The 71,212-nt window shown below is 44.5% G+C and overlaps 16 non-coding genes across 16 annotated transcripts; all 16 read left to right on the forward strand.

Moving 5' to 3' along the window:
* Positions 1 to 10,725: 10,725 nt before the first annotated feature.
* TRNAV-CAC (transfer RNA valine (anticodon CAC)) lies at positions 10,726 to 10,798 on the forward strand. The gene has a single exon. It is a non-coding gene; the product is annotated as a tRNA-Val (tRNA).
* Positions 10,799 to 12,995: 2,197 nt separating this feature from the next.
* TRNAP-UGG (transfer RNA proline (anticodon UGG)) lies at positions 12,996 to 13,067 on the forward strand. Its single transcript has one exon. It is a non-coding gene; the product is annotated as a tRNA-Pro (tRNA).
* A 299-nt stretch (positions 13,068 to 13,366) lies between these two features.
* On the forward strand, positions 13,367 to 13,439 carry TRNAV-CAC (transfer RNA valine (anticodon CAC)). Its single transcript has one exon. It is a non-coding gene; the product is annotated as a tRNA-Val (tRNA).
* A 6,159-nt stretch (positions 13,440 to 19,598) lies between these two features.
* On the forward strand, positions 19,599 to 19,671 carry TRNAV-CAC (transfer RNA valine (anticodon CAC)). The gene has a single exon. It is a non-coding gene; the product is annotated as a tRNA-Val (tRNA).
* Positions 19,672 to 22,105: 2,434 nt separating this feature from the next.
* On the forward strand, positions 22,106 to 22,177 carry TRNAP-UGG (transfer RNA proline (anticodon UGG)). The gene has a single exon. It is a non-coding gene; the product is annotated as a tRNA-Pro (tRNA).
* Positions 22,178 to 22,476: 299 nt separating this feature from the next.
* On the forward strand, positions 22,477 to 22,549 carry TRNAV-CAC (transfer RNA valine (anticodon CAC)). The gene has a single exon. It is a non-coding gene; the product is annotated as a tRNA-Val (tRNA).
* An 8,132-nt stretch (positions 22,550 to 30,681) lies between these two features.
* Positions 30,682 to 30,753, forward strand: TRNAP-UGG (transfer RNA proline (anticodon UGG)). Its single transcript has one exon. It is a non-coding gene; the product is annotated as a tRNA-Pro (tRNA).
* Positions 30,754 to 33,452: 2,699 nt separating this feature from the next.
* Positions 33,453 to 33,524, forward strand: TRNAP-UGG (transfer RNA proline (anticodon UGG)). The gene has a single exon. It is a non-coding gene; the product is annotated as a tRNA-Pro (tRNA).
* Positions 33,525 to 33,823: 299 nt separating this feature from the next.
* On the forward strand, positions 33,824 to 33,896 carry TRNAV-CAC (transfer RNA valine (anticodon CAC)). The gene has a single exon. It is a non-coding gene; the product is annotated as a tRNA-Val (tRNA).
* Positions 33,897 to 36,299: 2,403 nt separating this feature from the next.
* TRNAP-UGG (transfer RNA proline (anticodon UGG)) lies at positions 36,300 to 36,371 on the forward strand. The gene has a single exon. It is a non-coding gene; the product is annotated as a tRNA-Pro (tRNA).
* A 9,151-nt stretch (positions 36,372 to 45,522) lies between these two features.
* Positions 45,523 to 45,595, forward strand: TRNAV-CAC (transfer RNA valine (anticodon CAC)). The gene has a single exon. It is a non-coding gene; the product is annotated as a tRNA-Val (tRNA).
* A 2,257-nt stretch (positions 45,596 to 47,852) lies between these two features.
* TRNAP-UGG (transfer RNA proline (anticodon UGG)) lies at positions 47,853 to 47,924 on the forward strand. The gene has a single exon. It is a non-coding gene; the product is annotated as a tRNA-Pro (tRNA).
* Positions 47,925 to 50,930: 3,006 nt separating this feature from the next.
* Positions 50,931 to 51,002, forward strand: TRNAP-UGG (transfer RNA proline (anticodon UGG)). Its single transcript has one exon. It is a non-coding gene; the product is annotated as a tRNA-Pro (tRNA).
* Positions 51,003 to 51,301: 299 nt separating this feature from the next.
* On the forward strand, positions 51,302 to 51,374 carry TRNAV-CAC (transfer RNA valine (anticodon CAC)). Its single transcript has one exon. It is a non-coding gene; the product is annotated as a tRNA-Val (tRNA).
* A 7,724-nt stretch (positions 51,375 to 59,098) lies between these two features.
* TRNAV-CAC (transfer RNA valine (anticodon CAC)) lies at positions 59,099 to 59,171 on the forward strand. Its single transcript has one exon. It is a non-coding gene; the product is annotated as a tRNA-Val (tRNA).
* A 5,525-nt stretch (positions 59,172 to 64,696) lies between these two features.
* On the forward strand, positions 64,697 to 64,769 carry TRNAV-CAC (transfer RNA valine (anticodon CAC)). Its single transcript has one exon. It is a non-coding gene; the product is annotated as a tRNA-Val (tRNA).
* The last annotated feature ends 6,443 nt before the right edge of the window (positions 64,770 to 71,212 follow it).

Consider the following 71,212-nt stretch of genomic DNA (forward strand, 5'->3'; position numbering starts at 1 on the left):
GGAGTGTTTCTGGTTTTTAAGTGCTGAGGCCTGGGCTCAATTCCTAGATGATCCTTCTCAAGGTGATGATACAAATTCATCGTCACCTTTACGTTTAATGTCAGAATTGTTTATTTCCATTTGGTGGTGTATGAATGCTTTCGACAGTATGGGGATTTTTTCTAGCCTTGCTTGAATAAAAGCATATCACTCCTCTTTATGTATTTTTATAATACATTTATATTTGCATCTCCTCTCCTAGCATGCATTTTTGACTATCTTACAGGCTGAATATAATAAGTATCAATTCAGGGGCGCTTCTTCTACTCAAATCATAACTGTTCTATCACGACATTGATAAGCAATCTGCATCTGCTTCTGTTGCGTATTGGTTATCATATTTACCTGACGTGTGAAAGTCCCATGTTTGACAGTGCACGTTAACAAAGAAACCAATGATTTTTATTAAAAGTTGTCTTGTGTTTTGGTTACCTTGCATCAGCCAAAAAGTGCCAGAGATGACTTCATTTGCAGTCACTTGAAAAGTAGAGATTCTCAAATAAATGGCAAGAGGTTGAAACAAATCCAAAGAAATGCATGGCATATCTATGTGTATGTGTATGCATGTATCTATATATAAAGATAGATAGATAGATAGATAGATATATAGATAGATAGATAGATAGACAGACAGACAGACAGACAGACAGACAGACAGACAGACAGACAGACAGACAGACAGACAGACAGACAGACAGACAGATAGATAGATAGATAGATAGATAGATAGATAGATAGATAGATAGATAGATAGATAGATAGATAGATAGATAGATAGATAGATAGATAGATAGATAGATAGATATAGGGAGAGAGAGAGCATTAATATAAACAGAGACTTTATTTTCAATCAAGCGGTCTTTTCTTTCCTTTAAGAGCAGAATGTTCTGCTCATCAGCGCACCAGAATGTAGTGCTTGGTTGGCAAGTATCACATATTGTGATGTGTTAGCTAAGAGTTCCATGTCCTTCAGACTCATATATTCCTCTGTAGTTGTACCTGGGTGATTCAACAAAACATGGCATCATAATCAGCATTCTACTGCCACAGACTGGACAGAGAAACCATTTAGAATTTCCCTGAAAAAGAAAAAAAAGCATACTTAGGCAAAGCTTTGTGGACAGGAAGGACATTAGAGCAAGTGAGGAATAAGCACTGCTTTTGATAATTTACATAGGCAGAACAGAGACTGCTAGGAAAAGCCTGAAATTAAAGGCACAGAAAATGCCTGCTTCTGGAGAGAACACTAAGAAGGGTTGAACGTTTTTCCTCTGACCCTAGCCACTCTTACAAGGAATCCTATGATAGTCAGCAGGACCCACCCTAAAAAGGAAGGGACAGCCATTTGGACCCTTTCCACCTTTTCTTGATCGAGCCTGATCGAGCCTGATTGAGCGGATAAGCACATGTACTTCTCATTTTGGGAAGGTATTGCTTAGCTTGCTACCAGCAGCTCAGTTATGTTATGATGTTAGAGGCTATGCAAGGAATGCTTTAGTCCTGCATTAGGCAGTTTTTATTGCTTCTTGAATTCAAGAGATAGATAATTAGCCAGAATCTGTGGCCCAGCTATTCACCTTGGCATTCCAATTTGCACAAAGGGAATAAGTATTTGAGAGAAAAGGCAAAATGTGTTTCTTATGTTGTTATGAACAGCTTTTTATTCTTTCTCTTTAGGCTCTAGCCAATGCATAAATATATAAATAACTGCTGACTTCCTGTAAGACGTGTCCAATGCTGAGACAAAATAAAAGGGGACTGTTGGAACTGGGGTCACCAGTCCCCTAGGGTAGCATGGCACGAGCGGGTAGGCATCCGAAAGCACATGTGTTAAGCGATCATGCAGCACACACTCACACTGAGACAGAAACCTGGGCACGCAATAAATGACTCCACTCCAGAGCTTGTATAAAAACAAGTGATTTGTATTAAGATAAATAATCAGATAGATAGAGCAGGATCAGGGAAATCATAAATTCATTTAAAATGCATGTGTCTCAAGACTTGCAATCAATATTGGATGAATAAATATCCGTTCTGCAATAAATATTAAATATTGGATCAATAAATAGTTAAATACATTTTTAGTGGGACACAGGCCCGACCTACGCCTTGCTTCTTGGTCAGTACCTGAAAGGAATACATCTCAAAGTCATAAGAACAACACTGCATTAAGCATCAATATCCATTTCCTCAGGTAAACAAAGGGACAGTTCCATAACAGAAACATCTCCCCGCTGTAGGAATAAACAATTCGTTAAGTGTAGTTCAAACATTTCCTTAAATATGAAACATTTCATTTGCCACAAAAGTATGTGGACGTAACTCTCCTCCTGTAATAGGAATTAAACATTTCATTAAGAATAATTATTCCATATAACAAGGTTGGGCATCCCTTTGGGAGAACTTCTCATTGGGCCCAGCTAACCATTGCATTAGCCAGCACTAACTAGGAGAAAACATTGCAATCTAGGTAACCATCCCCTTGTGCAGGTTTAACTGTATCAGGGCTACACCAACATTCCATCAGGGAAGTAGAAATCCCTACATTGAGCAGGTGTAAGTAGATCTCTGTTATAGCAGGGGTATGAGACCCTTCCCTGGGCAGGAGTAAACATTGCCTCAAATGAGGTCAACACCTTTCATTAGGCATAAAGTATTCCTTTAGGCATCACACACCATCCTATTACCTGATGCCTGAACAGGCAGGGCCTCTCCCCTATTAATCAGGAGCTTACAGGTAAAACATTTCCTGCAATAGAGATAATCAGTTTAGCAGAAGTAAAACACTTCACTGAGGGTAAAACATTTCATTAACCATTTCCTTAGGCAGGAATGAAACTCCTATGGCAGGAATAAAAACATGCCACTGCGGATAAAACATCTCATTAGGCAGTGTAACTATATCCTTATAGCATTAACGTTCCCCTACTCAGCAATCAACAGTTAACAACTCTTCAAGGCAGAGATAACCATTTTTAACAGGCAAGCCTGAGCTTAGAAGACTTGGTTTATGCATGTAAAGCCTTTTAGTAAATGTAAACATTTCTTTTAAAGCAAGGAGCACCTCACTCCATAACTGTGGGCATGTGCTCCACCTTTCAACCAACATGAATAAATGTTTCATTAGTCAGCAGACACAGTTCATTATGCAGCTGTTGGCGTTTCCACCCCAGGCCAGGATCAACATTCTAATTCCTACATTAAGCAGGCATAAACCTTTCAGCACCCAGGAGTAATCCTGTAAATAAGTAGAGGTTATAACACTGGGGCAGGGGTGTAATAAAACTTCTATAGTTCAGAATAATCCTGGTTCCAAGCAGGAATAACCACTTCAAAACTCTTCTCCAATCATAGGTAACATCCCCCTAATCAGGAGTAAACATTACAGGGAAGGAATCAGGCATAGGCATTTCATTAAGTAACTTATAAATAGAACATTACTCATTGCTAGAGAGCAACATCTCATTAAGCAAGCACAAACCTTGCTTTAGATTAGTAAAACATTTCTGTTAATTAAGGTGAACATTTCAATAAGCAATTCAGTAAAGCATTCTCAATGAGCATTTTACTATGCCTTGGACTCCCCTATGCAGGGCTAAGCCATCGCAGGTGAACTCAGTATGTCTTTAGGCCTACGCCGGAACCAGGGCCCAAACAGTTAATGAATGGCAAGCCTGTCCTCAGGCATAAACAGTAACTTAATGGCCTCCACGTCACTAGAGGCACATAGGGGCCAACAGGTGGGCACTTAAGGTCAAAAATACAGCGTTTCTCTGGGGCCTACAAGAGAGCGCTTGGAGGCACAATTACAGCGCTTCTATGGGACATTCAAGAAAGTACTTGGAGTGAAATTACAGCGCTTCCCTGGGCACTACCTCAGTTCCTCACATGACAGCGCTTGGCCACAGGCAATGCTGGGGACAGCGCTTCAGCAGGCAATCAGGTTTAGATAATAGCACCCTGCAGGTACAGCACTTCACAAGGCAGCAACCCCCTTCAGTACCTCAGCACTCTTCACAGGGACAGCAAAGGAGCGTTGGGGGAGCAGGGAGTCAGCGCTTCAGAAGGCAGCAACTTCTAGAGCCACAGAAGTTCTTGGTGACACAGCGCTTCAGGGGGATAGCGCTTTTCAGGATTCACAGCGCTACGATATAGCAGGCAATTCACAGCAGAGGTAGCGCTCGGCAGACAGTTCATTCCAGGTAGCGCTGCTGAAGGGCACCACAGAATATAGCGCTTCAGGCAGGAATCACGCCCAGGATTCTAGCGCTTCACAGACAGCAGGGTGCAGGGCTATAGCGCTTTGGCCCACACGAGGTGGGGGCAAGACCAGCAGGTCTAATAACATTCAGTTCAGGGTGCTGCAGTTCAGGCAAATATAGCGCTTCAGAAGGCAGCAACCCCCTCCATTACTTCAGCGCTCTTCACAGGGTCAGCAAGGGCAGCGCTAGATATACAGGACAGGTGACACCCCAGTAGCAGGTTAGCAAGGGAGACCCCAGGTGACATCAGGAAACGCAGGGTCAGTACCGCGCCAATACCTGTTTGCTTCTTCAAAAGTCCTGTGATGATTTAATTTCTTCTTAGCGCTTTAGGTTTCTTGCGCCCTTGTAAATAGAGGCTTAGTTTCTTGTTGGCGTGATGTTTCTTGCGCCCTTGTAAATAGAAGCTTAGTTTCTTGTTGGCGTGATGTTCCTTACGCCCTTAGTTTTGTTGCTTGGTTTCTTGTTCCTTGAAGGGGGGAATAGTTTGGTGGCTGGTGTTCCAAGTTCTTCTCAGCCAATCCCTTCAAGTGGTCCCTGGAGGTTAGGTCAGTGGGGGGGGTACAGGATGCCTCAATACTTGTAAAGCAGCACACTAGGCCCTGTCATTCCAGCATCATAAGACCCTGCCCTGACCCCCACTGCCTATCCTCCTGCGTAGGTACTTCCCCAGGTCTCCCCTTAGTCCCTCTGACAGGAAAGTTTTCCTTCCTTTCCTTATACAGTGCCAGTTGACAGTTGGCAGTGGCAGTTGGTGTCACCTCACCTGTTCCAGAAGGTTCCAGGGGGTTCTAGGAGGTTCCACCATTCTACCTGTGGGCAGGCTGGCAGGCTAAGTTGATACATTGTTTGGAGGGTTCCAGCCAGGCCCTAGCCACTAGAATGCGCCCACTAAACCCCGCTGCAGCAGCAGTGGTCAGTGGCAGCCATGTTAGGGGTATAAGACACCTGCATCTTAACATCAGTTTCACAGTACACAGGGCTTTCCTCACTACACAAGGCCTATACATTGTTGTTACCATGAGGGCATTCTGATTTAAAAGGGAAATAAAAAGGCGAAAATTTTTGGGGAAAGGGCCAAGTCTCACACATCTCCCCCCCAGCCAAAAGCCAGGGTAGACCGATCATTCCCTTGATGGGCTTCCCTGCTTGGGGCGGAAAAAGGTGGACGCAGGCCCAATACCACCATGACATTCTCGCTAATCCAACCACCCCACTGGTGTTCCTAGTGGGATGCGGCCAGGACAGACCTCCAATCCAGATGTCTCTGGCCCTTACTCTCTCTCAGAGTGGGGGGCAGTCGCCCCAGGCCCGTGGTACCTTTTTCCACTCTCCTCCTCAACCTAGGGTCTAAACCCTTAAGTTGAATTGGTGACAGGGGCGAGACCTACCTCTCCCTGCACCCCCTCCCAGGGTTCCGCACCCTCCCTCCTGGATGACACATCGGGACAGCCTAGTCTCCCAACCTGGGGTTCTCTTAAAGAACACTCCAGGCCCAGTGACCACAGCTGGGGCACCTCGGGACACCCCTGAGAGTCACAACCGGGGGAACTCTGAATACAGAGATTCCTCCCGCCAGGTCAGGCAACCCCTGAACCTGGCCACCCAACCCAGGATCTGAACCCCATGGCTGGACCGGTGCCAGAGGAGAGTCCTTCCTCCCTCTGCACCCCCTTCCAGGGTTCCGCACCCTCCTCCCCGGATAGGTACCCCTGGAAGTCACAACCGGGGGAACTCTGAATACAGAGATTCCTCCCGCCAGGTCAGGCAACCCCTGAACCTGGCCACCCAACCCAGGATCTTTAACCCCGTGGCTGGACCGGTGCCAGAGGAGAGTCCTTCCTCCCTCTACACCCCCTTCCAGGGTTCCGCACCCTCCTCCCCGGATAGGTACCCCTGGAAGTCACAACCGGGGGAACTCTGAATACAGAGATTCCTCCCGCCAGGTCAGGCAACCCCTGAACCTGGCCACCCAACCCAGGATCTTTAACCCCGTGGCTGGACCAGTGCCAGAGGAGAGTCCTTCCTCCCTCTGCACCCCCTTCCAGGGTTCCGCACCCTCCTCCCCGGATAGGTACCCCTGGAAGTCACACTGGTAGGGTCCATAGTTACTGGTACCCCACCCTCCAGGTCAGGCAATCCCTGCACCTGAAACCCCAGTCCAGGTTCTACACCCCGTGACTGGTCCAAACCCCGAACCTCGGGTACGCTGCCACCATGGAAGTACCTGGCACACATGATTTCAAGGTCTTCAGCTCTGTCTCTGTTTAGCTGAAGCCTGTGCACCAGCTTCCCTTCCTTCATTGCAAGGCTCACACTCTCCCTTTTCTGCTCTAACCTCTTTGACGACACACCCCCCCTTCCAAGGTTCTCTGGTGTGACCGCCTCCCTGGGTGTGACCTGCACCTCCTGTCCCCATCCCCTCTCCCCTCTGGGTGGGCTCCTACCCGTGCCCCAAAGTGGTACGGAGTTCCTTCTTCCCTCCGCCCAACAGGCACCCCCATCCCCTGACACAACACTCCAGTGCCAGGTGAGGACTCAGATAATTCAGGAAAAGGTTCTAGGATGTGGGTGACAGTATAGGTCAAACAGGCCCTGATACACTCACAGGCTAGACAGTGGAGGGGTCAATTACTAATGCTTGCACACACAATAATTGTGCAGCCCAATTGCTGTGCACCCTGTCCCAATGGAGGGTGCTGCATGGTCACAGGTCCTGGATCCCACCGCTCGACACCAATATGTTGGAACTGGGGTCACCAGTCCCCTAGGGTAGCATGGCACGAGCGGGTAGGCATCCGAAAGCACATGTGTTAAGCGATCATGCAGCACACACTCACACTGAGACAGAAACCTGGGCACGCAATAAATGACTCCACTCCAGAGCTTGTATAAAAACAAGTGATTTGTATTAAGATAAATAATCAGATAGATAGAGCAGGATCAGGGAAATCATAAATTCATTTAAAATGCATGTGTCTCAAGACTTGCAATCAATATTGGATGAATAAATATCCGTTCTGCAATAAATATTAAATATTGGATCAATAAATAGTTAAATACATTTTTAGTGGGACACAGGCCCGACCTACGCCTTGCTTCTTGGTCAGTACCTGAAAGGAATACATCTCAAAGTCATAAGAACAACACTGCATTAAGCATCAATATCCATTTCCTCAGGTAAACAAAGGGACAGTTCCATAACAGAAACATCTCCCCGCTGTAGGAATAAACAATTCGTTAAGTGTAGTTCAAACATTTCCTTAAATATGAAACATTTCATTTGCCACAAAAGTATGTGGACGTAACTCTCCTCCTGTAATAGGAATTAAACATTTCATTAAGAATAATTATTCCATATAACAAGGTTGGGCATCCCTTTGGGAGAACTTCTCATTGGGCCCAGCTAACCATTGCATTAGCCAGCACTAACTAGGAGAAAACATTGCAATCTAGGTAACCATCCCCTTGTGCAGGTTTAACTGTATCAGGGCTACACCAACATTCCATCAGGGAAGTAGAAATCCCTACATTGAGCAGGTGTAAGTAGATCTCTGTTATAGCAGGGGTATGAGACCCTTCCCTGGGCAGGAGTAAACATTGCCTCAAATGAGGTCAACACCTTTCATTAGGCATAAAGTATTCCTTTAGGCATCACACACCATCCTATTACCTGATGCCTGAACAGGCAGGGCCTCTCCCCTATTAATCAGGAGCTTACAGGTAAAACATTTCCTGCAATAGAGATAATCAGTTTAGCAGAAGTAAAACACTTCACTGAGGGTAAAACATTTCATTAACCATTTCCTTAGGCAGGAATGAAACTCCTATGGCAGGAATAAAAACACGCCACTGCGGATAAAACATCTCATTAGGCAGTGTAACTATATCCTTATAGCATTAACGTTCCCCTACTCAGCAATCAACAGTTAACAACTCTTCAAGGCAGAGATAACCATTTTTAACAGGCAAGCCTGAGCTTAGAAGACTTGGTTTATGCATGTAAAGCCTTTTAGTAAATGTAAACATTTCTTTTAAAGCAAGGAGCACCTCACTCCATAACTGTGGCATGTGCTCCACCTTTCAACCAACATGAATAAATGTTTCATTAGTCAGCAGACACAGTTCATTATGCAGCTGTTGGCGTTTCCACCCCAGGCCAGGATCAACATTCTAATTCCTACATTAAGCAGGCATAAACCTTTCAGCACCCAGGAGTAATCCTGTAAATAAGTAGAGGTTATAACACTGGGGCAGGGGTGTAATAAAACTTCTATAGTTCAGAATAATCCTGGTTCCAAGCAGGAATAACCACTTCAAAACTCTTCTCCAATCATAGGTAACATCCCCCTAATCAGGAGTAAACATTACAGGGAAGGAATCAGGCATAGGCATTTCATTAAGTAACTTATAAATAGAACATTACTCATTGCTAGAGAGCAACATCTCATTAAGCAAGCACAAACCTTGCTTTAGATTAGTAAAACATTTCTGTTAATTAAGGTGAACATTTCAATAAGCAATTCAGTAAAGCATTCTCAATGAGCATTTTACTATGCCTTGGACTCCCCTATGCAGGGCTAAGCCATCGCAGGTGAACTCAGTATGTCTTTAGGCCTACGCCGGAACCAGGGCCCAAACAGTTAATGAATGGCAAGCCTGTCCTCAGGCATAAACAGTAACTTAATGGCCTCCACGTCACTAGAGGCACATAGGGGCCAACAGGTGGGCACTTAAGGTCAAAAATACAGCGTTTCTCTGGGGCCTACAAGAGAGCGCTTGGAGGCACAATTACAGCGCTTCTATGGGACATTCAAGAAAGTGCTTGGAGTGAAATTACAGCGCTTCCCTGGGCACTACCTCAGTTCCTCACATGACAGCGCTTGGCCACAGGCAATGCTGGGGACAGCGCTTCAGCAGGCAATCAGGTTTAGATAATAGCACCCTGCAGGTACAGCACTTCACAAGGCAGCAACCCCCTTCAGTACCTCAGCACTCTTCACAGGGACAGCAAAGGAGCGTTGGGGGAGCAGGGAGTCAGCGCTTCAGAAGGCAGCAACTTCTAGAGCCACAGAAGTTCTTGGTGACACAGCGCTTCAGGGGGATAGCGCTTTTCAGGATTCACAGCGCTACGATATAGCAGGCAATTCACAGCAGAGGTAGCGCTCGGCAGACAGTTCATTCCAGGTAGCGCTGCTGAAGGGCACCACAGAATATAGCGCTTCAGGCAGGAATCACGCCCAGGATTCTAGCGCTTCACAGACAGCAGGGTGCAGGGCTATAGCGCTTTGGCCCACACGAGGTGGGGGCAAGACCAGCAGGTCTAATAACATTCAGTTCAGGGTGCTGCAGTTCAGGCAAATATAGCGCTTCAGAAGGCAGCAACCCCCTCCATTACTTCAGCGCTCTTCACAGGGTCAGCAAGGGCAGCGCTAGATATACAGGACAGGTGACACCCCAGTAGCAGGTTAGCAAGGGAGACCCAGGGTGACATCAGGAAACGCAGGGTCAGTACCGCGCCAATACCTGTTTGCTTCTTCAAAAGTCCTGTGATCATTTAATTTCTTCTTAGCACTTTAGGTTTCTTGCGCCCTTGTAAATAGAGGCTTAGTTTCTTGTTGGCGTGATGTTTCTTGCGCCCTTGTAAATAGAAGCTTAGTTTCTTGTTGGCGTGATGTTCCTTACGCCCTTAGTTTTGTTGCTTGGTTTCTTGTTCCTTGAAGGGGGGAATAGTTTGGTGGCTGGTGTTCCAAGTTCTTCTCAGCCAATCCCTTCAAGTGGTCCCTGGGGGTTCCCTGCCGCGGGGTTAGGTCAGTGGGGGTACAGGATGCCTCAATACTTGTAAAGCAGCACACTAGGCCCTGTCATTCCAGCATCATAAGACCCTGCCCTGACCCCCACTGCCTATCCTCCTGCGTAGGTACTTCCCCAGGTCTCCCCTTAGTCCCTCTGACAGGAAAGTTTTCCTTCCTTTCCTTATACAGTGCCAGTTGACAGTTGGCAGTGGCAGTTGGTGTCACCTCACCTGTTCCAGAAGGTTCCAGGGGGTTCTAGGAGGTTCCACCATTCTACCTGTGGGCAGGCTGGCAGGCTAAGTTGATACATTGTTTGGAGGGTTCCAGCCAGGCCCTAGCCACTAGAATGCGCCCACTAAACCCCGCTGCAGCAGCAGTGGTCAATTTTCTCTTTGCAGTAGTGGATGAATATATGCTAGAGTCTCATGCTTTTAACCTTGCCCTGCCTGAGCAAATAGGAAACATTTCTCTTTAAGCATTTTGCTAAAATGCTGAACTTGCAAGGCATATACAAGCGTTCAGATAGGGCTGTCCGGCAGGTTGCATGAAAGAAATCTAAAACCAGATGCCCTTGGAATAGCCTGTTTTGAGCAGTTTCATCACAGAAGAATCAACTGTAGGTATCTGTTTCTGTAGTGTAGTGGTTATCACGTTCGCCTCACACGCGAAAGGTCCCCGGTTAGAAACCGGGCAGAAACACTGGTTATATTGTCTTGGCTGCAATGTTGAGAGTTGCCGTTTTGCATGAAATTGTCCAGGCCCTGACGATGGGTTCATGCAGTCTCGTTCCAAGAAAGTGAATTCTCTTTAAAAACAATAACATAATTGGCATTTGGATGTATATGTTGATTCACAGACCTCACTTTCAAAAGAGCCCTGCAATCGGTTCAATGCTCAACCAGAACAAGCATTAACTTTGAGAATTGTTGGCACCAACAGGCCTCTTATCTTAGTGGAGTGTTTCTGGTTTTTAAGTGCTGAGGCCTGGGCTCAATTCCTAGATGATCCTTCTCAAGGTGATGATACAAATTCATCGTCACCTTTACGCTTAATTTCAGAATTGTTTATTTCCATTTGGTGGTGTATGAATGCTTTCGACAGTATGGGGATTGTTTCTAGCCTTGCATGAATAAAAGCATATCACTCCTCTTTATGTATTTTTCTAATACATTTATATTTGCATCTCCTCTCCTAGCATGCATTTTTGACTATCTTACAGGCTGAATATAATAAGTATCAATTCAGGGGCACTTCTTCTACTCAAATCATAACTGTTCTATCACGACATTGATAAGCAATCTACATCTGCTTCTGTTGCGTATTGGTTATCATATTTACCTGACGTGTGAAAGTCCCATGTTTGACAGTGCACGTTAACAAAGAAACCAATGATTTTTATTAAAAGTTGTCTTGTGTTTTGGTTACCTTGCATCAGCCAAAAAGTGCCAGAGATGACTTCATTTGCAGTCACTTGAAAAGTAGAGATTCTCAAATAAATGGCAAAAGGTTGAAACAAATCCAAAGAAATGCATGGCATATCTATGTGTATGTGTATGCATGTATCTATATATAAAGATAGATAGATAGATAGATAGATAGATAGATAGATAGATAGACAGACAGACAGACAGACAGACAGACAGACAGACAGACAGACAGACAGACAGACAGACAGACAGACAGACAGACAGACAGACAGACAGACAGACAGATAGATAGATAGATAGATAGATAGATAGATAGATAGATAGATAGATAGATAGATAGATAGATAGATAGATAGATAGATATAGGGAGAGAGAGAGCATTAATATAAACAGAGACTTTATTTTCAATCAAGCGGTCTTTTCTTTCCTTTAAGAGCAGAATGTTCTGCTCATCAGCGCACCAGAATGTAGTGCTTGGTTGGCAAGCATCACATATTGTGATGTGTTAGCTAAGAGTTCCATGTCCTTCAGACTCATATATTCCTCTGTAGTTGTACCTTGGTGATTCAACAAAACATGGCATCATAATCAGCATTCTACTGCCACAGACTGGACAGAGAAACCATTTAGAATTTCCCTGAAAAAGAAAAAAAGCATACTTAGGCAAAGCTTTGTGGACAGGAAGGACATTAGAGCAAGTGAGGAATAAGCACTGCTTTTGATAATTTACATAGGCAGAACAGAGACTGCTGGGAAAAGCCTGAAATTAAAGGCACAGAAAATGCCTGCTTCTGGAGAGAACACTAAGAAGGGTTGAACGTTTTTCCTCTGACCCTAGCCACTCTTACAAGGAATCCTATGATAGTCAGCAGGACCCACCCTAAAAAGGAAGGGACAGCCATTTGGACCCTTTCCACCTTTTCTTGATCGAGCCTGATCGAGCGCTGATTGAGCGGATAAGCACATGTACTTATCATTTTGGGAAGGTATTGCTTAGCTTGCTACCAGCAGCTCAGTTATGTTATGATGTTAGAGGCTATGCAAGGAATGCTTTAGTCCTGCATTAGGCAGTTTTTATTGCTTCTTGCATTCAAGAGATAGATAATTAGCCAGAATCTGTGGCCCAGCTATTCACCTTGGCATTCCGATTTGCACAAAGGGAATAAGTATTTGAGAGAAAAGGCAAAATGTGTTTCTTATGTTGTTATGAACAGCTTTTTATTCTTTCTCTTTAGGCTCTAGCCAATGCAGAAATATATAAATAACTGCTGACTTCCTGTAAGACGTGTCCAATGCTGAGACAAAATAAAAGGGGACACTTACAAATGATAGTGCTATCGTTTGAGAAAGGGTAAGTTGACACTGAATTTCATGTGTATTCACAGACCAAGCATGAAAAAGACCCCAGCATGATCTTCATTGCGGGCTTAGAGCTGGTATTACCTTTTCAGAGGTGAGGGCCTTTCGGCGGCTCGTTGGTCTAGGGGTATGATTCTCGCTTTGGGTGCGAGAGGTCCCGGGTTCAAATCCCGGACGAGCCCTTTCATTGGTGCTCTTTTAAAGTAGTTTTGAAGTATGCATTTCAAAGCCAATATCAATTTTCTCTTTGCAGTAGTGGATGAATATATGCTAGAGTCTCATGCTTTTAACCTTGCCCTGCCTGAGCAAATAGGAAACATTTCTCTTTAAGCATTTTGCTAAAATGCTGAACTTGCAAGGCATATACAAGCGTTCAGATAGGGCTGTCCGGCAGGTTGCATGAAAGAAATCTAAAACCAGATGCCCTTGGAATAGCCTGTTTTGAGCAGTTTCATCACAGAAGAATCAACTGTAGGTATCTGTTTCTGTAGTGTAGTGGTTATCACATTCGCCTCACACGCGAAAGGTCCCCGGTTCGAAACCGGGCAGAAACACCGGTTATATTGTCTTGGCTTCATTTGCAGTCACTTGAAAAGTAGAGATTCTCAAATAAATGGCAAGAGGTTGAAACAAATCCAAAGAAATGCATGGCATATCTATGTGTATGTGTATGCATGTATCTATATATAAAGATAGATAGATAGATAGATATAGGGAGAGAGAGAGCATTAATATAAACAGAGACTTTATTTTCAATCAAGCGGTCTTTTCTTTCCTTTAAGAGCAGAATGTAGTGCTTGGTTGGCAAGCATCACATATTGTGATGTGTTAGCTAAGAGTTCCATGTCCTTCAGACTCATATATTCCTCTGTAGTTGTACCTTGGTGATTCAACAAAACATGGCATCATAATCAGCATTCTACTGCCACAGACTGGACAGAGAAACCATTTAGAATTTCCCTGAAAAAGAAAAAAAGCATACTTAGGCAAAGCTTTGTGGACAGGAAGGACATTAGAGCAAGTGAGGAATAAGCACTGCTTTTGATAATTTACATAGGCAGAACAGAGACTGCTGGGAAAAGCCTGAAATTAAAGGCACAGAAAATGCCTGCTTCTGGAGAGAACACTAAGAAGGGTTGAACGTTTTTCCTCTGACCCTAGCCACTCTTACAAGGAATCCTATGATAGTCAGCAGGACCCACCCTAAAAAGGAAGGGACAGCCATTTGGACCCTTTCCACCTTTTCTATATCTCGCCTAATCGAGCCTGATCGAGCGGATAAGCACATGTACTTATCATTTTGGGAAGGTATTGCTTAGCTTGCTACCAGCAGCTCAGTTATGTTATGATGTTAGAGGCTATGTTATGTTATGTTATGTTATGTTATTATAGGTCTTCTATAGCGCGCGGCTACTCCAAAGCAGTGTCCCAGCGCTTTATGCTCCAGACCAAGAAAGAGAAAAAAAACATACACCACATAACAATAAAAAGAACAGAACAGCAAGGGCAGAATAGGACATTGTGAGACTCTAGTCAGTAAAGAGCCAGGTCTTTAAGCTCTTCCTGAAAGCAGATAAGTTGGACATGGAACGCAAGGACAGAGGTAGGGAGTTCCAAAGCTGAGGGGCTAACAGCCTAAAGGATCGCCCTCCGATACGGGCTTTCTTTATGCGGGGGACTACTGCTAATGCCAATGACTCTGATCTTAAAGATCGTGCCGGCAGATAGAAAGCCATCCTCTTTTGTAAGTATTGGGCCCCCGCGCCATGCAAGGCTTTATGAGCCAATGTCATAGCCTTGAACATTAACCGCTTCCGGATGGGGAGCCAATGTAAGGTTCGCAGTAGGTTAGACACCCTCACTCGTCGATGCAAGCCAAAGATGGCACGAGCGGCAGCATTCTGGGTCACCTGCATACGCTGTAAGAGGTACTCCGGCAGGCCCAGATACAGGATGTTAGCGTAGTCGAGTCTGGACCCGATGAGGGCCTGAACAGTTATTCTCCTATGGTCCTCCGAGAGTAGCGGAAAAAACTTCCGCAACATCCTGAGGATACCGAAACATGTTCCTGTAAGGGTCAGCACCTGAGATTTGAGAGTAAGCCCATTGTCTATTTTAATTCCCAAGTTCTTGGCTGACTCAGAGGAGTTGGCTGGAGGGAACATGTCAGCGGGCCACCACCCCTGCCAGTCCGGTTCCGAGGGGCATCCGAAAAAAAAGTATCTCGGACTTATCCGAGTTGCACTTGAGGCTGTTCAGTTGGAACCAGTTAAAAACAGCCCCTTGGCACTCACGGATACTATCACCCTCGAAATCTTCGCCCCTCCGGCAGGTGAAGAGAAGCTGGGTGTCGTCAGCGTAGGAAACGATCTGGGCCCCAAAGGATTCCACCAAAGCCGCCAAAGGGGTCATAAAGATGTTAAAAAGAGTTGGGCTCAATACTGAGCCCTGAGGAACTCCGACTCCCAAAGGCGACATTTCGGCAGATCCAGGGGAGGCCCAGACCGTTTGTCGGCGGTTGGTCAGAAAGGAACGAAACCAACTGAGCACCGACCCCCTCAGACCGATGGCATGTAGCCTTATGAGGAGATCCTCATGGGGGACGGTGTCGAAAGCCGCCGACAGATCCAACATAACCAACATCACCCTGCCTCCGGCATCCAGCGCCTCCTTAACAATCTCTGAAACCTCCAGGAGTGCGGTTTCTGTACTTAGGTTAGGTCGAAAACCTGATTGAGACGCGTGCAGAAGCTTGTTAGATTCCAAAAAATTGGAGAGGACGCCATGAATATGTTTCTCCAAGATTTTCGTGAAAGCCGGGAGGAGCGAGATAGGCCTATAGTTAGCAGGGGTGTCTGGGGCAAGGCTAGGCTTTTTAAGAAGAGGGATGACCATGGCCTGTTTCCACAGATGTGGAAGGGCTCCCTGACTTAAAGAGAGGTTTAAAATGGGGTTAGCAAGAGGGTTAACAACTTCTGCCATTCTGGCTAGAAATTTGGCAGGGCAAGGGTCACGTGGTGATCCAGATTTCGAACTCATCATAAGTGCTAGTGAGGACGATTCCGTAAGAGGCGGGAACACCGCTAGCACGGGGCCGGAGGTAGGCACATAAACTGACTCTTCCAATGAGGGCGGGATACCAGTTATAGGCCTCGGGGGAAAGGAATCCTGTATCTGCCTGATTTTGGTGGTGAAGAAATTGGCTATGGTGTCAGCCCAGGTGTCCGCAGGGGCTACCTGCGCTAAGTTAGATCGCTGGGTAGTAAATTCTCTGACAACCGCGAAAATCTCCTTACAGGAATTGGCTGCTTCCTCGATTCTTTTAGCGAGGTAGCCTTTCTTTTCCTGGAGGACTAATCTATGGTAGGTTTTAATCATGGATCTATAGGTCAGTTTTGCCTCGATATCGTACTCAGCTCTCCATGTCCGTTCGGCAACTTTACATAGTCTACGGGAATGAGCCAATTCCGCAGTAAACCATGGTGCCGAGACCCGTTTGATGGCGGTACGAGGGGGCTGTGCAGGAGCAAGCTCGTTCAGTCTGGCTAAAAGCCAGGTCTGCAGGGTTTCAAGATCCTTATCCAGGTCACCAGTATAGGACACAGGATGGTTCACAAGGGCCTGGGAAAGCAGGTCGGGAGTCACCCGATGGTATGCTCTAAAGGCGAAACCCTGTTGTCTCGGAGCGGTGACTGCTGATTTCTCAGTGCCAGGTATTTGGAAATAAACTAGTCGATGGTCAGACCATAGAACCGGCAGCACTGCAGTCACCTCAACCGGAAAGGTAGAAAAGACCTGGTCTAAAGTATGACCCTTGTCGTGGGTCGGGCCAGAAAGATAGGGGAACAGGCCCAAGGAGGATGTGATATCTAGCATCCTAATAGTATCCGGATCATGACTATCGTCCATATGGAAGTTAAAGTCCCCGGCTAGCACGCACCTCTCCGTTTTCAGCACTAAGATAGACATGACTTGTTGGAGTTCCTCAAAAAAGGACCCTGCAGGCCCCGGAGGTCTGTATACTAGGAGCCCCTTAACAGATTGTTGGGGAGACAGGGCTAGGGAGAAGGCCAGGGATTCGGTGCCCGTGATAGATTCCGTGTGAATGGCCGAACACGCGATAGTTTTTTTCACAACGAGGGCCACTCCTCCCCCTCTACCCTTATCTCTGTCTTGTCTAAGAATGTTGTACTCAGGTGGAATAGCTGCGGCAATGTCAGGATGAGAGGACTCATTGAGCCATGTCTCAGTAAGCATCAGACAGGCAGGTTTGTCAATAGTCAGGAGATCAAAGATCTCCTGAGCGTGTCTGTGCATAGATCTAGTGTTGAGGAGTAGGCAGAGGTGTTTAGTTTTACACTCCTTCATATGAGAAGTAGGCGGACGTGCGCTAGTAAGCTGCCAGTTATACTCTGGGCATTTATGCTTACCCCTGTAACGTCCCGGAAAAACTGAGTAACAGGACTCCGCCGCTTTGTTGAAAGAATGGAGCTCCTGGGATGTGTAAGAAAACATCGTAATATGTGTGGGGGAAGAGTAGAGACTAGAAGAGCCTGGCATGCCGCACGCCTCCGGGACGCTGACGGGCGCAGACGGGCACACTCTGGCGCGACTCAGGCGCAGGTCAGGCGCATCCGCATTACGCGTCCGCATACGCGGAGGAAGAGGTGAGCATTTTATAGCGCTACTAGAGCGCGAGGGCGGCGAGTCCTACCCCCAAGATGGCGGCCAAAATCAGATCCCAGCCCTCGGCGTCAATACTTGGCCGAGGGCGGTCTGAATACCCAGGCAAGGTGAGGGGAGCAAACGAGGCGCCTAAGAGCGCTAGGAAGTCTTTTGCATGCAACAAAACGCTTCTTAAATCAAGCGCCAAGCACAAGCCAAATTTACACAAGTTAAAATGAAAAAACACGCAAGTTAAAATACACAGCTAAAACGTGTAAAGAATAGAAGGGAGACCTCCCGGCTTCCGCCTCAAGAGGGAAAAGGTTGTAGCAGTTTGGTAATCCCTGAGTGGAGGAGCAAATTCCCCTTTTATAGCGCTACTAGAGCGCGAGGGCGGCGAGTCCTACCCCCAAGATGGCGGCCAAAATCAGATCCCAGCCCTCGGCGTCAATACTCGGCCGAGGGCGGTCTGAATACCCAGGCAAGGTGAGGGGAGCAAACGAGGCGCCTAAGAGCGCTAGGAAGTCTTTTGCATGGAACAAAACGCTTCTTAAATCAAGCGCCACGCACAAGCCAAATTTACACAAGTTAAAATGAAAAAACACGCAAGTTAAAATACACAGCCAAAACGTGTAAAGAATAGAAGGGAGACCTCCCGGCTTCCGCCTCAAGAGGGAAAAGGTTGTAGCAGTTTGGTAATCCCTGAGTGGAGGAGCAAATTCCCTTTTTATAGCGCTACTAGAGCACGAGGGCGGCGAGTCCTACCCCCAAGATGGCGGCCAAAATCAGATCCCAGCCCTCGGCGTCAATACTCGGCCGAGGGCGGTCTGAATACCCAGGCAAGGTGAGGGGAGCAAACGAGGCGCCTAAGAGCGCTAGGAAGTCTTTTGCATGCAACAAAACGCTTCTTAAATCAAGCGCCAAGCACAAGCCAAATTTACACAAGTTAAAATGAAAAAACACGCAAGTTAAAATACACAGCTAAAACGTGTAAAGAATAGAAGGGAGACCTCCCGGCTTCCGCCTCAAGAGGGAAAAGGTTGTAGCAGTTTGGTAATCCCTGAGCGGAGGAGCAAATTCCCCTTCTTATAGCGCTACTAGAGCGCGAGGGCGGCGAGTCCTACCCCCAAGATGGCGGCCAAAATCAGATCCCAGCCCTCGGCGTCAATACTCGGCCGAGGGCGGTCTGAATACCCAGGCAAGGTGAGGGGAGCAAACGAGGCGCCTAAGAGCGCTAGGAAGTCTTTTGCAAGGAATGCTTTAGTCCTGCATTAGGCAGTTTTTATTGCTTCTTGCATTCAAGAGATAGATAATTAGCCAGAATCTGTGGCCCAGCTATTCACCTTGGCATTCCGATTTGCACAAAGGGAATAAGTATTTGAGAGAAAAGGCAAAATGTGTTTCTTATGTTGTTATGAACAGCTTTTTATTCTTTCTCTTTAGGCTCTAGCCAATGCAGAAATATATAAATAACTGCTGACTTCCTGTAAGACGTGTCCAATGCTGAGACAAAATAAAAGGGGACACTTACAAATGATAGTGCTATCGTTTGAGAAAGGGTAAGTTGACACTGAATTTCATGTGTATTCACAGACCAAGCATGAAAAAGACCCCAGCATGATCTTCATTGTGGGCTTAGAGCTGGTATTACCTTTTCAGAGGTGAGGGCCTTTCGACGGCTCGTTGGTCTAGGGGTATGATTCTCGCTTTGGGTGCGAGAGGTCCCGGGTTCAAATCGTGGACGAGCCCTTTCATTGGTGCTCTTTTAAAGTAGTTTTGAAGTATGCATTTCAAAGCCAATATCAATTTTCTCTTTGCAGTAGTGGATGAATATATGCTAGAGTCTTATGCTTTTAACCTTGCCCTGCCTGAGCAAATAGGAAACATTTCTCTTTAAGCATTTTGCTAAAATGCTGAACTTGCAAGGCATATACAAGCGTTCAGATAGGGCTGTCCGGCAGGTTGCATGAAAGAAATCTAAAACCAGATGCCCTTGGAATAACCTGTTTTGAGCAGTTTCATCACAGAAGAATCAACTGTAGGTATCTGTTTCTGTAGTGTAGTGGTTATCACGTTCGTCTCACACGCGAAAGGTCCCCGGTTCGAAACTGGGCAGAAACACCGGTTATATTGTCTTGGCTGCAATGTTGGGGGTTGCTGTTTTGCATGAAATTGTCCAGGCCCTGACGATGGGTTCTTGCAGTCTCGTTCCAAGAAAGTGAATTCTCTTAAAAACAATAACATAATTGGCATTTGGATGTATATGTTGATTCACAGACCTCACTTTCTAAAGAGCCCTGCATTCGGTTCAATGCTCAACCAGAACAAGCATTAGCTTTGAGAATTGTTGGCACTAACAGGCCTCTTATCTTAGTGGAGTGTTTCTGGTTTTTAAGTGCTGAGGCCTGGGCTCAATTCCTAGATGATCCTTCTCAAGGTGATGATACAAATTCATCGTCACCTTTACGTTTAATGTCAGAATTGTTTATTTCCATTTGGTGGTGTATGAATGCTTTCGACAGTATGGGGATTTTTTCCAGCCTTGCATGAATAAAAGCATATCACTCCTCTTTATGTATTTTTCTAATACATTTATATTTGCATCTCCTCTCCTAGCATGCATTTTTGACTATCTTACAGGCTGAATATAATAAGTATCAATTCAGGGGCGCTTCTTCTACTCAAATCATAACTGTTCTATCACGACATTGATAAGCAATCTGCATCTGCTTCTGTTGCGTATTGGTTATCATATTTACCTGACGTGTGAAAGTCCCATGTTTGACAGTGCACGTTAACAAAGAAACCAAGGATTTTTTTAAAAGTTGTCTTGTGTTTTGGTTACCTTGCATCAGCCAAAAAGTGCCAGAGATGACTTCATTTGCAGTCACTTGAAAAGTAGAGATTCTCAAATAAATGGCAAGCGGTTGAAACAAATCCAAAGAAATGCATGGCATATCTATGTGTATGTTTATGCATGTATCTATATATAAAGATAGATAGATAGATAGATATATAGATAGATAGATAGATAGATAGATGGATAGATAGATAGATAGATAGATAGATAGATAGATAGATAGATAGATAGATAGATAGATAGATAGATAGATAGATAGATAGATAGATAGATAGATAGATAGATAGATAGATAGACAGACAGACAGACAGACAGACAGACAGACGGACGGACGGACGGACGGACGGACGGACGGACGGACGGACGGACGGACGGACGGACGGACGGACGGACGGACGGACGGACGGACGGACGGACGGACGGACGGACGGACGGACGGACGGACGGACGGACGGACGGACGGACGGACGGACAGACAGACAGACAGACAGACAGACAGACAGACAGACAGACAGACAGACAGACAGACAGACAGATAGATAGATAGATAGATAGATAGATAGATAGATAGATAGATAGATAGAGGGAGAGAGAGAGCATTAATATAAACAGAGACTTTATTTTCAATCAAGCGGTCTTTTCTTTCCTTTAAGAGCAGAATGTTCTGCTCATCAGCGCACCAGAATGTAGTGCTTGGTTGGCAATCACATATTGTGATGTGTTAGCTAAGAGTTCCATGTCCTTCAGACTCATATATTCCTCTGTAGTTGTACCTTGGTGAATCAACAAAACATGGCATCATAATCAGCATTCTACTGCCACAGACTGGACAGAGAAACCATTTAGAATTTCCCTGAAAAAGAAAAGAAGCATACTTAGGCAAAGCTTTGTGGACAGGAAGGACATTAGAGCAAGTGAGGAATAAGCACTGCTTTTGATAATTTACATAGGCAGAACAGAGACTGCTGGGAAAAGCCTGAAATTAAAGGCACAGAAAATGCCTGCTTCTGGAGAGAACACTAAGAAGGGTTGAACGTTTTTCCTCTGACCCTAGCCACTCTTACAAGGAATCCTATGATAGTCAGCAGGACCCACCCTAAAAAGGAAGGGACAGCCATTTGGACCCTTTCCACCTTTTCTATATCGAGCCTGATCGAGCCTCATTGAGCGCTGATTGAGCGGATAAGCACATGTACTTCTCATTTTGGGAAGGTATTGCTTAGCTTGCTACCAGCAGCTCAGTTATGTTATGATGTTAGAGGCTATGCAAGGAATGCTTTAGTCCTGCATTAGGCAGTTTTTATTGCTTCTTGCATTCAAGAGATAGATAATTAGCCAGAATCTGTGGCCCAGCTATTCACCTTGGCATTCCGATTTGAACAAAGGGAATAAGTATTTGAGAGAAAAGGCAAAATGTGTTTCTTATGTTGTTATGAACAGCTTTTTATTCTTTCTCTTTAGTCTCTATCCAATGCATAAATATATAAATAACTGCTGACTTCCTGTAAGACCTGTCCAATGCTGAGACAAAATAAAAGGGGACACTTACAAATGATAGTGCTATCGTTTGAGAAAGGGTAAGTTGACACTGAATTTCATGTGTATTCACAGACCAAGCATGAAAAAGACCCCAGCATGATCTTCATTGCGGGCTTAGAGCTGGTATTACCTTTTCAGAGGTGAGGGCCTTTCGACGGCTCGTTGGTCTAGGGGTATGATTCTCGCTTTGGGTGCGAGAGGTCCCGGGTTCAAATCCCGGACGAGCCCTTTCATTGGTGCTCTTTTAAAGTAGTTTTGAAGTATGCATTTCAAAGCCAATATCAATTTTCTCTTTGCAGTAGTGGATGAATATATGCTAGAGTCTCATGCTTTTAACCTTGCCCTGCCTGAGCAAATAGGAAACATTTCTCTTTAAGCATTTTGCTAAAATGCTGAACTTGCAAGGCATATACAAGCGTTCAGATAGGGCTGTCCGGCAGGTTGCATGAAAGAAATCTAAAACCAGATGCCCTTGGAATAGCCTGTTTTGAGCAGTTTCATCACAGAAAAACCAACTGTAGGTATCTGTTTCTGTAGTGTAGTGGTTATCACGTTTGCCTCACACGCGAAAGGTCCCCGGTTCGAAACCGGGCAGAAACACCGGTTATATTGTCTTGGCTGCAATGTTGAGAGTTGCCCTTTTGCATGAAATTGTCCAGGCCCTGACGATGGGTACATGCAGTCTCGTTCCAAGAAAGTGAATTCTCCTAAAAACAATAACATAATTGGCATTTGGATGTATATGTTGATTCGCAGATCTCACTTTCAAAAGAGCCCTGCATTCGGTTCAATGCTCAACCAGAACAAGCATTAACTTTGAGAATTGTTGGCACCAACAGGCCTCTTATCTTAGTGGAGTGTTTCTGGTTTTTAAGTGCTGAGGCCTGGGCTCAATTCCTAGATGATCCTTTTCAAGGTGATGATACAAATTCATCGTCACCTTTACGTTTAATGTCAGAATTGTTTATTTCCATTTGGTGGTGTATGAATGCTTTCGACAGTATGGTTTTTTTTTTCTAGCCTTGCATGAATAAAAGCATATCACTCCTCTTTATGTATTTTTCTAATACATTTATATTTGCATCTCCTCTCCTAGCATGCATTTTTGACTATCTTACAGGCTGAATATAATAAGTATCAATTCAGGGGCGCTTCTACTACTCAAATCATAACTGTTCTATCACGACATTGATAAGCAATCTGCATCTGCTTCTGTTGCGTATTGGTTATCATATTTACCTGACGTGTGAAAGTCCCATGTTTGACAGTGCACGTTAACAAAGAAACCAATGATTTTTATTAAAAGTTGTCTTGTGTTTTGGTTACCTTGCATCAGCCAAAAAGTGCCAGAGATGACTTCATTTGCAGTCACTTGAAAAGTAGAGATTCTCAAATAAATGGCAAGAGGTTGAAACAAATCCAAAGAAATGCATGGCATATCTATGTGTATGTGTATGCATGTATCTATATATAAAGATAGATAGATAGATAGATAAATAGATAGATGGATGGATGGATGGATGGATAGATGGACGGACGGACAGACAAACAGACAGACAGACAGACAGACAGACAGACAGATAGACAGATAGATAGATAGATAGATAGATAGATAGATAGATAGATAGATAGATAGATAGATAGATAGATAGATAGATAGATAGATAGATAGATAGATAGATAGATAGATAGATAGATAGATAGATAGATAGATAGATAGATAGATAGATAGATAGATAGATAGATAGATAGATAGATAGATAGATAGATAGATAGATAGATAGATAGATAGATAGATAGATAGATAGATAGATAGATAGATAGATAGATAGATATAGGGAGAGAGAGAGCATTAATATAAACAGAGACTTTATTTTCAATCAAGCGGTCTTTTCTTTCCTTTAAGAGCAGAATGTTCTGCTCATCAGCGCACCAGAATGTAGTGCTTGGTTGGCAAGCATCACATATTGTGATGTGTTAGGTAAGAGTTCCATGTCCTTCAGACTCATATATTCCTCTGTAGTTGTACCTTGGTGATTCAACAAAACATGGCATCATAATCAGCATTCTACTGCCACAGACTGGACAGAGAAACCATTTAGAATTTCCCTGAAAAAGAAAAAAGCATACTTAGGCAAAGCTGTGGTAGTAGGTCGTATCTTTTCTCTATGTTTATTACTGTATGATATGCCCTATCATTTGTAGAACTTGCTTATGTCATTAATGGAACTACATGATGTAATTTAGAATGTTGGTGTTTGGTGAGCTGTGGGGAGAAGGCGGTTGGTTTCTGGAGAGTTGGGATGTTTGCCCTGCTGCTCCGGTGGGTCCATAGTTTATGAATTAAATAAACTATAAATTAACATCAACTTCGACTGCTGACCATCTTTATATTGGCGACGAGGGAAATCTACTAGACCCACTGGATTACGCGGTGAATTGAAATTTTCGGAGGCTTCATTGCCACAATTTACCGAAAATCAAGCCCAATACTCTTCTTTTATTTTAAATTGGACTTTACAAGCTTCGTTTTACAGCCTTCGTTTCACTGTTCTTCGGATTTGCAACGTACTGTTATTCAAAGTTTACCTTATTCAAAAGTCTCTTTAGCCTCGAGGAATCCGTTGGGTTTAACTGCGCTTCAAGGTTCCAGCGCGTGAAGATGCTTGCCTGAGCGAGTGAAGGTGTTGGTCTGAATCCTGTTGCGTACTACAACGCTGCGTTCCAGTGACCTCAGAGCGTAGCAAGGCAGGGTCAGCCATTTTGTGTGAGTTTGGTTGTCCATTCCCTGCGTTCCAGTGACATCACCACGCAACCACGCCAGGACAGACATTTTGATTTCACTTGTGTGCGTACTTTGTTTACGCTCACCATCTGTCACTCGTAGCCTTTCGCAAGACGGTGAGATTTCTCTAACAAGCGGAGAAATCATTCTCATCTATCAGTAAATGCCTGGTATGTACACTACTCTAGCGAAGGCAGTTTCACAAGCGCAAAGGCAGTTTCCTCTGGCGTGAAGGCTTTTTCTTAAAAGCGAAGGCATTTTGATGTGCACGTTTTCTTTTGCTAGCGCATTTTCAGTGGTGCGCACACTTTAATTCAATTTCACATCTTAAGAAGCATTCTGTTTGGAGCGCATTTTCAGTGGTGCGCACACTTATTATTGTTTCGAGGCATTCTTCTTGTGAAGTGTTCTGTAGCAAGCGCATTTACAGTGGTGCGCACACTTATTGCAGGAATCTTTATTTTGGAAACAATGTTCATTGAAAGTTCATACATAGCTTCTCTCCTGATAAAGTGCACATTTCTTCTTTCACACCTGGGAACTCAACTATTTACTCAATTTATTCAGGTGTTTCTTCTGTTGAATTTTCTAAAAAGACTTGTTGTTATTTTGACTTCATCCTTCTTCTTTGCTCTTATTCATTCAGAATCTGATTATGGCTAGTGCGCAGATTTGCAATCAACCCACAATCTTTCTACAAGTTCCAGGTAAGCCTAAATTGGAATGGAAAAAGTGGTTTGAAAGTTTTGAGAATTATATTGTGGCTATTGATGGATCCAAATTTTCAGCGGAAAGATTAAAAGCCATCTTATTCAGTTATTTGGGTTCTGCTGCCATTGAAATTTTCAAAAACTTAATTCCAATTCCACCACCTAGTGGGGGTGGTGATGGATGGAACTGCTATAAGGAAGCTGTTGCCAGACTTGAGAAACAATTTCAAGATGAGCCAAATGTTCTTCTTGAGAGGCATGCATTCCATAAGAGGAAACAGTTTCCTGATGAGACCATAGAGGAATATGTTGCTGCCTTGAGAGTGCTAGCCGCTAATTGTAACTATGGAGCAACTGTTGATTACTGCATTAGGGATCAACTTATTTTTGAATGTGAGTCTAAGAAAGTTCAGGAAAGACTCTTGGCTTGTCGCAATCCCACATTAAGTGAAGCTGTTGATTTAGCCAAAGGGATTGAGAGATCCATTTTATCTTCAAGAATCATTTCTGCTGAAAGTTCTAAATCATTCAACTCACCTTCTGCTTCATCTGTCTGTGCAGTGCAAGCTTCTAACAGAGGAAGGTCTAGTTTTAAACAAGTTCCGATTAACAAGTCATCTTGTTATAGATGTGGTTCCAAAACACATTTAGCTAATAATGTCAACTGTCCTGCCATTAAGAGAAATTGTGTTAATTGTGGTAAAGTTGGCCATTTTTCTTCTGTTTGCCATGCTCCTAGGAAAAATTCTAGTTCTTCAAATTCAAGTGTTAATAATCTTGATGTTGTTGAAGAAGATTTGCAGAACATGTTGTTAACCATCTATGACAATGTTTTTGATTATTCTGTGAACAACATCAATCTACCTTTTAAGGCACCATTAGGCACGGTATTGGTTGGTGATATTTCTTTTCAAGCCATGGCTGATTCTGGTTCACCGATCTCTATTCTGTCTGATGTGTTTTTCAAGGAAAATTGGAAGAACGTCATTCTCCATAAATCTGACATTAACCCAAAAGCTTTTGGTAACTTTGATATAACCATGTTAGGCTACTTCGAAGATTCGTTAGAATTTGAGTCGAGGAAAATTTTTACTAAAATTTATGTGGCCATTGATGGAAAGAATATAGTTGGGTGGTTTGATTTAGGTAGGCTTGGGGTAATTTTGTGTCCTGGTTCTGAACGTCCTTTGCAACTTAGAGAATTTGATGTTAACAATGTTTACATGGACAAATATAGCTTAGAAATGATTCTTAAGAAACATTCAAATGTTTTTAAAAATGTTGTGGGTCAAGTCAAAGGTTATATGCATAAGATTAAGTTAAAGAAGAATGCAGTTCCCATTCAACATAAAGTGCGTATGGTTCCACTTGGTATGCGGGAGAAATTGAAGGTCCATCTTGATACTTTATGTTCAGAAGGTATCATTGAACCAACTGATAGTTCTGAGTGGGTGTCGGCTATTGTTTTGGCACTCAAAAAGAATCAAGATTTAAGGCTGTGTGTAGATTTGAGGTCCCTTAATAAGAACATTGTCGTTGACACGCATCCTTTACCCCGCATCCAAGATATGTTGTCTGCCGTCAATGGTGCCAGATATTTTTCTATTATAGACCTCAAATCTGCATACCATCAGGTACTCCTGGATAATTCCTCTAAAGATCTTACCACTTTTACTACTCCCTTTGGGTTGTATAGATTTAAAAGGATGCCATTTGGTCTCGCATCGGCGGCCAGTGTTTTTCAGAAGCTTATTGAGAGTTTATTTCAAGGTATCACTGGTGTTCAATCATTCCAGGATGATATACTAATTTTCGCTAAAACTTCTGAACAACACAATGTTATTCTCAATAAGGTCCTTAACATTCTTGGTACTAAGGGCATGACTGTCAGCAAGGAAAAGTGCAAATTTTTTGTTGAAGAGTTAAATTATTTGGGTCACAAAATCACGGCTGATGGCATTTTTCCCAAAGAAGATTTAGTCAACACTTTGGATAATATTAGTACACCCAAGGACAAAGATTCTTTGCGCTCTTTCTTAGGTTTGGGAGAGTACTATTCAAGGTTTGTGAAAGGGTATGCGTTAGTAGTAGAACCTCTCAGACAGCTTCTTAGAAAGGGTGTTCAGTTTATTTGGAGCAAGATCCATGATGAAGCTTTTGTCAATATAAAGAAGCTTATTGCCAAAGCACCTGGTCTCAAGACCTTCGATCCTGAGGGTAAATCCTTTGTCACTGTGGATGCTAGTACCATTGGCCTCGGTGCTGTTTTTTCCCAAATTGTTGATGGTAAGGAAAGAGTTATATCTTTCATTTCTAGGGCAATTCGGGGTGCTGAAAAACACTACAGCACTATTGAGAAAGAGGCCTTAGCTTGCGTTTGGGCCGTGGAAAAATTCAAAAGTTTCTTATGGGGCAGGTCTTTTGTTCTTGTCACTGACCACAAACCACTTGTATTCATGATGGATGGTGTCAGGAGTGGCAAGGCGTCATCTAGGCTTGTCAGGTTGATTGCCAGACTACAAGAGTATAATTTTGAAACACAGCATATCCCAGGTGGGAAAAATTTCACTGCTGATTGTTTGTCCAGACTTCCTCCCTTTGAGGAAGATAATAATGATATTTTGGATGAACATGAATGTGTTGTGGCTTTGATCGATGCTGTGAGTTCTTTTGAGTTCGGCATTTCTGAGGAAGACTGGATTGAGGCTATGACCAGGGATTTGTTACTTGAGAAGGTCAAAAATTTTGTTAGTGTTGGTTGGCCTCCTATTAGGAATGTGGAAGATGGTTTAAGGAGTTTTGCTCAGATTGCTGATGAGCTTAGCATTGAAGGGAATATTTTATTGCGTCACAATTTGTTTATTCCTCCTAATGCCTTAAGGGATAAACTCATTAAACTTGCACACGCTGGTCATCCTGGCATCTCTGGTACAAAAAAAATTCTGAAGGACCACTATTGGTGGCCTGGAATGGATGCAGGTATTGAGAGAGTGATTGATAATTGTCCTGTTTGTGTCAGGGCTGATAAGCACTGGAAGGTTTCGACTCAACCTTTGTCTCTCAGAGAAGGTGCTGTTGGTCCATGGGATAAAGTTTCTATTGATTTTTCTGGTCCTTTTGAGTGTCTTGGTAGGGAGAAGAGATTTTCTATTGTGCTAATTGATAATTTTTCCAAATGGATCTATTATACCTTTGTGGAACATCCCAATACGGATGCTGTGGTTGATTTTTTGGATTTTGTTTTCAGTTTGGAAGGTGCTCCCAATCTCATTTTATCCGATAATGGGGTGCAATTTGTGTCCAGGAAATTGAAAGGATTTTTAGAAAAGTTTGGAGTCAAGTCTGAAACCACTCCTTTGTATTGTCCCAGGGCCAATGGCCAAGTCGAAAGGGCCAATAGATTTATTAAGGAGGGCATTCAAGCTGCCTTAGAGAGCAAGTTGGACGTTTTTCAATTCTTGAAGGAGAAATTGTGGAGTTACCATATTACTCCGAATTCTTCCACTGGTTTTTTACCCTATCTACTGATGAGAGGCAGACAGGCAAAATCTGTCTTAAGACCCAACTTTGTTAAAGGTGTTGGGCTTGAGGTCAACATGAAAGCTATTATTGATGAAGTCCAACAAAACATTCAAGAGTCTCGCATTGCTGGCAAAAGTTATCATGATGCCTCTTGCAAGTCCAAAGATAAGTTCATCAAGGTTGGCGATTGGGTACGTGTGTTGAAACCCACTTTATCTAGCAAAGGTTCTTCCAAGTTTTCCAATCCTTTTCAGGTTGAAAGAGTAACTGATTCTGCTGTTCTACTTGCTGAGAAGGGTTGGTGGAGCAAGGGTTCAGTTATTCTTCTTAAACCTGGGCAAGAACGTTTCTTTGCTGAAGATGAGGAAGGTGGTTGCACTTGGAATGATCTTGTTCAAGGAAAAAAGTTTCATGCAACTGATGTGTCCACTGATGGCACTGCACACGATGTTGGTACTGAAAATGTTGTTTCTTCTGAGTGTTCTATTGCTGGTGGAAGTGGTTCTGAAGCTTCTTTTGTTCCTGCTTCTAACCTACAGGAGTCTATTGAATTCTCTCCTCAGGTTAGTCCTTTGTCTCACAAAAGGATTTCTAGAATGCCAAAGAAACTTGACGATTATATCTTGGATGTTTGATTTATTTTATTTTGTTGTTTTTGTAAAAAGAGACATGTGGTAGTAGGTCGTATCTTTTCTCTATGTTTATTACTGTATGATATGCCCTATCATTTGTAGAACTTGCTTATGTCATTTATGGAACTACATGATGTAATTTAGAATGTTGGTGTTTGGTGAGCTGTGGGGAGAAGGCGGTTGGTTTCTGGAGAGTTGGGATGTTTGCCCTGCTGCTCCGGTGGGTCCATAGTTTATGAATTAAATAAACTATAAATTAACATCAACTTCAACTGCTGAACATCTTTATAAAAGCTTTGTGGACAGGAAGGACATTAGAGCAAGTGAGGAATAAGCACTGCTTTTGATAATTTACATAGGCAGAACAGAGACTGCTGGGAAAAGCCTGAAATTAAAGGCACAGAAAATGCCTGCTTCTGGAGAGAACACTAAGAAGGGTTGAACGTTTTTCCTCTGACCCTAGCCACTCTTACAAGGAATCCTATGATAATCAGCAGGACCCACCCTAAAAAGGAAGGGACAGCCATTTGGACCCTTTCCACCTTTTCTATATCTCGCCTGATCGAGCGGATAAGCACATGTACTTATCATTTTGGGAAGGTATTGCTTAGCTTGCTACCAGCAGCTCAGTTATGTTATGATGTTAGAGGCTATGCAAGGAATGCTTTAGTCCTGCATTAGGCAGTTTTTATTGCTTCTTGCATTCAAGAGATAGATAATTAGCCAGAATTTGTGGCCCAGCTATTCACCTTGGCATTCCGATTTGCACAAAGGGAATAAGTATTTGAGAGAAAAGGCAAAATGTGTTTCTTATGTTGTTATGAACAGCTTTTTATTCTTTCTCTTTAGGCTCTAGCCAATGCAGAAATATATAAATAACTGCTGACTTCCTGTAAGACGTGTCCAATGCTGAGACAAAATAAAAGGGGACACTTACAAATGATAGTGCCATTGTTTGAGAAAGGGTAAGTTGACACTGAATTTCATGTGTATTCACAGACCAAGCATGAAAAAGACCCCAGCATGATCTTCATTGCGGGCTTAGAGCTGGTATTACCTTTTCAGAGGTGAGGGCCTTTCGACGGCTCGTTGGTCTAGGGGTATGATTCTCGCTTTGGGTGCGAGAGGTCCTGGGTTCAAATCCCGGACGAGCCCTTTCATTGGTGCTCTTTTAAAGTAGTTTTGAAGTATGCATTTCAAAGCCATTATCAATTTTCTCTTTGCAGTAGTGGATGAATATATGCTAGAGTCTCATGCTGTTAACCTTGCCCTGCCTGAGCAAATAGGAAACATTTCTCTTTAAGCATTTTGCTAAAATGCTGAACTTGCAAGCCATATACAAGCGTTCAGATAGGGCTGTCCGGCAGGTTGCATGAAAGAAATCTAAAACCAGATGCCCTTGGAATAGCCTGTTTTGAGCAGTTTCATCACAGAAGAATCAACTGTAGGTATCTGTTTCTGTAGTGTAGTGGTTATCACGTGCTCACACGCGAAAGGTCATCGGTTCGAAACCGGGCAGAAACACCGGTTATATTGTCTTCGCTGCAATTTTGAGAGTTGCCGTTTTGCATGAAATTGTCCAGTCCCTGACGATGGGTTCATGCAGTCTCGTTCCAAGAAAGTGAATTCTCTTAAAAACAATAACATAATTGGCATTTGGATGTATATGTTGATTCACAGACCTCACTTTCAAAAGAGCCCTGCATTCGGTTCAATGCTCAACGAGAACAAGCATTAACTTTGAGAATTGTTGGCACCAACAGGCCTATTATCTTAGTGGAGTGTTTCTGGTTTTTAAGTGCTGAGGCCTGGGCTCAATTCCTAGACGATCCTTCTCAAGGTGATGATACAAATTCATCGTCACCTTTACGTTTAATGTCAGAATTGTTTATTTCCATTTGGTGGTGTATGAATGCTTTCGACAGTATGGGGATTTTTTCTAGCCTTGCATGAATAAAAGCATATCACTCCTCTTTATGTATTTTTCTAATACATTTATATTTGCATCTCCTCTCCTAGCATGCATTTTTGACTATCTTACAGGCTGAATATAATAAGTATCAATTCAGGGGCGCTTCTTCTACTCAAATCATAACTGTTCTATCACGACATTGATAAGCAATCTGCATCTGCTTCTGTTGCGTATTGGTTATCATATTTACCTGACGTGTGAAAGTCCCATGTTTGACAGTGCACGTTAACAAAGAAACCAATGATTTTTATTAAAAGTTGTCTTGTGTTTTGGTTACCTTGCATCAGCTAAAAAGTGCCAGAGATGACTTCATTTGCAGTCACTTGAAAAGTAGAGATTCTCAAATAAATGGCAAGAGGTTGAAACAAATCCAAAGAAATGCATGGCATATCTATGTGTATGTGTATGCATGTATCTATATATAAAGATAGATAGATAGATAGATAAATAGATAGATGGATGGATGGATGGATGGATGGATGGATAGATGGACGGACGGACGGACAAACAGACAGACAGACAGACAGAAAGACAGACAGACAGACAGACAGATAGATAGATAGATAGATAGATAGATAGATAGATAGATAGATAGATAGATAGATAGATAGATAGATAGATAGATAGATAGATAGAGATAGATAGATAGATAGATAGATAGATAGATAGATAGATAGATAGATAGATAGATAGATAGATAGATAGATAGATAGATAGATAGATAGATAGATAGATAGATAGATAGATAGATAGATAGATAGATAGATAGATAGATATAGGGAGTGAGAGAGCATTAATATAAACAGAGACTTTATTTTCAATCAAGCGGTCTTTTCTTTCCTTTAAGAGCAGAATGTTCTGCTCATCAGCGCACCAGAATGTAGTGCTTGGTTGGCAAGCATCACATATTGTGATGTGTTAGCTAAGAGTTCCATGTCCTTCAGACTCATATATTCCTCTGTAGTTGTACCTTGGTGATTCAACAAAACATGGCATCATAATCAGCATTCTACTGCCACAGACTGGACAGAGAAACCATTTAGAATTTCCCTGAAAAAGAAAAAAAACATACTTAGGCAAAGCTTTGTGGACAGGAAGGACATTAGAGCAAATTAGGAATAAGCACTGCTTTTGATAATTTACATAGGCAGAACAGAGACTGCTGGGAAAAAGCCTGAAATTAAAGGCACAGAAAATGCCTGCTTCTGGAGAGAACACTAAGAAGGGTTGAACGTTTTTCCTCTGACCCTAGCCACTCTTACAAGGAATCCTATGATAATCAGCAGGACCCACCCTAAAAAGGAAGGGGCAGCCATTTGGACCCTTTCCACCTTTTCTATATCTCGCCTGATCGAGCCTGATTGAGCGGATAAGCACATGTACTTCTCATTTTGGGAAGGTATTGCTTAGCTTGCTACCAGCAGCTCAGTTATGTTATGATGTTAGAGGCTATGCAAGGAATGCTTTAGTCCTGCATTAGGCAGTTTTTATTGCTTCTTGCATTCAAGAGATAGATAATTAGCCAGAATCTGTGGTCCAGCTATTCACCTTGGCATTCCGATTTGCACAAAGGGAATAAGTATTTGAGAGAAAAGGCAAAATGTGTTTCTTATGTTGTTATGAACAGCTTTTTATTCTTTCTCTTTAGGCTCTAGCCAATGCATAAATATATAAATAACTGCTGACTTCCTGTAAGACGTATCCAATGCTGAGACAAAATAAAAGGGGACACTTACAAATGATAGTGCTATCATTTGAGAAAGGGTAAGTTGACACTGAATTTCATGTGTATTCACAGACCAAGCATGAAAAAGACCCCAGCATGATCTTCATTGCGGGCTTAGAGCTGGTATTACCTTTTCAGAGGTGAGGGCCTTTCAACGGCTCGTTGGTCTAGGGGTATGATTCTCGCTTTGGGTGCGAGAGGTCCCGGGTTCAAATCCCAGACGAGCCCTTTCATTGGTGCTCTTTTAAAGTAGTTTTGAAGTATGCATTTCAAAGCCAATATCAATTTTCTCTTTGCAGTAGTGGATGAATATTTGCTAGAGTCTCATGCTTTTAACCTTGCCCTGCCTGAGCAAATAGGAAACATTTCTCTTTAAACATTTTGCTAAAATGCTGAACTTGCAAGGCATATACAAGCGTTCAGATAGGGCTGTCCGGCAGGTTGCATGAAAGAAATCTAAAACCAGATGCCCTTGGAATAGCCTGTTTTGAGCAGTTTCATCACAGAAGAATCAACTGTAGGTATCTGTTTCTGTAGTGTAGTGGTTATCACGTTCGACTCACACGCGAAAGGTCCCCGGTTCGAAACCGGGCAGAAACACCGGTTATATAGTCTTGGCTGCAATGTTGAGAGTTGCTGTTTTGCATGAAATTGTCCAGGCCCTGACGATGGGTTCATGCAGTCTCGTTCCAAGAAAGAGAATTCTCTTAAAAACAATAACATAATTGGCATTTGGATGTATATGTTGATTCACAGACCTCACTTTCAAAAGAGCCCTGCATTCGGTTCAATGCTCAACCAAAACAAGCATTAACTTTGAGAATTGTTGGCACCAACAGGCCTCTTATTTTAGTGGAGTGTTTCTGGTTTTTAAGTGCTGAGGCCTGGGCTCAATTCCTAGATGATCCTTCTCAAGGTGATGATACAAAATCATCGTCACCTTTACGTTTAATGTCAGAATTGTTTATTTCCATTTGGTGGTGTATGAATGCTTTCGACAGTATGGGGATTTTTTCTAGCCTTGCATGAATAAAAGCATATCACTCCTCTTTATGTATTTTTCTAATACATTTATATTTGCATCTGCTCTCCTAGCATGCATTTTTGACTATCTTACAGGCTGAATATAATAAGTATCAATTCAGGGGCGCTTCTTCTACTCAAAACATAACTGTTCTATCACGACATTGATAAGCAATCTGCATCTGCTTCTGTTGCGTATTGGTTATCATGTTTACCTGACGTGTGAAAGTCCCATGTTTGACAGTGCACGTTAACAAAGAAACCAATGATTTTTATTAAAAGTTGTCTTGTGTTTTGGTTACCTTGCATCAGCCAAAAAGTGCCAGAGATGACTTCATTTGCAGTCACTTGAAAAGTAGAGATTCTCAAATAAATGGCAAGAGGTTGAAACAAATCCAAAGAACTGCATGGCATATCTATGTGTTTGTGTATGCATGTATCTATATATAAAGATAGATAGATAGATAGATAGATAGATAGATAGATAGATAGATAGATAGATAGATAGATAGATAGATAGATAGATAGATAGATAGATAGATAGATAGATAGATAGATAGATAGATAGATAGATAGATAGATAGATAGATAGATAGATAGATGGATGGACGGACGGACGGACGGACGGACGGACGGACGGACGGACGGACGGACGGACGGACGGACGGACGGACGGACGGACGGACGGACGGACGGACGGACGGACGGAGACAGACAGACAGACAGACAGACAGACAGACAGACAGACAGACAGACAGACAGACAGACAGACAGACAGACAGATAGATAGATAGATAGATAGATAGATAGATAGATAGATAGATAGATAGATAGATAGATAGATAGATAGATAGATAGATAGATAGATAGATATAGGGAGAGAGAGAGCATTAATATAAACAGAGACTTTATTTTCAATCAAGCGGTCTTTTCTTTCCTTTAAGAGCAGAATGTTCTGCTCATCAGCGCACCAGAATGTAGTGCTTGGTTGGCAAGCATCACATATTGTGATGTGTTAGCTAAGAGTTCCATGTCCTTCAGACTCATATATTCCTCTGTAGTTGTACCTTTGGGATTCAACAAAACATGGCATCATGATCAGCATTCTACTGCCACAGACTGGACAGAGAAACCATTTAGAATTTCCCTGAAAAAGAAAAAAAGCATACTTAGGCAAAGCTTTGTGGACAGGAAGGACATTAGAGCAAGTGAGGAATAAGCACTGCTTTTGATAATTTACATAGGCAGAACAGAGACTGCTGGGAAAAGCCTGAAATTAAAGGCACAGAAAATGCCTGCTTCTGGAGAGAACACTAAGAAGGGTTGAACGTTTTTCCTCTGACCCTAGCCACTCTTACAAGGAATCCTATGATAGTCAGCAGGACCCACCCTAAAAAGGAAGGGACAGCCATTTGGACCCTTTCCACCTTTTCTATATCGAGCCTGATCTGAGCACTGATTGAGCGGATAAGCACATGTACTTATCATTTTGGGAAGGTATTGGTTAGCTTGCTACCAGCAGCTCAGTTATGTTATGATGTTAGAGGCTATGCAAGGAATGCTTTAGTCCTGCATTAGGCAGTTTTTATTGCTTCTTTCATTCAAGAGATAGATAATTAGCCAGAATCTGAGGCCCAGCTATCCACCTTGGCATTCCGATTTGCACAAAGGGAATAAGTATTTGAGAGAAAAGGCAAAATGTGTTTCTTATGTTGTTATGAACAGCTTTTTATTCTTTCTCTTTAGGCTCTAGCCAATGCAGAAATATATAAATAACTGCTGACTTCCTGTAAGACGTGTCCAATGGTGAGACAAAATAAAAGGGGACACTTACAAATGATAGTGCTATCGTTTGAGAAAGGGTAAGTTGACACTGAATTTCATGTGTATTCACAGACCAAGCATGAAAAAGACCCCAGCATGATCTTCATTGCGGGCTTAGAGCTGGTATTACCTTTTCAGAGGTGAGGGCCTTTCGAAGGCTCGTTGGTCTAGGGGTATGATTCTCGCTTTGGGTGCGAGAGGTCCCGGGTTCAAATCCCGGACGAGCCCTTTTATTGGTGCTCTTTTAAAGTAGTTTTGAAGTATGCATTTCAAAGCCAATATCAATTTTCTCTTTGCAGTAGTGGATGAATATATGCTAGAGTCTCATGCTTTTAACCTTGCCCTGCCTGAGCAAATAGGAAACATTTCTCTTTAAGCATTTTGCTAAAATGCTGAACTTGCAAGGCATATACAAGCGTTCAGATAGGGCTGTCCGGCAGGTTGCATGAAAGAAATCTAAAACCAGATGCCCTTGGAATAGCCTGTTTTGAGCAGTTTCATCACAGAAGAATCAACTGTAGGTATCTGTTTCTGTAGTGTAGTGGTTATCACGTTCGCCTCACACGCGAAAGGTCCCCGGGCAGAAACACTGGTTATATTGTCTTGGCTGCAATGTTGAGAGTTGCCGTTTTGCATGAAATTGTCCAGGCCCTGACGATGGGTTCATGCAGTCTCGTTCCAAGAAAGTGAATTCTCTTAAAAACAATAACATAATTGGCATTTGGATGTATATGTTGATTCACAGACCTCACTTTCAAAAGAGCCCTGCATTCGGTTCAATGCTCAACCAGAACAAGCATTAACTTTGAGAATTGTTGGCACCAACAGGCCTCTTATCTTAGTGGAGTGTTTCTAGTTTTTAAGTGCTGAGGCCTGGGCTCAATTCCTAGATGATCCTTCTCAAGGTGATGATACAAATTCATTGTTACCTTTACGTTTAATGTCAGAATTGTTTATTTCCATTTGGTGGTGTATGAATGCTTTCGACAGTATGGGTTTTTTTTTCTAGCCTTGCAGGAATAAAAGCATATCACTCCTCTTTATGTATTTTTCTAATACATTTATATTTGCATCTCCTCTCCTAGCATGCATTTTTGACTATCTTACAGGCTGAATATAATAAGTATCAATTCAGGGGCGCTTCTTCTACTCAAATCATAACTGTTCTATCACGACATTGATAAGCAATCTGCATCTGCTTCTGTTGCGTATTGGTTATCATATTTACCTGACGTGTGAAAGTCCCATGTTTGACAGTGCACGTTAACAAAGAAACCAATGATTTTTATTAAAAGTTGTCTTGTGTTTTGGTTACCTTGCATCAGCCAAAAAGTGCCAGAGATGACTTCATTTGCAGTCACTTGAAAAGTAGAGATTCTCAAATAAATGGCAAGAGGTTGAAACAAATCCAAAGAAATGCATGGCATATCTATGTGTAAAGATGCGAGGCGGAGCGCTACCGAGGACTGGTGGTCTCCCATTACTGAACCTGTCATACCTCCTTCCTTACAGACTGACCCCTGGGATACAGGATTGGACGACGCGGAGGAAGAGCGCGGCGCCTTTAATTGGGCGTACTCTGAGGAGGTGGTGACCCCTCCTCCTGTATTCGTCTGCGAGGCCGGATTGGATAAAGAACAGGAAGTACTAACAGAAAGGTGTGACATCACCCCGGAGGAGGAGAAGGCGAGAAGCGGCGTCGGAGAGCGGTTGAGGAGAAGCGGAGAAGACGGAAAAGAAGGACACCGAAGGAATTCCGAAGAGCAGGTCGAAAGAGACGAACCCCGCGGGGAGCCAGGAGGCCAACGACCCTGTGAGCCGCCGTGCCACTCTCCCGGGGGAGGAGTGTGGCTATCCCAGGTACGGGACCGTATGGCGGTGTGGGTGGGAAGACGGCGTGCGTGTAAATAGTGTATAGCAAACCCCGTTTGTGTTTCCTTGTACCCCTCTCCTCTTGTGTTCATTACCCCGCGATTAACCCTCACATTCTGTGCCCTCCCCACGTCACCGACTACATTATAGTAAACCCGACACTGGTGACCTTTCTCCACTTCACACGGCCCCAAGGTGCAAGTCCCCCAAAGACTGTAGAACTAACGGTTCCCTCTCTGTTGGTCTTCCTTTCTATGGCTCCGGAACGTCGAGACGCTACCTTGACCAGACCCTGAGGACAAGAGCGGAAGACCAAAGACCCCTGAGGAGGAGAAGGAGGATACCCCGATTCAAAGACGGATCCCAGTCGCTTTGCTAGGGAGAGACTTACGTTTAGGACCAAGAGAACATTCCAACCAAACCCTAAACGTACTATTCCAATAAAACCGTCCTTACTCCCAAGACCTGTTGTCCAGTCAGTTTCTGCTTCAACACCGGAGTTGCCTATCAGACCTGTCCCAGAGTCCGTTCCCGGTCCTAAGGTGCACCCCTCACCCCTACACCCGGTCACAGTGGTGTCAGAAGTGGGATCTACTCCCTCCGAACAGGAACCGACCATGGAACAAATCATACAGACTCTAGTCGATGGCCAGCAGAAACTGGAATGGGCGGTCAGCCAACAAATCAGCACAGCAGACGCGGATCGAGCCCTGTTCCGTAGCACTATGACGCAACAGCTGGACAGCTTGCAGAAAGTGGTGCAGACTCCGGGAACTGCTGTCTCGGTGGATCGTAGGCCAGCAGGACCTCATCCAGCCGGAGTCTCCTTACAGAAATATGTAGTAGGAGAAGACCCGGATGCCTTCCTGGTCAACTTCGAGCGGGCCGCACGGGCGTGTGGGTGGCCGGAGGAAAAATGGCCCTTTTTCCTGGCGCCCTTGCTGACTGGTGAAGCACAGACGGCATACCAGGTCGCAAATCATGCCGGTACCTCCACATATACTGCCATCAAGGAGGTGATACTGGATCATCTCGGGATGGACCCCGAAGCATACAGACTCAGGTTTCGGAAGGAGAAGGGGGTCACGGGGGAAAATCCCAAGACACTGTACTTACGCCTGAAAATGGCGGCAGAAAAGTGGCTGCGTCCCGAAAGCAGGAGCAAAGAGGATGTTATGACGAGTGTCATACTTGAACAATTCATGGAAGCTCTTCCTTATGGAACACAGCGCTGGCTAAGACAGCACCCCGGACTGACAGCAGCTCAGGCCATTGAAATGGCGGCGAATTATACCAGAGCAACTCCTAGACCCGCTCCATGGGAGACCGAAAAACCCTCAAAGACTCTAGTACCGCCCCTTAAACCAGAAAAAAGGAAACCCCTTTACGAACCTCCCAAACCAAGGCCATACCGTCCGGATATTACACCGATGAGGGGACCCCAGTGTTTTGAGTGTGGGGAGTGGGGCCATATTGCAAGACTGTGCCCCAGGAAGAAACCCGCTGAGGAACCCATGGAAGTTGGGTACATACCCAAAGCCGTGATGTACTCCGCCGAAATGGGACCTTCTTATTATGTAAGGGTACTAGTGAACCAAGCACCAGTAAAGGCGCTGCTCGATTCGGGGTGCAGACAATCTGTCATTCGAGAGAAACTGTTGGCCCCTTCACAAATAGGGCGGGAGGGCGTAGTACACATCCGGTGTGTCCATGGGGACGTGAAGACGTATCCCCTTGCACGCATCACGATAAGCCCGATAGGAAGGGAACCATGTTCTGTGAGAGTAGGAGTGGTTGCGTCACTACCCGAGGAATTGATCCTCGGGGTGGATAACCCCCAATTCCTGGCCTTATTTAAACGAGAGTTAGCCTGTCGACCAGTGGAGGCCCTCTTATCAGTTGAACCCTGGGTCATAGACAAAGGGTTCAAATTCGCTCAAGCCAACGATCCGACCCTTCTGAACGCCTGGGAAGCAGCCCACGTGGAGCAAACCACCAACCCTGTTCCGAGATACCCCAGGTTCAGGATCGTAAATGAGCTACTCTATCGAGAAGGGAAAGAGGGAGACCAAGGGCAACTAGTGGTACCAAAAGAGATCCGTGAACAGATTCTGTTCTATGCACATACACATTTGACCGCGGGACACAGTGGGGCTGAAAAGACCACGCATAATATACTGAGATTGTTTTTTTGGCCCGGAATCTACAAAGAAACCGAAGCCTACTGCCAACAATGCGAGGTGTGTCAGAAGAGAAACCTGACTAAGCCATCAGCGGTGCCTCTGCAGCCCTTACCCGTGATAGGTAATCCCTGGGAACGTGTGGGGATGGACCTCATAGGACCCTTGCCCCGCACTACTCGGGGCCACACTTATGCTCTAGTGGTAGTGGACTATGCCACCCGCTTTCCTGAGGCGTTTCCTCTACACACCCCGACCACCAAGAACGTGGCAGAGAAGCTGGTGGAATTGTTTTCAAGAGTCGGATTCCCCAGGGAGATACTTTCAGACCAGGGGACTCCTTTTGTGTCACGGATGATGAAGGAGGTGTGCAAGACTCTGGACCTCCAACATATCCGCACTTCCGCTTACCACCCACAAACGGATGGTTTAGTGGAGCGGTACAATAGGACCCTAAAATCCACTCTTCGGAAACTCCTGAGTGCCGAACATAAAGACTGGGACAAAATGCTCCCTTTGGCCTTGTATGTAGTAAGGGCCCAAGTTCAGAGCAGCTTGGGATACTCCCCGTTCGAGCTATTATATGGCCGGCAACCAAGGTCACTCCTTGAAATAACCAGAGACGTCTGGGAAAGGGAGGAGGCTCAGGAACAACGATCACTACTGGACTACACGCAGCAGTTGAGGTCCAGACTAGGCAAATTGAGAGACCTTGCTTATTCAAACCTAAAGACGGCCCAACGTAACCAAAAGCGATGCTATGATAAAGGGAAAAAGTGGAGGTCGCTTAACAAAGGAGACTGGGCACTGGTATTGCTCCCTTCTTCCACGCAAAAATTCAAGAGCGAGTGGAAGGGACCATACCTGGTCATAGAGAAATATGGCGATACGACATATAAGTTACAGCTGTCACCCACACGTAATCAAACGTACCATATCAATCTCCTTAAAAAATGGCTAGGATCTGTTCCCCGATCCTCCAACTTTGTGCTACCCGAAAACAACACTGAGACAACCTTGGACCACTTGCCTATCAATACAGATCTCACAGATGAAGAGAAACAGGCACTGTTGGAAAGACTCCGTCCCTTTTCTCAGTTGTTCTCGGACACACCTGGATGCACCCACTTGGCAGAGCATGAGATACATACAGCTAAAGGGTGTTTAGTAAAACAGAGGCCCTATCGCATCCCTGCTGCTAAACGGGCAGACGTTAGAAAGGAGGTTGCAAGCATGTTAGAACTGGGGGTTATTAGGCCGTCAAAAAGCAACTGGTCGTCGCCCATAGTCATGGTGCCCAAGCCCGATGGGTCCACGTGTTTTTGCATGGACTTCAGGGCATTGAATGCAGTGTCCACCTTTGACGCGTTCCCTATACCCCGGGTAGACGAACTCATTGAGCGGATAGGCGATGCCAAATACATAACCACGCTGGATCTGACAAAAGGGTACTGGCAGGTGCCCCTAAGGGAGGAAGACCGCCACAAAACTGCCTTTTCCACCGAGGACGGTCTGTATGAATTCAACGTCCTCCCTTTCGGACTCCACGGGGCCCCTGCCACGTTCCAGCGCCTTATGAACACAGTGTTGGCACCCCATACCGCCTATAGTTCGGTATACCTTGATGACATTGTCATCTTCAGTCAAACTTGGAAAGACCACTTAGAACACCTGGTTACCGTACTGTCCTCTCTGAGAAAGGCCGGTCTCCATGTCAATGCCAAGAAGTCCCGTGCCGCCTTCCCAAAAGTGAAATATCTCGGCTTCATGTTGGGGGATGGGGTGATCGCTCCCCAAGAAGAGAAGATCAAAGCCATAACCGAGACCCCATTCCCATCCACGAAACGAGAACTAAGGGCATTCCTGGGCCTCATGGGCTATTATCGAAGGTTCATTCAGGACTTTGCTGACATCGCCTCCACCCTGACTAATTTGTTGCAGAAACATGTCAGGAATACTCTGCCGCAACCCCCTCCCCTGGATGCCAGGAACGCCTTTCTTCACTTGAAAAGAGCCATTACCACCAGCCCTGTGCTTGTTCCACCCGATTTCGGGCGTCCCTTTCTCCTTGCCACTGATGCTTCGGAGACGGGGATTGGGGCGGTCCTGTCCCAGATTGGGGAGGACAACGATGAACATCCAGTTTTGTATGTCAGCCGCAAACTCCACCCTAGAGAACAGAAGTATCCCACGGTCGAAAAGGAGTGTCTAGCAATCCGCTGGGCCGTGGACAAACTCCGTTATTATCTGGAGGGGAGGGCGTTCACCTTGTATTCCGATCATGCACCTCTGCAGTGGATGCAGCGGAACAGGACTCAGAATGCCCGGGTTCTTCGATGGTTCCTCTTTCTTCAGCCCTTTGCCTTTACGGTGGTGCATCGGAAAGGGAAGGACAATGGTAACGCCGACTATCTGTCTCGCGTGCCGGTTCTCCCCGATCGGGAGAATCCAGGGGGGGAGGAATGTAAAGATGCGAGGCGGAGCGCTACCGAGGACTGGTGGTCTCCCATTACTGAACCTGTCATACCTCCTTCCTTACAGACTGACCCCTGGGATACAGGATTGGACGACGCGGAGGAAGAGCGCGGCGCCTTTAATTGGGCGTACTCTGAGGAGGTGGTGACCCCTCCTCCTGTATTCGTCTGCGAGGCCGGATTGGATAAAGAACAGGAAGTACTAACAGAAAGGTGTGACATCACCCCGGAGGAGGAGAAGGCGAGAAGCGGCGTCGGAGAGCGGTTGAGGAGAAGCGGAGAAGACGGAAAAGAAGGACACCGAAGGAATTCCGAAGAGCAGGTCGAAAGAGACGAACCCCGCGGGGAGCCAGGAGGCCAACGACCCTGTGAGCCGCCGTGCCACTCTCCCGGGGGAGGAGCGTGGCTATCCCAGGTACGGGACCGTATGGCGGTGTGGGTGGGAAGACGGCGTGCGTGTAAATAGTGTATAGCAAACCCCGTTTGTGTTTCCTTGTACCCCTCTCCTCTTGTGTTCATTACCCCGCGATTAACCCTCACATTCTGTGCCCTCCCCACGTCACCGACTACATTATAGTAAACCCGACACTGGTGACCTTTCTCCACTTCACACGGCCCCAAGGTGCAAGTCCCCCAAAGACTGTAGAACTAACGGTTCCCTCTCTGTTGGTCTTCCTTTCTATGGCTCCGGAACGTCGAGACGCTACCTTGACCAGACCCTGAGGACAAGAGCGGAAGACCAAAGACCCCGGAGGAGGAGAAGGAGGATACCCCGATTCAAAGACGGATCCCAGTCGCTTTGCTAGGGAGAGACTTACGTTTAGGACCAAGAGAACATTCCAACCAAACCCTAAACGTACTATTCCAATAAAACCGTCCTTACTCCCAAGACCTGTTGTCCAGTCAGTTTCTGCTTCAACACCGGAGTTGCCTATCAGACCTGTCCCAGAGTCCGTTCCCGGTCCTAAGGTGCACCCCTCACCCCTACACCCGGTCACACTATGTGTATGTGTATGCATGTATCTATATATAAAGATAGATAGATAGATAGATATATAGATAGATAGATAGATAGATAAATATATAGATGGATGGATGGATGGACAGACAGACAGACAGACAGACAGACAGACAGACAGACAGACAGACAGACAGACAGACAGACAGACAGACAGACAGACAGACAGACAGACAGATAGATAGATAGATAGATAGATAGATAGATAGATAGATAGATAGATAGATAGATAGATAGATAGATAGATAGATAGATAGATAGATAGATAGATAGATAGATAGATAGATAGATAGATAGATAGATAGATAGATAGATAGATAGATAGATAGATAGATAGATAGATAGATATAGGGAGAGAGAGAGCATTAATATAAACAGAGACTTTATTTTCAATCAAGCGGTCTTTTTTTTCCTTAAAGAGCAGAATGTTCTGCTCATCAGCGCACCAGAATGTAGTGCTTGGTTGGCAAGCATCACATATTGTGATGTGTTAGCTAAGAGTTCCATGTCCTTCAGACTCATATATTCCTCTGTAGTTGTACCTTGGTGATTCAACAAAACATGGCATCATAATCAGCATTCTACTGCCACAGACTGGACAGAGAAACCATTTAGAATTTCCCTGAAAAAGAAAAAAAGCATACTTAGGCAAAGCTTTGTGGACAGGAAGGACATTAGAGCAAGTGAGGAATAAGCACTGCTTTTCATAATTTACATAGGCAGAACAGAGACTGCTGGGAAAAGCCTGAAATTAAAGGCACAGAAAATGCCTGCTTCTGGAGAGAACACTAAGAAGGGTTGAACGTTTTTCCTCTGACCCTAGCCACTCTTACAAGGAATCCTATGATAGTCAGCAGGACTCACCCTAAAAAGGAAGGGACAGCCATTTAGGCCCTTTCCACCTTTTCTATATCTCTCCTGATCGAGCCTGATCGAGCGCTGATTGAGCGGATAAGCACATGTACTTATCATTTTGGGAAGGTATTGCTTAGCTTGCTACCAGCAGCTCAGTTATGTTATGAGGTTAGAGGCTATGCAAGGAATGCTTTAGTCCTGCATTAGGCAGTTTTTATTGCTTCTTGCATTCAAGAGATAGATAATTAGCCAGAATCTGTGGCCCAGCCATTCACCTTGGCATTCCGATTTGCACAAAGGGAATAAGTATTTGAGAGAAAAGGCAAAATGTGTTTCTTATGTTGTTATGAACAGCTTTTTATTCTTTCTCTTTAGGCTCTAGCCAATGCAGAAATATATAAATAACTGCTGACTTCCTGTAAGACGTGTCCAATGCTGAGACAAAATAAAAGGGGACACTTACAAATGATAGTGCTATCGTTTGAGAAAGGGTAAGTTGACACTGAATTTCATGTGTATTCACAGACCAAGCATGAAAAAGACCCCAGCATGATCTTCATTGCGGGCTTAGAGCTGGTATTACCTTTTCAGAGGTGAGGGCCTTTCGACGGCTCGTTGGTCTAGGGGTATGATTCTCGATTTAGGTGCGAGAGGTCCCGCGTTCAAATCCCGGACGAGCCCTTTCATTGGTGCTCTTTTAAAGTAGTTTTGAAGTATGCATTTTAAAGCCAATATCATTTTTCTCTCTGCAGTAGTGGATGAATATATGCTAGAGTCTCATGCTTTTAACCTTGCCCTGCCTGAGCAAATAGGAAACATTTCTCTTTAAGCATTTTGCTAAAATGCTGAACTTGCAAGGCATATACAAGCGTTCAGATAGGGCTGTCCGGCAGGTTGCATGAAAGAAATCTAAAACCAGATGCCCTTGGAATAGCCTGTTTTGAGTAGTTTCATCACAGAAGAATCAACCGTAGGTATCTGTTTCTGTAGTGTAGTGGTTATCGCTTTCGCCTCACACGCGAAAGGTCCCCGGTTCGAAACCGGGCAGAAACACCGGTTATATTGTCTTGGCTGCAATGTTGAGAGTTGCCGTTTTGCATCAAATTGTCCAGGCCCTGACGATGGGTTCATGCAGTCTCGTTCCAAGAAAGTGAATTCTCTTAAAAACAATAACATAATTGGCATTTGGATGTATATGTTGATTCACAGACCTCACTTTCAAAAGAGACCTGCATTCGGTTCAATGCTCAACCAGAACAAGCATTAACTTTGAGAATTGTTGGCACCAACAGGCCTCTTATCTTAGTGGAGTGTTTCTGGTTTTTAAGTGCTAAGGCCTGGGCTCAATTCCTAGATGATCCTTCTCAAGGTGATGATACAAATTCATCGTCACCTTTACGTTTAATGTCAGAATTGTTTATTTCCATTTGGTGGTGTATGAATGCTTTCGACAGTATGGGGATTTTTTCTAGCCTTGCATGAATAAAAGCATATCACTCCTCTTTATGTATTTTTCTAATACATTTATATTTGCATCTCCTCTCCTAGCATGCATTTTTGACTATCTTACAGACTGAATATAATAAGTATCAATTCAGGGGCGCTTCTTCTACTCAAATCATAACTGTTCTATCACGACATTGATAAGCAATCTGCATCTGCTTCTGTTGCGTATTGGTTATCATATTTATCTGACGTGTGAAAGTCCCATGTTTGACAGTGCACGTTAACAAAGAAACCAATGATTTTTATTAAAAGTTGTCTTGTGTTTTGGTTACCTTGCATCAGCCAAAAAGTGCCAGAGATGACTTCATTTGCAGTCACTTGAAAAGTAGAGATTCTCAAATAAATGGCAAGAGGTTGAAACAAATCCAAAGAAATGCATGGCATATCTATGTGTATGTGTATGCATGTATCTATATATAAAGATAGATAGATAGATAGATAGATAGATAGATAGATAGATAGATAGATAGATAGATAGATAGATAGATAGATAGATAGATAGATAGATAGATCGATCGATCGATCGATCGATAGATAGATAGATAGATAGATAGATAGATAGATAGATAGATAGATAGATAGATAGATAGATAGATAGATAGATAGATAGATAGATAGATAGATAGATAGATAGATAGATAGATAGATAGATAGATAGATAGATAGATAGATAGATAGATAGATAGATAGATAGATATAGGGAGAGAGAGAGCATTAATATAAACAGAGACTTTATTTTCAATCAAGCGGTCTTTTCTTTCCTTTAAGAGCAGAATGTTCTGCTCATCAGCGCACCAGAATGTCGTGCTTGGTTGGCAAGCATCACATATTGTGATGTGTTAGCTAAGAGTTCCAAGTCCTTCAGACTCATATATTCCTCTGTAGTTGTACCTTTGGGATTCAACAAAACATGGCATCATAATCAGCATTCTACTGCCACAGACTGGACAGAGAAACCATTTAGAATTTCCCTGAAAAAGAAAAAAAGCATACTTAGGCAAAGCTTTGTGGACAGGAAGGACATTAGAGCAAGTGAGGAATAAGCACTGCTTTTGATAATTTACATAGGCAGAACAGAGACTGCTGGGAAAAGCCTGAAATTAAAGGCACAGAAAATGCCTGCTTCTGGAGAGAACACTAAGAAGGGTTGAACGTTTTTCCTCTGACCCTAGCCACTCTTACAAGGAATCCTATGATAGTCAGCAGGACCCACCCTAAAAAGGAAGGGACAGCCATTTGGACCCTTTCCACCTTTTCTATATCGAGTCTGATCTGAGCACTGATTGAGCGGATAAGCACATGTACTTATCATTTTGGGAAGGTATTGGTTAGCTTGCTACCAGCAGCTCAGTTATGTTATGATGTTAGAGGCTATGCAAGGAATGCTTTAGTCCTGCATTAGGCAGTTTTTATTGCTTCTTTCATTCAAGAGATAGATAATTAGCCAGAATCTGAGGCCCAGCTATCCACCTTGGCATTCCGATTTGCACAAAGGGAATAAGTATTTGAGAGAAAAGGCAAAATGTGTTTCTTATGTTGTTATGAACAGCTTTTTATTCTTTCTCTTTAGGCTCTAGCCAATGCAGAAATATATAAATAACTGCTGACTTCCTGTAAGACGTGTCCAATGGTGAGACAAAATAAAAGGGGACACTTACAAATGATAGTGCTATCGTTTGAGAAAGGGTAAGTTGACACTGAATTTCATGTGTATTCACAGACCAAGCATGAAAAAGACCCCAGCATGATCTTCATTGCGGGCTTAGAGCTGGTATTACCTTTTCAGAGGTGAGGGCCTTTCGAAGGCTCGTTGGTCTAGGGGTATGATTCTCGCTTTGGGTGCGAGAGGTCCCGGGTTCAAATCCCGGACGAGCCCTTTTATTGGTGCTCTTTTAAAGTAGTTTTGAAGTATGCATTTCAAAGCCAATATCAATTTTCTCTTTGCAGTAGTGGATGAATATATGCTAGAGTCTCATGCTTTTAACCTTGCCCTGCCTGAGCAAATAGGAAACATTTCTCTTTAAGCATTTTGCTAAAATGCTGAACTTGCAAGGCATATACAAGCGTTCAGATAGGGCTGTCGGGCAGGTTGCATGAAAGAAATCTAAAACCAGATGCCCTTGGAGTAGCCTGTTTTGAGCAGTTTCATCACAGAAGAATCAACTGTAAGTATCTGTTTCTGTAGTGTAGTGGTTATCACGTTCGCCTCACACGCGAAAGGTCCCCGGAACCGGGCAGGAACACTTGTTATATTGTCTTGGCTGCAATGTTGTGAGTTGCCGTTTTGCATGAAATTGTCCAGGCCCTGACGATGGGTTCATGCAGTCTCGTTCCAAGAAAGTGAATTCTCTTAAAAACAATACCATAATTGGCATTTGGATGTATATGTTGATTAACAGACCTCACTTTCAAAAGAGCCCTGCATTCGGTTCAATGCTCAACCAGAACAAGCATTAACTTTGAGAATTGTTGGCACCAACAGGCCTCTTATTTTAGTGGAGTGTTTCTGGTTTTTAAGTGCTGAGGCCTGGGCTCAATTCCTAGATGATCCTTCTCAAGGTGATGATACAAATTCATCGTCACCTTTACGTTTAATGTCAGAATTGTTTATTTCCATTTGGTGGTGTATGAATGCTTTCGACAGTATGGGGATTTTTTCTAGCCTTGCATGAATAAAAGCATATCACTCCTCTTTATGTATTTTTCTAATACATTTATATTTGCATCTCCTCTCCTAGCATGAATTTTGACTATCTTACAGGCTGAATATAATAAGTATCAATTCAGGGGCGCTTCTTCTACTCAAATCACAACTGTTCTATCACGACATTGATAAGCAATCTGCATCTGCTTCTGTTGTGTATTGGTTATCATATTTACCTGACGTGTGAAAGTACCATGTTTGACAGTGCACGTTAACAAAGAAACCAATGATTTTTATTAAAAGTTGTCTTGTGTTTTGGTTACCTTGCATCAGCCAAAAAGTGCCAGAGATGACTTCATTTGCAGTCACTTGAAAAGTAGGGATTCTCAAATAAATGGCAAGAGGTTGAAACAAATCCAAAGAAATGCATGGCATATCTATGTGTCTGTGTATGCATGTATCCATATATAAAGATAGATAGATAGATAGATAGATATATAGATAGATAGATATATAGATAAATAGATAGATAGATAAATAGATAGATGGATGGATGGATGGATAGACGGACAGACAGACAGACAGACAGACAGACAGACAGACAGACAGAGACAGACAGACGGACGGACAGACAGATAGATAGATAGATAGATAGATAGATAGATAGATAGATAGATAGATAGATAGATAGATAGATAGATAGATAGATAGATAGATAGATAGATAGATAGATAGATAGATAGATAGATAGATAGATAGATAGATAGATAGATAGATAGATAGATAGATAGATAGATAGATAGATAGATAGATAGATAGATAGATAGATAGATAGATAGATAGATAGATAGATAGATATAGGGAGAGACAGAGCGTTAATATAAACAGAGACTTTATTTTCAATCAAGCGGTCTTTTCTTTCCTTTAAGAGCAGAATGTTCTGATCATCAGCGCACCAGAATGTAGTGCTTGGTTGGCAAGCATCACATATTGTGATGTGTTAGCTAAGAGTTCCATGTCCTTCAGACTCATATATTCCTCTGTAGTTGTACCTTGGTGATTCAACAAAACATGGCATCATAATCAGCATTCTACTGCCACAGACTGGACAGAGAAACCATTTAGAATTTCCCTGAAAAAGAAAAAAAGCATACTTAGGCAAAGCTTTGTGGACAGGAAGGACATTAGAGCAAGTGAGGAATAAGCACTGCTTTTGATAATTTACATAGGCAGAACAGAGACTGCTGGGTAAAGCCTGTAATTAAAGGCACAGAAAATGCCTGCTTCTGGAGAGAACACTAAGAAGGGTTGAACGTTTTTCCTCTGACCCTAGCCACTCTTACAAGGAATCCTATGATAGTCAGCAGGACCCACCCTAAAAAGGAAGGGACAGCCATTTGGACCCTTTCCACCTTTTCTAGATCGAGCCTGATCGAGCGCTGATCGAGCGGATAAGCACTTGTACTTCTCATTTTGGGAAGGTATTGCTTAGCTTGCTACCAGCAGCTCAGTTATGTTATGATGTTAGAGGCTATGCAAGGAATGCTTTAGTCCTGCATTAAGTAGATAAGAAGAGGGGGTCCCAGTAGCAATGGAACATAATAATCAAAGAAACATAAATTGAGTCCACATTGTTTACTTATTCGTGCATATTCAATACGCATTCCCATTGTGAAGTAAACAATGTGGACTCAATTTATGTTTCTTTGATTATTTTTCAACTGTGTGGTTTTATGTTCCATTGCTACTGGGACCCCCTCTTCTTATCTACTTAATTACCCAGGTCCCCGTAACTTTAACTGGGTTAACCCCCCTACTATTAATTTAGTCCTGCATTAGGCACTTTTTATTGCTTCTAGCAATCAAGAGATAGATAATTAGCCAGAATCTGTGGCCCAGCTATTCACCTTGGCATTCCGATTTGCACAAAGGGAATAAGTATTTGAGAGAAAAGGCAAAATGTGTTTCTTATGTTGTTATGAACAGATTTTTATTCTTTCTCTTTAGGCTCTAGCCAATGCAGAAATATATAAATAACTGCTGACTTCCTGTAAGACGTGTCCAATGCTGAGACAAAATATAAGGGGACACTTACAAATGATAGTGCTATCGTTTGAGAAAGGGTAAGTTGACACTGAATTTCATGTGTATTCACAGACCAAGCATGAAAAAGACCCCAGCATGATCTTCATTGCGGGCTTAGAGCTGTTATTACCTTTTCAGAGGTGAGGGCCTTTCGGCTCGTTGGTCTAGGGGTATGATTCTCGCTTTGGGTGCGAGAGGTCCCGGGTTCAAATCCCGGAAGAGCCCTTTCATTGGTGCTCTTTTAAAGTAATTTTGAAGTATGCATTTCAAAGCCAATATCAATTTTCTCTTTGCAGTAGTGGATGAATATTTGCTAGAGTATCATGCTTTTAACCTTGCCCTGCCTGAGCAAATAGGAAACATTTCTCTTTAAGCATTTTCCAAAAATGCTGTACTTGCAAGGCATATACAAGCGTTCCGATAGGGCTGTCGGGCAGGTTGCATGAAAGAAATCTAAAAGCAGATGCCCTTGGAGTAGCCTGTTTTGAGCAGTTTCATCACAGAAGAATCAACTGTAGGTGTCTGTTTCTGTAGTGTAGTGGTTATCACGTTCACCTCACACGCGAAAGGTACCCGGTTCGAAACCGGGCAGAAACACTAGTTATATTGTCTTGGCTGCAATGTTGAGAGTTGCCGTTTTGCATGAAATTGTCCAGGCCCTGAAGATGGGTTCATGCAGTCTCGTTCCAAGAAAGTGAATTCTCTTAAAAACAATAACATAATTGGCATGTGGATGTATCTGTTGATTCACAGACCTCCCTTACAAAAGAGCCCTGCATTCGGTTCAATGCTCAAGCATTAACTTTGAGAATTGTTGGCACCAACAGGCCTCTTATGTTAGTGGAGTGTTTCTGGTTTTTAAGTGCTGAGGCCTGGGCTCAATTCCTAGATGATCCTTCCCAAGGTGATGATACAAATGCATCATCACCTTTACGTTTAATGTCAGAATTGTTTATTTCCATTTGGTGGTGTATGAATGCTTTCGACAGTATGGGGATTTTTTCTAGCCTTGCATGAATAAAAGCAGATCTCTCCTCTTTATGTATTTTTCTAATACATTTATATTTGCATCTCCTCTCCTAGCAGGAATTTTGACTATCTTAGAGGCTGTATATAATAAGTATCAATTCAGGGGCGCTTTTTCTACTCAAATCACAACTGTTCTATCACGACATTGATAAGCAATCTGCATCTGCTTCTGTTGCTTATTGGTTATCATATTTACCTGATGTGTGAAAGTCCCATGTTTGACAGTGCACGTTAACAAAGAAACCAATGAGTTTTATTAAAAGTTGTCTTGTGTTTTGGTTACCTTGCATCAGCCAAAAAGTGCCAGAGATGACTTAATTTGCAGTCATTTGAAAAGTAGGGATTCTCAAATAAATGGCAAGAGGTTGAATCAAATCCAAAGAAATGCATGGAATATCTATGTGTATGTGTATGCATGTATCCATATATAAAGATAGATAGATGGATAGATAGATAGATAGATAGATAGATAGATAGATAGATAGATAGATAGATAGATAGATAGATAGATAGATAGATAGATAGATAGATAGATAGATAGATAGATAGATAGATAGATAGATAGATAGATAGATAGATAGATAGATAGATAGATAGATAGATAGATAGATAGATAGATAGATAGATAGATAGATAGATAGAGGGAGAGAGAGAGCGTTAATATAAACAGACTTTCTTTTCAATCAAGCAGTCTTTTCTTTCCTTTAGGAGTAGAATGTTCTGATCATCAGCGCACCAGAATGTAGTGCTTGGTTGGCAAGCATCACATATTGTGATGTGTTAGCTAAGTGTTCCATGTCCTTCAGACTCATATATTCCTCTGTACTTGTATCTTGGTGATTCAACAAAACATGGCATCATAATCAGCATTCTACTGCCACAGACTGGACAGAGAAACCATTTAGAATTTCCCTGAAAAAGAAAAAAAGCATACTTAGGCAGAGCTTTGTGGACAGGAAGGACATTAGAGCAAGTGAGGTATAAGCACTGCTTTTGTTAATTTACATAGGCAGAACAGAGACTGCTGGGTAAGAACAGAGACTGCTGGGTAAAGCCTGAAATTAAAGGCACAGAAAATGCCTGCTTCTGGAGAGTACACTAAGAAGGGTTGAAAGTTTTTCCTCTGACCCTGGCCCCTCTTACACGGAATTCTATGATAGTCAGCAGGACCCACCCTAAAAAGGAAGGGAGAGCCATTTGGACCCTTTCCACCTTTTCTATATCGAGCCTGATCGAGCGCTGATTGAGCGGATAAGCACATGTACTTCTTCTTTTGGGAAGGTATTGCTTAGCTTGCTACCAGCAGCTCAGTTATGTTATGATGTTAGAGGCTATGCAAGGAATGCTTTAGTCTTGCATTAGGCAGTTTGTATTGCTTCTTGCATTCGGGAGATAGATAATTAGCCAGAATCTGTGGCCCAGCTCTTCACCTTGGCATTCAGATTTGCACAAAGGGAATAAGTATTTGAGAGAAAAGGCAAAATGTGTTTCTTATGTTGTTATGAACAGCTTTTTATTCTTTCTCTTTAGGCTCTAGCCAATGCAGAAATATATAAATAACTGCTGACTTCCTGTAAGACGTGTCCAATGCTGAGACAAAATAAAAGGGGACTGTTAGACCCGTCTGCTTCTGAGAGTCCCCTCACCACTATGATTTCTTTTGTTCCCCTGTACCTCCAAAAATGTGTCGCTTTTTATTTGTCTACCAGGACTTTTTATGTGTTGTCTCATGGGGTTAGATGTTCCTTGACGCCCAGTTGCTCACAAGGTTTGTGGCACCTATTTACAAGGCGCCTGGCCCAAATCTGTGGCATTACAAACTGGGGTTGTCAACCTGTACAGATGAACTTAAAATGGTGGACACCCTTTTTCCTCATGTGAAGTGACTCCCCTTGGAGCCTTCATGAACCCTGGCCTTTTGAGGTTTTGGCGCCCTTTGTTTGGCGCGCATTTCTGACAGGAATTCCTTTATTTTCCTCAGGTACACAAAATGGCTGCTCTAGAACCCCAGTACGGTGGCTGTGAGTGTCCTAAGTACCCCTCAAGAGTGCCATGTCATTGTCACAGCCAGAGAAGGTTCTAGAACCTTCTGGCTCGTGCCAGTACCCCAGGGCACTGGCTATATAAGGCCCAGTCCCTGGCGGCCATTTTAGATTAGACTAGAGAAGAGGAGATTAAGAGATTCCAGACTTGACACCAGATTGACACCTGCCCTTTTGACCCCTGAGGTGGCTGGTAGCGCAGGCAGTAGAGCAGCAAAGGGTTGCTGGCATTGTGTCTGACTGGCGTTCCAGTCAGCTACGTGAGAAGTGATCTAGCGCCTACAGCGCCTGCCCAGCGAGTGCCTCATTGCCCCCAAAGACTGTGGCCAGATTCGTGTGCCTCTCTGCCCCCCCGGTGGTGAACTGTGATCGACTTATCGAATCGCGAGGCGAGAGCAAGTTCGCCGCGACCGCGATCGTCAGCTGTGCCCCCTTCGCGTCAGGTGCCTCTAGAGGGGGGCTCGGACGTCTCCGAGCCCCACCAGCGTAGAGCGCTTCCTGCGCAGATAGAAGGTGAGGTGGTGCGCCGGAGCTGGGAAAGGCCGGCCTTCGTTGGAAAGGACTAGCGTCCTTGCCACTCCCCAGTGACCTGGGAGCTGTAGCTATGGGCGGGAACCACCCTGAATGCGGAAGTCGGAGGGAGGTCCGTGGAGCCCCTGAGAGCCCCGTCGCTAACGAGAGGAGTGCTGTGCCCGACTGAATCGTATCTTGATTGCAGCCGATGTGAGGTGGGCCCGTTTCCTCATAGTGAATGCAGCGTTGTTAAGGAACTGTGAACCGGCATTTACTTGACTGTGCGCGAAGGTTGTGTGACCTCTCCGGCAGCCCGTTCGTCAGCCTAATGACTTTGAACTGGTGCCGCCTGTGCTCAAGGGGTGCTAAAGCCCGTAGGCGCGCATAGACTTCACCGGCCAAGCAGAGATCCTATCCCGGTGACCGCCGAGTGCAAATTATGTATTTACTGTGTTTCCTTGCCTTCTAGATATACACGCATACGCCTTGAGTGATTATTAAAGAGTCCCAAACCTTATTTTGTGCTCAGAGAAGCCGTATACCTGGTCATTGAAAACAGCATAAACTGTAAGAGTTATCTTTCCCATTTGAAATGTATTGCAGATGTGATGATTCTAAAGTATTTAATTGGTGGCAGCGATACCAGAAGAAACATGTGGTTGTTTATTTAAATGAACCAATATTTATTCTGATATTTATTCTGATATTTAATGTGATATTTATTGTGATACTCATTCCTGAAGTTATTCTATTTATTAATACTATTTATTACCAGAACTGTATGACCAAAAGAAATGTATATGTGCTTTCCCAGTCAACCCTATTTACAACAAAGAACTTTTATATAAAGGAATCGTATTTTTCTACAGCAGTGGTGTGGTGTCCTTCTTCTTGGTGTGGATGTACAAGGAGTTATTATTGGGTCAGATCCGGCTTAACACTACAGCCTTCACTTGCCTTGTCACTTGAGCCAAGCTACCCCCTTTGTGCTGGGCTTGCCCATCGCAGGTCCAACATAAAATTGGTGCTCAGCGGGTGGGATTGCGAGCCATGCTTGTTTTGAACCCCATAATAATTCAGTGTGCACCACAGGTACACACCCAGAGTTTTCTCCTAGCGGCCCTCAAATTCAACGTTTTGCTTTTTCCAAATTCTTTCCTGGAGGTGGGTGGAAGTGACCCTCAAAGTTCTTATCCTGGTCACCTACTTCGGGGTGGTGGTCCACACTTTTCACTGACAAGATGGAATTCGAAATGTCAGAGCTGGAGACCTATACTGTGGCACAGCTCAAGGATTTCTGTCAGGAGAGGGGAGTGTTTGTCAGGCGAGGGGCCAAAAGAGAGGAGCTCCGTACTAGTCTGCGAGCATGGGTGGAAGCACACACGGAGGGAACGGTGGAGGAGGAGGAATCGGACAGAGGTACTGTCATTGATAGGACTGCGGAATGTCCCCCGGGGGTGGGTGAGATGTCAATCAGCCCCAAGGCAACCTCGCGGGAGGGCAGCAGTGTGTCATCGAGAGGGTTGTCAGAAACCGAGTTAGCTGACAGGAGAGAGGAAAGACTGTTAAGGTGGGAAATAGCAAAAATGGAGTTGGAAGAAAGGAGGGAGGGGAGGAGGTTGGAACACGAGTTCAAGCTACGAGAACTCGAGTTCCAGGCCCCTAACATCACTCCGAAGGGTGTCGAGTCAAAGGAATTTGCCAGGGAGCCCAGGCCCCATTTACCCAAGGACGTAGTCGCCAGTTTTACCGCTGGAGATGACATAGCCAAGTGGCTGGCAGCCTATGAGGTCTCATTAAGAGCCCATGGGATCCATGAGAAGCATTGGGGTGGTGGATTATACCGGTACATGCCTCCGACAGGTAGGGATGCCCTATTGGCCCTAGACCGGGAGGAACAGGTTAATTACCCCGCCATGAAGGTGGCGCTCATCCGGAAGTTTGGGTTGACCCCCGAGAAATACCGGCAAAGGTTTAGGGGCAGCCACAAGCTGAGCTCACAGAATTGGGTTGACTTCCTGGATTTTGCCAAGAAAGCCCTGGATGGGTGGGTCCAAGGTAATGAGGTGGAGGACTATCGAGGGTTGTACGACCTGATACTCAAGGAACATCTACTCGAGAAATGTCTTCCCGAGCTGAGGCAACACCTGGTAGACAGCAAACTTAATTGCCCCCGTAAGCTTGCTGAGGAGGCGGACATTTGGGCAAGTACCCGAGTGTCCACGAAGGGAACGGGAGGAGATTCTCAGAAGTCCGGACAGGGCGCTCCCCAGAAGAAAGAGGGGGGAGATAACTGTACCTCCAAAAATGTGTCGCTTTTTATTTGTCTACCAGGACTTTTTATGTGTTGTCTCATGGGGTTAGATGTTCCTTGACGCCCAGTTGCTCACAAGGTTTGTGGCACCTATTTACAAGGTGCCTGGCCCAAACCTGTGGCATTACAAACTGGGGTTGTCAACCTGTATAGATGAACTTAAAATGGTGGACACCCTTTTTCCTCATTTGAAGTGACTCCCCTTGGAGCCTTCATGAACCCTGGCCTTTTGAGGTTTTGGCGCCCTTTGTTTGGCGCGCATTTCTGACAGGAATTGCTTTATTTTCCTCAGGTACACAAAATGGCTGCTCTAGAACCCCAATACGGTGGCTGTGAGTGTCCTAAATACCCCTCAAGAGTGCCATGTCATTGTCACAGCCAGAGAAGGTTCTAGAACCTTCTGGCTCGTGCCAGTACCCCAGGGCACTGGCTATATAAGGCCCAGTCCCTGGCGGCCATTTGAGATTAGACTAGAGAAGAGGAGATTAAGAGATTCCAGACTTGACACCAGATTGACACCTGCCCTTTTGACCCCTGAGGTGGCTGGTAGCGCAGGCAGTAGAGCAGCAAAGGGTTGCTGGCGTTGTGTCTGACTGGCGTTCCAGTCAGCTACGTGAGAAGTGATCTAGCGCCTACAGCGCCTGCCCAGCGAGTGCCTCATTGCCCCCAAAGACTGTGGCCAGATTTGTGTGCCTCTCCGCCCCCCCCGGTGGTGAACTGTGATCGACTTATCAAATCGCGAGGCGAGAGCAAGTTCGCCGCGACCGCGATCGTCAGCTGTGCCCCCTTCGCGTCAGGTGCCTCTAGAGGGGAGCTCGGACGTCTCCGAGCCCCACCAGCGTACAGCGCTTCCTGCGCAGATAGAAGGTGAGGTGGTGCGCCGGGGCGGGGAAAGGCCGGCCTTCGTTGGGCAGGACTAGCGTCCTTGCCACTCCCCAGTGACCCGGGAGCTGTAGCTGTGGGCGGGAACCACCCTGAATGCGGAAGTCGGAGGGAGGTCCGTGGAGCCCCTGAGAGCCCCGTCGCTAACGAGAGGAGTGCTGTGCCCGACTGAATCGTATCTTGATTGCAGCCGATGTGAGGTGGGCCCGTTTCCTCATAGTGAATGCAGCGTTGTGAAGGAACTGTGAACCGGCATTTACTTGACTGTGCGCGAAGGTTGTGTGACCTCTCCGGCAGCCCGTTCATCAGCCTAATGACTTTGAACTGGTGCCGCCTGTGCTCAAGGGGTGCTAAAGCCCGTAGGCGCGCATAGACTTCACCGGCCAAGCAGAGATCCTATCCCGGTGACCGCCGAGTGCAAATGATGTATTTACTGTGTTTCCTTGCCTTCTAGATATACGCGCATACGCCTTGAGTGATTATTAAAGAGTCCCAAACCTTATTTTGTGATCAGAGAAGCCGTATACCTGGTCATTGAAAACAGCATAAACTGTAAGAGTTATCTTTCCCATTTGAAACGTATTGCAGATGTAATGATTCTAAAGTATTTAATTGGTGGCAGCGATACCAGAAGAAACATGTGGTTGTTTATTTAAATGAAACAATATTTATTCTGATATTTATTCTGATATTTATTCTGATATTTAATGTGATATTTATTGTGATACTCATTCCTGAAGTTATTCTATTTATTAATACTATTTGTTACCAGAACTGTATGACCAAAAGAAATGTATATGTGCTTTCCCAGTCAACCCTATTTACAACAAAGAACTTTTATATAAAGGAATCGTATTTTTCTACAGCAGTGGTGTGGTGTCCTTCTTCTTGGTGTGGATGTACAAGGAGTTATTATTGGGTCAGAGCCGGAATAACACTACAGCCTTCCCTTGCCTTGTCACTTGAGCCAAGCTACCCCCTTTGTGCTGGGCTTGCCCATCGCAGGTCCAACAGGGACACTTACAAATGATAGTGCTATCGTTTGAGAAAGGGTAAGTTGACACTGAATTTCATGTGTATTCACAGACCAAGCATGAAAAAGACCCCAGCATGATCTTCATTGCGGGCTTAGAGCTGGTATTACCTTTTCAGAGGTGAGGGCCTTTCGACGGCTCGTTGGTCTAGGGGTATGATTCTCTCTTTGGGTGCGAGAGGTCCCGGGTTCAAATCCCAGACGAGCCCTTTCATTGGTACTCTTTTAAAGTAATTTTGAAGTATGCATTTCAAAGCAAATATCAATTTTCTCTTTGCAGTAGTGGATGAATATTTGCTAGAGTCTCATGCTTTTAACCTTGCCCTGCCTGAGCAAATAGGAAACATTTCTCTTTAAGCATTTTCCAAAAATGCTGTACTTGCAGGGCATATACAAGCGTTCAGATAGGGCTGTCGGGCAGGTTGCATGAAAGAAATCTAAAACCAGATGCCCTTGGAGTAGCCTGTTTGGAGCAGTTTCATCACAGAAGAATCAACTGTAGGTATCTGTTTCTGTAGTGTAGTGGTTATCACGTTCGCCTCACACGCGAAAGGTCCCCGGTTTGAAACCGGGCAGAAACACTTGTTATATTGTCTTGGCTGCAATGTTGAGAGTTGACGTTTTGCATGAAATTGTCCAGGCCCTGAAGATGGGTTCATGCAGTCTCGTTCCAAGAAAGTGAATTCTCTGAAAACAATAACATAAATGGCATGTGGATGTATGTGTTGATTCACAGACCTCCCTTTCAAAAGAGCCCTGCATTCGGTTCAATGATCAACCAGAACAAGCATTAACTTTGAGAAATGTTGGCACCAACAGGCCTCTTATGTTAGTGGAGTGTTTCTGGTTTGTAAGTGCTGAGGCCTGGGCTCAATTCCTAGATGATCCTTCCCAAAGTGATGATACAAATGCATCATCACCTTTACGTTTAATGTCAGAATTGTTTATTTCCATTTGGTGGTGTATGAATGCTTTCGACAGTATGGGGATTTTTTCTAGCTTGCATGAATAAAAGCATATCACTCCTCTTTATGTATTTTTCTAATACATTTATATTTGCATCTCCTCTCCTAGCATGAATTTAGACTATCATACAGACTGTATATAATAAGTATCAATTCAGGGGCGCTTTTTCTACTCAAATCACAACTGTTCTATCACAACATTGATAAGCAATCTGCATCTGCTTCTGTTGTGTATTGGTTATCATATTTACCTGACGTGTGAAAGTCCCATGTTTGACAGTGCACGTCAACAAAGAAACCAATGATTTTTATTAAAAGTTGTCTTGTGTTTTGGTTGTGAGAAGTTGGCCTGGTATATGATGCTCACTAGTTCTAGTGATCACCTTGTACCATGCCAAGCAACCCTTATGGTGCAGGTTGTAAAGTCAATCTTATAGACAAGCTATCCTAGGGGTAGCATGGACTAAGCAGTCTTAGGCTAAACTCTGTAAAGGCATGTGAAGCAAGCTGTTTTACCATACACAATCCCTTGAATACCAAATGAAAGGACACCACACAGATATATATTTAAAATATATATAGATTTATTTCTACAAATAACCCTGATACTCTTTATGAGCACAGAAGCAAATGCGTTAAAACAAAACACAGTTTAAATACACAAAAGTTGCACAATTATGGATGAGCCCTAGGGGCCACCTAAACCATATACTAAAATAGTGGTATAAGAACCACTATGGGGAAAGTGAAGAGGCCTAGGGCCTGGGGAATCGCTGGAGCTGTTCGGGACTAGCAGTGAAGAAGTCGGGAAAGGCCCGCGGGACTCGGGTGCAGTGCGGAAAGTGCACGCAACACCAATGCAATGTCAATGGTGCATAAAAGCTACAATGTTAGTTATTAAGGAACCTTCCGAGTGGCCTAGAAGGATGAAACTTTAGACACAGACACTAGAGGTGTGTACCAGTGTGGGAACACCGGCGGAGCTGAGTTACCTCACCCACAGGAAGCGGGTGCATAGGGTCGAAGTAGTGTCGGGTTTCGTCACGCAGGTCGATGGTGCTTGGAGCTGAAGATGCTGCAGGCGGCTCGATGTGAAGAGTTCCGATGGATCCAAGGGTGGATCTGAAGAGGTGAAGACCTGAAAGCAGAGGGGACAATGTTCAAAGTCACTAGCCAGTGACTACCGTGGAACCAGAGTGGAACCAGGCGATGTCGGGTGCAAACAGGCGTCGAGGTGTAGCTTCTCTCTGCAGCCACGTGGACACGAGGGGTCGAGGACGTCCAGGAGTCAGTCACGAGCTGTCCCACGCAGGTTTGTCGCTGTTGGCGGTGTCGGCAACTCGATTGGACCCAACAGGCCTTAGCTAATGCAAGCCACGCAGGAATCAAAAAAGGCTTGTTACTCCGACCAGCAAGGTCAGAGCAGGTGCTCCTTTTTACAGGAGCGAGGGCAAATCTGGTGCAACCAGACCTGCAGTGTAAGTTGAAGGTTTCGTCACCAAGATGGCCGCTAGCCACGTGGCAAGTGGACGGGATGGCACGTCGAGTGGCACAGTGCAAAAGAGCCCCACGCAGATCGTGGAGATGCTGAGGGGCTGATCTTCGGAGCAAGGGCTGCTCGAGCTTTGGGCTTCTCAAACCCCGAAGCACAGCATCGAGGGTGTCTCTGATGCTGCGCAGTCAGCGTTTCAGGGGTCTTCCAAGAGGTCCAGTCCCACGTCTCTCGGTGCCTCCACGGGTCCCTTCTTTGCAGGGACTGTGGATCGGGCAGTGAGAAGTCTGGGAGTCTGGGCCTTGTCAGGCTCTGGGCTCGGGCTCCGGCGGGAGGCGGCGGCAAATCAGATGTCGAATTGCTGGTTGGTACCTGTGTTCACAGGGTGGTCACTCCTTGGCCACAAGGGAGATTCTCTTCCGTCTTCTGTGCAGCAGAATGTCGAAGTCCAGTCTTCTTCTGTATTTCAAGTTGATTCAGGATGATCTGAAGTCTCAGGACACAGCTCCCATTCTTATTCGAATTTGGGGGGACGGATCACCTACTAGGTCCCTCCTCTGGGTGGAACCAGGAAGGGGGCGGTTACACCCCCTTTCCTTTGTCCAGTTTCGCACCAGGACTGGGGCTGGAAGGCCCCAGCACCGGTTTGAACTGGCCTATGCACAGGGACACCTTGTGTGCCCCAGGCATGTCTAATTCTATTCAGCCCTGTCCTACCCAATACACAAAATCCTGTCTGGGGTGGTGCTAGCATCTCCCAAGGCAGGAAACCCTTTGTCCAAGCTGCCCTCGCTGGAAGGACTCCCAGCAGCAGGAGGTCCGGCTTGTGTCTGTGGTGGCAGCATCCATTTTGTGATGCTGAGGCTCTGTTTAACTTTAACCGGGGTTCAGGCTAGGTACATGTCGTGTCCCTCTAGAAGGGTGGAATGCTACCCCCGTCGCCAGAACTGGCGAGGGGGTAGTATTCCAATTCGTATGACACCTTACTCGACATGTTTTGATAAAGCCAAACCCAAGATAGCATTTAACCGCGAGGTTCATAATGCACTTAAGAGTATATGGTATGGCAGTATCATGAAACAGCTAAAGGACATGGTTCCGAAAGCTGCAGACAGGCTCAGCTCATGCCAGAGCACCATCTCACATATTTCCAAGCACTCTGCCTCCAGGATTGATGAGGCCTTCCATAGGAGTGACTGATAGGAACATATGTGTCCATTTTAGGTTAGGTATAGGCATACTACACCTAAGTAAGGGGTGGTTACACCGACTTACCCCAGCTGAGTGATCAGCCAGTTGTGTCAAAATATGGAGGCCAGGCCATGGGTGGCATAATACATGCTGCAGCCCCTGGTAGGCCTTGGAAGCACATATGCCCTGGGTACCTGGGTACACTGTTACAGGGGCCAATAAGGTGAGCCAATTCCAATTGTGTATGTACCTAAGGTACATGGAGTCCATCTTAAGGAGAGAGCAATTAGCCTGGGGCCCTGAATAGCAGGATCCCAGGCCAACTATGTCAAAAACCAGCTAAACACCAGGCAAAAAGTTTGGGGGTAACCATAGTCAGATATCCACCTTCCTACATTGGTTACCTTGCATCAGCCAAAAAGTGCCAGAGATGACTTAATTTGCAGTCATTTGAAAAGTAGGGATTCTCAAATAAATGGCAAGAGGTTGAATCAAATCCAAAGAAATGCATGGCATATCTATGTGTATGTGTATGCATGTATCCATATATAAAGATAGATAGATAGATAGATAGATAGATAGATAGATAGATAGATAGATAGATAGATAGATAGATAGATAGATAGATAGATAGATAGATAGATAGATAGATAGATAGATAGATAGATAGATAGATAGATAGATAGATAGATAGATAGATAGATAGATAGATAAATAGATGGATGGATGGATGGATGGGTGGGTGGATGGATGGATGGATGCACGGATGGATGGATGGATCGATGGATAGACGGACCGACAGACAGACAGACAGACAGACAGACAGACAGACAGACAGACAGACAGATAGATAGATAGATAGATAGATAGATAGATAGATAGATAGATAGATAGATAGATAGATAGATAGATAGATAGATAGATAGATAGATAGATAGATAGATAGATAGATAGATAGATAGATAGATAGATAGATAGATAGAGGGAGAGAGAGAGCGTTAATATAAACAGAGACTTTCTTTTCAATCAAGCGGTCTTTTCTTTCCTTTAGGAGTAGAATGTTCTGATCATCAGCGCACCAGAATGTAATGCTTGGTTGGCAAGCATCACATATTGTGATGTGTTAGCTAAGAGTTCCATGTCCTTCAGACTCATATATTCCTCTGTACTTGTATCTTGGTGATTCAACAAAACATGGCATCATAATCAGCATTCTACTGCCACAGACTGGACAGAGAAACCATTTAGAATTTCCCTGAAAAAGAAAAAAAGCATACTTAGGCAGAGCTTTGTGGACAGGAAGGACATTAGAGCAAGTGAGGAATAAGCACTGCTTTTGTTAATTTACATAGGCAGAACAGAGACTGCTGGGTAAAGCCTGAAATTAAAGGCACAGAAAATGCCTGCTTCTGGAGAGAACACTAAGAAGGGTTGAACGTTTTTCCTCTGACCCTGGCCCCTCTTACACGGAATTCTATGATAGTAAGCAGGACCCACCCTAAAAAGGAAGGGAGAGCCATTTGGACCCTTTCCACCTTTTCTATATCGAGTCTGATCGAGCGCTGATTGAGCGGATAAGCACATGTACTTCTCATTTTGGGAAGGTATTGCTTAGCTTGCTACCAGCAGCTCAGTTATGTTATGATGTTAGAGGCTATGCAAGGAATGCTTTAGTCCTGTATTAGGCAGTTTTTATTGCTTCTTGCATTCAAGAGATAGATAATTAGCCAGAATCTGTGGCCTAGCTATTCACCTTGGCATTCCGATTTGCACAAAGGGAATAAGTATTTGAGAGAAAAGGCAAAATGTGTTTCTTATGTTGTTATGAACAGCTTTTTATTCTTTCTCTTTAGGCTCTAGCCAATGCAGAAATATATAAATAACTGCTGACTTCCTGTAAGACGTGTCCAATGCTGAGACAAAATATAAGGGGACATTTACAAATGATAGTGCTATCATTTGAGAAAGGGTAAGTTGACACTGAATTTCATGTGTATTCACAGACCAAGCATGAAAAAGACCCCAGCATGATCTTCATTGCGGGCTTAGAGCTGTTATTACCTTTTCAGAGGTGAGGGCTTTTCGACGGCTCGTTGGTCTAGGGGTATGATTCTCGCTTTGGGTGCGAGAGGTCCCGGGTTCAAATCCCGGAACAGCCCTTTCATTGGTGCTCTTTTAAAGTAATTTTGAAGTATGCATTTCAAAGCCAATATCGATTTTCTCTTTGCAGTAGTGGATGAATATTTGCTAGAGTCTCATGCTTTTAACCCTGCCCTGCCTGAGCAAATAGGAAACATTTCTCTTTAAGCATTTTCCAAAAATGCTGTACTTGCAAGGCATATACAAGCGTTCAGATAGGGCTGTCGGGCAGGTTGCATGAAAGAAATCTAAAAGCAGATGCCCTTGGAGTAGCCTGTTTTGAGCAGTTTCACCCCAGAAGAATCAACTGTAGGTATCTGTTTCTGTAGTGTAGTGGTTATCACGTTCGCCTCACACGCGAAAGGTCCCCGGTTCGAAACCGGGCAGAAACACTTGTTATATTGTCTTGGCTGCAATGTTGAGAGTTGCCGTTTTGCATGAAATTGTCCAGGCCCTGACGATGGGTTCATGCAGTCTCGTTCCAAGAAAGTGAATTCTCTTAAAAACAATAACATAATTGGCATGTGGATGTATCTGTTGATTCACAGACCTCCCTTACAAAAGAGCCCTGCATTCGGTTCAATGCTCAAGCATTAACTTTGAGAATTGTTGGCACCAACAGGCCTCTTATGTTAGTGGAGTGTTTCTGGTTTTTAAGTGCTGAGGCCTGGGCTCAATTCCTAGATGATCCTTCCCAAGGTGATGATACAAATGCATCATCACCTTTACGTTTAATGTCAGAATTGTTTATTTCCATTTGGTGGTGTATGAATGCTTTCGACAGTATGGGGATTTTTTCTAGCCTTGCATGAATAAAAGCATATCACTCCTCTTTATGTATTTTTCTAATACATTTATATTTGCATCTCCTCTCCTAGCAGGAATTTTGACTATCTTACAGGCTGTATATAATAAGTATCAATTCAGGGGCGCTTTTTCTACTCAAATCACAACTGTTCTATCACGACATTGATAAGCAATCTGCATCTGCTTCTGTTGCTTATTGGTTATCATATTTACCTGATGTGTGAAAGTCCCATGTTTGACAGTGCACGTTAACAAAGAAACCAATGATTTTTATTAAAAGTTGTCTTGTGTTTTGGTTACCTTGCATCAGCCAAAAAGTGCCAGAGATGACTTAATTTGCAGTCATTTGAAAAGTAGGGATTCTCAAATAAATGGCAAGAGGTTGAATCAAATCCAAAGAAATGCATGGCATATCTATGTGTATGTGTATGCATGTATCCATATATAAAGATAGATAGATGGATAGATAGATAGATAGATAGATAGATAGATAGATAGATAGATAGATAGATAGATAGATAGATAGATAGATAGATAGATAGATAGATAGATAGATAGATAGATAGATAGATAGATAGATAGATAGATAGATAGATAGATAGATAGATAGATAGATAGATAGATATAGGGAGAGAGAGAGCGTTAATATAAACAGAGATTTTCTTTTCAATCAAGCGGTCTTTTCTTTCCTTTAGAAGTAGAATGTTCTGATCATCAGCGCACCAGAATGTAGTGCTTGGTTGGCAAGCATCACATATTGTGATGTGTTAGCTAAGAGTTCCATGTCCTTCAGACTCATATATTCCTCTGTACTTGTATCTTGGTGATTCAACAAAACATGGCATCATAATCAGCATTCTACTGCCACAGACTGGACAGAGAAACCATTTAGAATTTCCCTGAAAAAGAAAAAAAGAATACTTAGGCAGAGCTTTGTGGACAGGAAGGACATTAGAGCAAGTGAGGAATAAGCACTGCTTTTGTTAATTTACATAGGCAGAACAGAGACTGCTGGGTAAAGCCTGAAATTAAAGGCACAGAAAATGCCTGCTTCTGGAGAGTACACTCAGTAGGGTTGAAAGTTTTTCCTCTGACCCTAGCCCCTCTTACACGGAATTCTATGATAGTCAGCAGGACCCACCCTAAAAAGGAAGGGAGAGCCATTTGGACCCTTTCCACCTTTTCTATATCGAGCGCTGATCGAGCGGATAAGCACATGTACTTCTCATTTTGGGAAGGTATTGCTTAGCTTGCTACCAGCAGCTCAGTTATGTTATGATGTTAGAGGCTATGCAAGGAATGCTTTAGTCCTGCATTAGGCAGTTTTTATTGCTTCTTGCATTCGGGAGATAGATAATTAGCCAGAATCTGTGGCCCAGCTCTTCATCTTGGCATTCAGATTTGCACAAAGGGAATAAGTATTTAAGAGAAAAGGCAAAATGTGTTTCTTATGTTGTTATGAACAGCTTTTTATTCTTTCTCTTTAGGCTCTAGCCAATGCAGAAATATATAAATAACTGCTGACTTCCTGTAAGACGTGTCCAATGCTGAGACAAAATAAAAGGGGACTGTTAGACCCGTCTGCTTCTGAGAGTCCCCTCACCACTATGATTTCTTTTGTTCCCCTGTACCTCCAAATATTTGTCGCTTTTTATTTGTCTACCAGGACTTTTTATGTGTTGTCTCATGGGGTTAGATGTTCCTTGACGCCCAGTTGCTCACAAGGTTTGTGGCACCTATTTACAAGGCGCCTGGCCCAAATCTGTGGCATTACAAACTGGGGTTGTCAACCTGTATAGATGAACTTAAAATGGTGGACACCCTTTTTCCTCATGTGAAGTGACTCCCCTTGGAGCCTTCATGAACCCTGGCCTTTTGAGGTTTTGGCGCCCTTTGTTTGGCGCGCATTTCAGTCAGGAATTCCTTTATTTTCCTCAGGTACACAAAATGGCTGCTCTAGAACCCCAGTACGGTGGCTGTGAGTGTCCTAAATACCCCTCAAGAGTGCCATGTCATTGTCACAGCCAGAGAAGGTTCTAGAACCTTCTGGCTCGTGCCAGTACCCCAGGGCACTGGCTATATAAGGCCCAGTCCCTGGCGGCCATTTTAGATTAGACTAGAGAAGAGGAGATTAAGAGATTCCAGACTTGAAACCAGATTGACACCTGCCCTTTTGACCCCTGAGGTGGCTGGTAGCGCAGGCAGTAGAGCAGCAAAGGGTTGCTGGCGTTGTGTCTGACTGGCGTTCCAGTCAGCTACGTGAGAAGTGATCTAGCGCCTACAGCGCCTGCCCAGCGAGTGCCTCATTGCCCCCAAAGACTGTGGCCAGATTCGTGTGCCTCTCTGCCCCCCCGGTGGTGAACTGTGATCGACTTATCGAATCGCGAGGCGAGAGCAAGTTCGCCGCGACCGCGATCGTCAGCTGTGCCCCCTTCGCGTCAGGTGCCTCTAGAGGGGGGCTCGGACGTCTCCGAGCCCCACCAGCGTAGAGCGCTTCCTGCGCAGATAGAAGGTGAGGTGGTGCACCGGTGCTGGGAAAGGCCGGCCTTCGTTGGGAAGGACTAGCGTCCTTGCCACTCCCCAGTGACCTGGGAGCTGTAGCTATGGGCGGGAACCACCCTGAATGCGGAAGTCGGAGGGAGGTCCGTGGAGCCCCTGAGAGCCCCGTCGCTAACGAGAGGAGTGCTGTGCCCGACTGAATCGTATCTTGATTGCAGCCGATGTAAGGTGGGCCCGTTTCCTCATAGTGAATGCAGCGTTGTTAAGGAACTGTGAACCGGCATTTACTTGACTGTGCGCGAAGGTTGTGTGACCTCTCCGGCAGCCCGTTCGTCAGCCTAATGACTTTGAACTGGTGCCGCCTGTGCTCAAGGGGTGCTAAAGCCCGTAGGCGCGCATAGACTTCACCGGCCAAGCAGAGATCCTATCCCGGTGACCGCCGAGTGCAAATGATGTATTTACTGTGTTTCCTTGCCTTTTAGATATACACGCATACGCCTTGAGTGATTATTAAAGAGTCCCAAACCTTATTTTGTGCTCAGAGAAGCCGTATACCTGGTCATTGAAAACAGCATAAACTGTAAGAGTTATCTTTCCCATTTGAAACGTATTGCAGATGTAATGATTCTAAAGTATTTAATTGGTGGCAGCGATACCAGAAGAAACATGTGGTTGTTTATTTAAATGAACCAATATTTATTCTGATATTTATTCTGATATTTAATGTGATATTTATTGTGATACTCATTCCTGAAGTTATTCTATTTATTAATACTATTTATTACCAGAACTGTATGACCAAAAGAAATGTATATGTGCTTTCCCAGTCAACCCTATTTACAACAAAGAACTTTTATATAAAGGAATCGTATTTTTCTACAGCAGTGGTGTGGTGTCCTTCTTCTTGGTGTGGATGTACAAGGAGTTATTATTGGGTCAGAGCCGGCTTAACACTACAGCCTTCACTTGCCTTGTCACTTGAGCCAAGCTACCCCCTTTGTGCTGGGCTTGCCCATCGCAGGTCCAACATAAAATTGGTGCTCAGCGGGTGGGATTGCGAGCCATGCTTGTTTTGAAGCCCATAATAATTCAGTGTGCACCACAGGTACACACCCAGAGTTTTCTCCTAGCGGCCCTCAAATTCAACGTTTTGCTTTTTCCAAATTCTTTCCTGGAGGTGGGTGGAAGTGACCCTCAAAGTTCTTATCCTGGTCACCTACTTCGGGGTGGTGGTCCACACTTTTCACTGACAAGATGGAATTCAAAATGTCAGAGCTGGAGACCTATACTGTGGCACAGCTCAAGGATTTCTGTCAGGAGAGGGGAGTGTTTGTCAGGCGAGGGGCCAAAAGAGAGGAGCTCCGTACTAGTCTGCGAGCATGGGTGGAAGCACACACGGAGGGAACGGTGGAGGAGGAGGAATCGGACAGAGGTACTGTCATTGATAGGACTGCGGAATGTCCCCCGGGGGTGGGTGAGATGTCAATCAGCCCCAAGGCAACCTCGCGGGAGGGCAGCAGTGTGTCATCGAGAGGATTGTCAGAAACCGAGTTAGCTGACAGGAGAGAGGAAAGACTGTTAAGGTGGGAAATAGCAAAAATGGAGTTGGAAGAAAGGAGGGAGGGGAGGAGGTTGGAACACGAGTTCAAGCTACGAGAACTCGAGTTCCAGGCCCCTAACATCACTCCGAAGGGTGTCGAGTCAAAGGAATTTGCCAGGGAGCCCAGGCCCCATTTACCCAAGGACGTAGTCGCCAGTTATACCGCTGGAGATGACATAGCCAAGTGGCTGGCAGCCTATGAGGTCTCATTAAGAGCCCATGGGATCCATGAGAAGCATTGGGGTGGTGGATTATACCGGTACATGCCTCCGACAGGTAGGGATGCCCTATTGGCCCTAGACCGGGAGGAACAGGTTAATTACCCCGCCATGAAGGTGGCGCTCATCCGGAAGTTTGGGTTGACCCCCGAGAAATACCGGCAAAGGTTTAGGGGCAGCCACAAGCTGAGCTCACAGAATTGGGTTGACTTCCTGGATTTTGCCAAGAAAGCCCTGGATGGGTGGGTCCAAGGTAATGAGGTGGAGGACTATCGAGGGTTGTACGACCGGATACTCAAGGAACATCTACTCGAGAAATGTCTTCACGAGCTGAGGCAACACCTGGTAGACAGCAAACTTAATTGCCCCCGTAAGCTTTCTGAGGAGGCGGACATTTGGGCAAGTACCCGAGGGTCCACGAAGGGGACGGGAGGAGATTCTCAGAAGTCCGGACAGGGCGCTCCCCAGAAGAAAGAGGGGGGAGATAACAAGAAGCAGGAGTTCTCCAGAGGCCCCCAAAATACCTTTAAGGGGAAAAGTTTCTTCTCCACTTCTAAGGCTAAACCGCAGAAGAACCCTAATCCTGGCCAGAGTCAGCAGCCAAGGGTTATCCATTGCTATGAGTGCGGTGGTATTGGACATTATAAGGGAGACGTGAAATGCCCAAAGAGACCACCCCCTCCCACTGGAGGAAAGGCCCCGGGAGTCGCTAGTGTAGCACTCGGGGAGGAGATGCCCTTAGTTAAGGGGGGGGAATGGGCGGGTGTCACCTTAGTGTCCCTGGCTGATCGGGAGATGGTTCCAAAGATCCAGGTGCCCTCAAATACTACCAAGTATGGGCAATGGGTCACCATCAATGGCCATAGAGGGGAAGCTCTGAGAGATACAGGAGCCAGTATGACTATGGTAAGGAGTCATCTGGTGTCCTCAGAGCAGGTGATTCCAGGCGTACTTCATCCAGCCGCGATGGCTGACGGCAGAATGGGCCACTATCCTGTGGCTGAGGTTCCCTTTGAGTGGGGAGGGTTTGCAGGTTCACTTCGAGTTGCCGTAAGCCCCGCCGTGCCAGTCGATTGTCTGCTGGGAAATGATATGGAGCACAATGCTTGGAAGGAGGTGGAATACCGGACTCATACTGAGATGCTGGGTACACCTGATTGGGCCTGTGTGAGTACCAGGTCTGCGGCTGCTCGGGAGGAGAAGTCGCGTGGGTTGGAGCCTGGAATAATGGCCCACCCAGCTGCTGATGAGGGAACATTTCGAGGACAGGAGGAGCCTGCCTCGATGTCCATGCCCCGTGAGACGGATAGGCCACCTGTGGAGGTGGACCCGGAGTCCGCGGAGGAGGACATGGTTCCATTGGAGGACTTGCCTATCCCCGCTGAGTGGCGAGTGGAAGGAGGACCATCCAGGGAGGAACTGAACAAGGGACAAAGGGAATGTCCCACCCTCGAGGGTCTGAGGCAACAGGCTGAAGCCCAGGCAGCAGGTAACGAGTCTGGGAACCATCGTGTTTACTGGGAGGATGGTCTCCTCTACAGTGAACCCAGGGCGCCAGTGCACGGATTGTCACGGGCCCTGGTAGTCCCACAGTGTTACCGAGCCTTCCTATTAGAGTTGGCTCATGAGATTCCCTTGGCAGGACACTTGGGTCAGGACAAGACCTTTGCCCGGCTTGTCCCCCACTTTTATTGGCCTCGAATGAGGGTGG

Source organism: Lissotriton helveticus, chromosome 8, assembly GCF_964261635.1.
Source record: "Lissotriton helveticus chromosome 8, aLisHel1.1, whole genome shotgun sequence".
Classification (NCBI taxonomy): domain Eukaryota; kingdom Metazoa; phylum Chordata; class Amphibia; order Caudata; family Salamandridae; genus Lissotriton; species Lissotriton helveticus.